This window comes from Protopterus annectens, chromosome 1.part1, assembly GCF_019279795.1.
Source record: "Protopterus annectens isolate FY-2018-M chromosome 1.part1, PAN1.0, whole genome shotgun sequence".
Lineage (NCBI taxonomy): Eukaryota > Metazoa > Chordata > Ceratodontiformes > Protopteridae > Protopterus > Protopterus annectens.
In genome coordinates this window covers 234,116,395-234,188,483 of record NC_056726.1, presented here as the reverse complement: position 1 = coordinate 234,188,483, position 72,089 = coordinate 234,116,395, and positions in this window count along the sequence as shown.

Sequence of the window (72,089 nt, the reverse complement as noted above, 5' to 3'; positions counted from 1 at the left end):
CCTGCATAAGTCACTAATAATATGGAGGACAATTCATTATAACCTATCTCACAACCTCCCAGACATGCATCGATTTACATTTATTAAATTCCTTCATCAATGGCAACATTCACAAGTGAGACTATACAACAAGAGTATGTCTATATTCAATTCTTGTTGGAATTGCAATGTTACAAATGCAGATTATTATAAAATTTGAACATGCCTATCAATTTCTTTAATGTGGAGGACAATAATTGAGGCCTTTGTCTGGGCTACAAGGTCCACCTTGCCTGTTCAATCCTCTCTCGATTTCTGGTTATTTGGAATTACCCCACAAGTAGTGTTGGTCCTGACCCTTAAATGGTTATGGATTAGAATAGTTTGTCAATCATTTATAGGTTTCTTAATCAAACACTGGAAAGCAGTTCTCTAGACTGGAAACCCTGCTTTATCAAATTTCTTTCAAGATTTATGTCCTGGTCTCCAACAAAGACTGATACAAATGACTGGTCAGAATGGTAGGGAACTTGGCTATATATGTTATCTGAAAATAGTAGACTGACAAGTTAAGAGGTCTGATTAATAGATATGCATATATGACATTCTTGAATGGATGGATAATCTAAGGTTAGAGATTAACAATTTTCATTTCCTAAGTTGTTACATGGCATTTCATTCTTGATTGATTTGAAATTTCCCCAAAGGTATTGTATAAGAAAACAGGGAATCACTTCTATGGGTTAGTTTATGTTCTCTACATAAAGTTTGATATTTGTAGATAGTAACTCCAATATTTTTTTTTATTTTCATATCTCATTTTAGAAAGGCAAGATTTTAATATGACAGAGGACATTTATTCATGTTTAATCATTTTGAAAGTAGTAATATATTGCAAAAAGTCAATGATGAATATAATAAAGTTGCTATGTTGTGTTAATTTTAAGCTTGCATAAAAAATTTCATTTTTTAAGAACTGGTTAAGTTATATTTGCTGTGGGAAATAAAACAACTAAAGAAAAACTGATGTAATGCTTCCTTATATTGGAATTGTTGTAATAAAGTCTTAAAGAACAATCAAACAAATGAAATGTATAAAAGTGAGAGCTTGTTTTTTTATTATGTCTTGTCTTTGCTTGGAAGAACTTGGTTACACAGCTATTATAAAGGTTTACTCTCAGTGTATATTTTTAAAATTTAACTCAGATTGGCCAAAGCCAATTGTTCTTAGTAAGAGATAACTAGGAAGTCTAGCTTATTTGTTGATCAGATTTTTCTATTCATATTCTGTCCAATGTAACTGAATGTTCTTCCATGTGCACATTCTCATTCATTTGCATATTTAACCTGTAATTGCACTGTTGCCTTATATTGGTCCCATCCAGAATATCGGCTTTCCATAATATCAGACTTCATATGGTCGAACCCATATGATCAATGTTATGGAAAGTCAAAAACTACTAAAACACAAAACTGTGATTTTGCAGGGGGGCAAGCCCCCTACACCCTTCCTACCCCCTTCTAATTATATATACCAACTCTAAGGTTGCATTACAGTGTGGAAAAGAGAAAATTCTCCTATCCTCTCTGTACTACAATCTCAGCACAAATGGTTCAACATTTCTGTGACGTCACTCGTAAAGGTTCAACCATATGAAGTTTGATTTTATGGAAAGTTGATATGCTAAATGGGGATCATTGTTATTTAGCATTTGAGAGGAGAATTATCATTTACTGCTGCTTAACAAGCAGGGATCCATATATTTACTTAAATAGATAATTTGGGTAAACTACCAGTGAAAATAGTAGTATGTATGATCTTCTGTTTGACTTAGTTAAGAGCAACAATTAACAGGAGGTCTCTGGCCTTTCCCAGAGTGGTGTTAGTAATACTGTGGTAGGAATAAAACTATGGTTATTGGAGAATTCTGTCATCCTTCCCTGGAAATTGTATATGTGGGCTATGTGTGAAAATATCTTGTGGGAAAGGTAGTTGCCAGGGCTAAGGGGCACTAGAAGACACTGGTTTCACAGAGAACGTGATGAGATAAGAGCCTAGGGTACTAGGTCAAAAACAGCTCTGAAGGTGACCAGTGTGGAGTCTAATCTGGGGTGGATGATGAAAGTTATTACCAAAGACAGCACTGCATATTTCTTTAATGTTCTCGAGTACCAGGTTACATTTTGTGACTCAGTTATGGAGTTAGACTTATGTACTTTAAGCTGCTTGATACCAGTAATACGATGTGGGAAACCATCCTTCTTTTGCCACCTAGAACTTTCTTCACATTTGGATGGTGGTGCATGCTACTGGTCATTACAAGGGGTACTTTGTACACTGCCATTAAGGATTGTGTGTATGTATATACATTTGAATGAATGCATCTATAAATATTTTGTTTTTGAACTGCATATTGGGAAACTGCTGTACAACAAAGGCATTTATTTGGGTTTCTAAATATTCTACCATTGACTGCAGCCATTCCTGAGAATGAGATACGGTACTCTGTCTTGACTGATTCATATGGTAATGGAAAGGATACTATACAGAAACAATGCACTTTTCAGTACAATTTCACTGCTGTTATTGTATTTCTATAAAGAAAATACATGTCTGATACACTCAGATACATTCCCAGTCAAGCCATAAAAAAACATGAATTTGCCTCTCTTTTCCTCTTTATAGTTTGTATTTTTCTTGCAGCAAGAAATATTATGGACTATAAGTTATAAAGGAGGAGGTGTGGTGGCAATCCTATATGACCAAAAATACTTGTGACAAAAGGTGTGGCTGGGTAAGGAAAGGAGTAGCTGCAGGTTAGAGTCAGGTAAATAGCAAGCAATTTCTCTAGGTGACATAAATGATCATTAGAAGTCTAGTAGGCAATTAAAGCAGAAGACTTGACAAGAAGGAAAAAGGATAAGAACAAAGAAAAAAGTAGCAGAGAACAAAAGCAATATCTAATGATGCTTTTGAGGACAACAGAAACAGGTAGTGCTATACAAACTGCAGAAGGACACAGTCTGGATACGTTGCTGGTACTGAGGAAAATGACTCTTGGCAGACATCAGCAGATACAGCAATACAAACTTCCTTACAATTAAATCTACCCTGACTCAGGAATGCAATTCAGTCTTTCCATGGCTTTAATAACAACCAACCAAACAAAAAGCTAAACATTTAGAGGAATTAAGCTGAGAGAAATCATTTAGTAAACAGCAGCTTCCGGCTGTAACAGTACTTTCACTCAGAAATACCCAAACTTTTTGGGCTAAATAATATGAGTGCTTGAGTTTATTATTATTGTTCAACAGAAGATTAAAGTCATGAGCAGTTATGATTTAAGGAGGTTGACAAGATTAATTACTTTGGTAATGAATCTGTAAAGTTCTGAGAAAACAGTTGTAATTTTAAAGGAAAATCTTAGCTCAGTAATTCCAACAAATGGTGTTTTTGTATTTCTTTTGAGAGTATGTAGTCTTTTTTTGTAAATCTTTTTATTCATTTCAAAAAATGAGAAAAAAATGTATACAGGTTATTTATGACAGTGAAGTATTTACAAATGATTTAAAAAAGGTTGGCTAAAACCTCTAAACAGATATCAAACAGTAAAACCAAAATAAAGTATTTACAAGGGTGTCTACTGCTGGCATATAGTCGACTTTCTATACAATTGTTTCCTGATTATAATTTTCAACAGTCATTACTCTCCAGTATTTCAGTTACTTTTTGCCATGCTATATATAATGATGCAGTTACATTGTTGCCATGCGCTATATATATCTATATATAAAATTATGTAGTTACATTGATGCCATGCTATATATAATGATGCAGTTACATTGTTGCCATGCGCTATATATATATATATATATATATATATATATATATATATAAAATGATGTAGTTACATTGATGCCATGCTATATATAATGATGTAGTTACATTGTTGCCATGCTATATATAATGATGTAGTTCTTTCAGTTCTTCCTTTAATAGTGTTCATTTCCAATTGCGATACTGCTGACACCCTATTCCTGTATTGCTTAAAAGTTGGAGAAGCTTTGGATTTCCAGTTTGATGTAATGTTCTTCCTTGCAATGGCTAGGAGAGTCTACAAGATTACATATTTTGTTCTTGGTACACAGTCAGGTACAGGTGCATTAAACAAAATAATAAATTTGGAAATCTGGAATTTGTCATTGAATACCATTTGCAGAAAATAATTTATTTTATCCTAAGAGAGTATGTAATCTTTTAACTGTATTTGTTATGCAGGTTCATACTTTCCAATGGGCATGGTTCATAGTGATGACTAGTTGTGGGACAGAGACTACAAAGAAGTGACTCTATTGTTTTGTTTGTATTAGTAGCTGTTCCTTTTTAATAACTGTCATGAAAAAATCTTTTCTATGTGCACACACGTACGTACACACACACACACACACACACACACACACACACACACACACACACACACACACACACACAAGTCATACTCCACATCTTATTACTGAAATGCCTGTAAGTTATTTTCATGCTGCAAAGCTACACAGTTAGAGGGGCTTGAAATAGTACAGACAAGCACTGTGCAGGCTGAGATGGTTAACAATGAAACTGCATAGTGCAGGTAGTGCTGCCACTAACACGTGTCTGTTACTTTAAACTCGATATAGGGTTAGCTGGTCAGTAGTGCTGTCACTAACACCTGTCTGTTACTTTACACTCAACATAGGGTTAAGCTGGTCAGGTAGTGCTGTCACTAACACCTGTCTGTTACTTTACACTCAACATAGGGTTAAGCTGGTCAGGTAGTGCTGTGACTAAGACCTGTCTGTTACTTTTCAGTCAATATAGGGTTAGCTGGTCAGGTACTGCTGTCATTAACACCTGTTACTTTTTAGTCGATATAGGGTTAGCTGGTCAGGTGCTGCTGTCACTAACACCTGTCTGTTACTTTAGACTCGATACTGGGTTAGCTGGTCAGGTAGCACTATCACTAACACTTGTCTGTTACTTTACACTCTATATAGGGTTAGCTAGTCAGGTAGTGCTGTCACTGACATGTCTGTTACTTTAGACTTGACATAGGGCTAGCTGGTCAGGTAGTACTGTGACTAACACTTGTCTGTTACTTTACACTCAATATAGGGTTAGCTGGTCAGGTCATGCTGTCACTAACACCCGTCTGTTACTTTAGACTTGACATAGGGTTAGCTGGTCAGGTAGTGCTGTCAGTAACATCTGTCTGCTACTTTAGACTTGGTATAGGGTTAATTTGTAAATGAGCAAAATACATTTGTGTCATTTTGGATGCTGGATATAAGGTGTAGAATTTTCCACTGATTCAGAAGTAGGCTTTGAAGAAGTTTTATACACATGGCCAACAAATGTGTCCCGATGATGTTTTTCTTTAAGTGACATATTTGTTTTAGTGTGACGTGTGTTATGTGGTAGTATTTCATGTAACTAGAGGGGTATCATAACACATCTTCTTGCAGGAATGATGGAGTCCGTATCAACTTCCATGTCGTGACTTCACACATCAGCCATGTATGGAAATGAGGCCCTTGATCTCCAGCACAAATCGTGAGAGTAACCGTGTGCGGCCCAGTACCAATCTCCACAGATATTATTGCTTACAGATAAGAAATTGCACAATGTTTCAGAAAAGTTAAATAACATGCTGCTTTTAGATATTGAAAAAGTGGAACAAATGTAAGTTTACTTTCTTCTTTTGCAGTACGGTAGCACTGCTTAGATTGCTGTTGTGACTCAATTTTCAAGTCCAAAAGGAATACAATGCATTCTCGTTAGCAGCTTTCTGACAACTTACATATCAAGAGATACAGTTTTCCTTTTGTCTCTTTTCTTTGCAGATGAATGACATGAAGTTATGCCAGTGCACTTTTACTTATTTATTTCGGATGTTATGTTATAATGCATTAGACTGCTCACATGTTCAATATATTGATCACTGCTGCAGTAGCCTCAACAATATGGGTATCTTGCCAAAGATATAACAGCTGACCAGCTTCCAAAACTTCAGGGCATCTTCCATGTGCCAAAACTGTCAGGCAGCTCGAGCTGAGCTGACTATAAGACAAGTTTGGGTGCCAACCCTTCAGAGATTTACTTCTTCCAAAGAATATGCTCCTCTCAGGCTTTTGAGGATCAATGGTTAGCTAGTGCTGTTCCTTTCATGGACAGATAAGTTCTCCTTGAAGAAAAAAACTTCCCTTTAATAATTTTGTTTATTATTGATACTTTCCGGTAGAGTTGTTGCCTCAGAGCAAGAGGTTCTCCCATTCGATTCTCGGCTGGAGTGCAGGGAGTGCCTTCTATGTGGAGTCTGTATGTCCTCCCTGCAGTTGTGTGGGCATTCGAAACACATGTGTAAATGGGTGTGCCTTCGTTGAAGGTTGAACATTGAGCTGGCACCTTGGCTTTCATGAAAATCTACTGCCAATCATTAGCGGACCGGAGTTCTGCTGTGGCGACCCCTAACTGGGAAAAGCCAAAAGACAACTACAATACTGATATTTTCCACTTCAGGAAAGTTATTTTAAAGCAAGGAGTTTGTATTTTACTTTTAAACAGGAATTTTCTTTTTTCCTGTCAGTTTAAAAGTTGTTAAAAGTAACTGAAAAAAAAAATCTGTGGAGAGATTGTGTTTATTTTACTTCATGGGACTTGCAATTTTTTTTAAAGTGCTTTTTACTGCATTACTCTTTGAAACAAGTGACTAAAAGCTTTTTGCTTTTACTGGCATTTTCTAATTGCTTTTCCTGGGAAAGAGGAACCTTTTTTGGCTTGACAATGGAGCAATCCATCAGTCCTTCTTCCAGCCACAAAAAGAAAAAGCAAACAGCCTTTGTCACCATAGCAGGCTACAATTTGCCCCAGACTTGCAATTTTCATTAACACTACTGTGACCATTAGTTGTATTTCACACCATTCGTGTTTTATCTCGGATCCCTCTGGTGTAGCACCTACAGCCACTAAAGTCCAAGGATTAGCCACCTCTTCTGTTGCTGTTGGGGTCCCCTCAGTATGCAAGGAAGAGGCACACCTATCAGTGTTGGGAGAGGGAACAGGGAAGGGTTCCTTGTTTTGTCAGAATGTTGTACCCACCTTTGGAGAAGCTTCTGCTGCCATTAATAACAGTGTTCATGCTATTTGTCCTATCAAAAAGAAACAGAAAACTCAACATATATCTACTCTTCCACAAAATTCCTTAGACAGGAGTAGTTTACTCTGCCTGGCTCAGCATTTAATTCAGACTATTGATCCTTCTTGTAAAGCAGTTTCTGGTAGAAGAAAGTATGGGATATCTCCTTTCCTGAAGAGATTCAAGATTCTGAATCTGAACAGGAGGATGAAGGGACAGATAGAGTTCTCTTTTAGATTTCTGATTTAGACACAGAGGAGAGCTCAGTGTATGACACTTCCTATGGGGAGGTTTCTATTTCTCTGCAAATATTTCCATAATGTCAGTATTTTCAGTGGGACAACACTGAAGTGTCACAGTCCCTAAGAAAGTACAGAAGAAATATCTTGAACCTGCACTTATCCCTCCAGTTCTGTCAAATTTGGAGGATGTATGTGTTACTTCCTTCAGTTTTCCTGTTAGTCAGCCAGCTGCCCCAAAAAGACAGATAGGATGTATAAAGTTCCTCAGTCTTTTACATTTTTATGCACTCTGCCCAAACCCGATTCAGCATCAATAGGTTAAGTTAATCCTTGTGCTGTTAAACACTGAATTCCAATTCTACTATTTCTGATAAAGGATGGGAAGATTATTGATAAATATAGGAATGAATTATATGCTTCTGAAACTTTGATTTTCAGAATTTTGAATTTTCATGCTCATATGTTAAGGTTTGACCTAATTGTGAAAGCATGAGGCATGTTTTGTCAGCAGTTTCTTCTTGTGACGAAAATCTGATTTAAATAATTTAATTTATTCTATTGCTCAAATTACTACTCATTGCACAGTGTGTGTGAATATCACTCTATTGATACTTCTTTAAGGCTTTATAGCTGCTGGTACTGTTTTGAGGAGGTTTGCATGGCTGCATTCTCAGAACCTCCTGTAATGATTTTAAAAATGAGATTTTTAATTCTTCTTCTTTCGATAGTGATTTAGGTTTTGACCCCTCTGCTATATAGGTGATCAAAAAGTTGGATGAAAGCAGTAAGCAGATAGATTCCAAAAGATTTTCAGCCCTCCTTTTCTAAATTTTCCAAGGGATTGTCTAATTTCTCATTCAGTTTTGGTAAAAAATAAATGGTCAAAAAAATTCAGGTGAGCAGATATTTAAGAAGAATTGGCAAGGGGTTTCAAGGAGAATTCTGGAAAATCCCAAAAGCAGCAGCAATTCAATAAGTCAAAATGATTATTTAAGAGACTTTGTACAACCCTTCTGCCATGGAAGCCCCCTTTTTATTACAGTAAGTCTGAATCTCCACTTTTCTCTTTAGAAATAGATAGTTTCAGACAAATGGATTCTAAAGATAATTCATCAAGGGTACAGATGGCAATAGGATGAATTCCTCCTTTGTGGGGGTAATTTTTTTGTCTTCCAGACCAGGGTCTTTTGTCTCTCATCACAAGCTTTCCCAGGGAGTGATAGAACTAGTTCCCCCTTCCCAGGTGAGAAAGGGGTTTTTATCCAAGGGTGTTTTTAGTGCCAAAGAAAGAAAATGCTTGGGCAAGTTCTTGAACTTTTTCCTAAACCCATTTGTGACAGTGCACAAATTCAAAATGATGTCACTTCTCAACCTGTTTCCATTTTTCCTCACTCAAGTTTCCTGGTAATCCTAGATTTAAGAGATTTTTATTGTCACTTTCCTATTCATCCAGACTTCAGGCATTTAAGGTTTTGTGGGTCTGGATCAGATGATCAATTCTCTGCCTTACCCTTTAGACTAGCTACTCATCGCAAAAAGTGGTTTCACACAGTTCCTACCTGCAGTTATAGCTCACTTTCAAGTGTCGGGAATCTCTCTATTGGGTGAGAGACTTCGTATACAAGCTGGGATTTTAAGAAAACATTCAAAAGTCTTTGACTCTTCACAGGATTGTTTTCCTATGATATTAACTAGACACCTCAATTCAAAGACCTTTGCTTCCGCAGGAAAAAAAAATAGATCTGTATCTATTTCTAGAGTTTTCTACTCAGACTTCAGTCACTGTGAGGGAATACCTCAGGATTATGGGTCTCATGGCTTTTAAAATTCACATGATACCCCTAGCCGGACTCCACATGAGAAAGATGCAGTGGTATCCAAAGTCTCTTTGGTCCAAGCACCGATACCCCTTCTCTTTTTAGATCCTAGTGCTGGGGTTTGTCAGAAAAGAAATCACTTCATAGAGACAAGAAATGTCCATAAATCCAGGTCTAACCTACTCCAAAGTAGACAGTCACTATAGCTGCCTTGGACTTTTGCTTGGGGAGCAGTTTCACAAGGGATAAAAGTGCAAGGTGTGTAGAACACCAAAGACAAATGCAGGCACATAAATATAAAATAAATGCTTGCCCCGATGAAAGCGCTTAACTCTATGAATCATTTTTGGTCCCCAGGACCTCTTCAAGTTGTTACAAACAATACCACAGTCATGTGGTACATCATTAAGCAAGAAGAAACCAGGTCAGACCCCCTCCGCAGATTAGCCATGTTAGCTTGAGATATAGTTTCACAGCACAGTCTCACTCTATAGGTATCCTACATTCTGCCAGACGAAAACTGTGTGCCAGACCAGTTCAGCAGGACAATGGCAGACCCTTTCAAATGGAAACTAGATCGGTGGTCTTCCAAGATTTTATTTGTGAGGAGTTCTTCAAATAGTCTTCTTTGCCTCCTCTTTCAACAATCAGCTGGCAAGGTTCTGATCCAGAACTCCAAACCAGAAGGTCTGAAAGACAGATATGTTTTCTTTTCCTTTGGCAGGAATGTTCCTATTTGCTTTTCCATCTTTTCCATTACTATCAAGGCTACTTCTGAAGATTCTGAAGGAGTCCCCCAAGATTATTGTGGTGATTCCCTTCTGGCCCAGGCAACCATGGTTCTTCCTTCTTTTGCAAATGGCTAATGGCAATTAACATAAGCTTCCTCATAGACTGGATCTACCTGCACAAGAACAGGGGGGTCTGATAAACCCCAACACCAATCAACTTCAATTGACTGCCTGGATGATACGGTCTTAATTCCTTTTAGGCACTTGTTTACTTTGGATGTGCAGCAGGTACTAATGGAGGCAAACAAGACTGCTGCTAGAACATCATGCACAATGCAAAATGTTTTCTAGTTGATGCCAACAGCATAACCCTCGCCCATTAAGGGCTAGTTGTTCTCAGATTTTATAATATTTCTGCAAATTGCTATCCTGTGGCCTTTCTTACTCCTCTGTCAAGTTCATTTATCAGCCATTTCAGCATGTCTGCCCTTGGACCTTCCTCTTTCAGTGTAGGATCATGTCAAAATATTTTTGAAAGGGGTTTTGGATAAGCGGCCCCCAAGAAAACTGGTGACTCCTGCTTGGGATCTTAATTCTGTGTTACAGAAGCTAGCACTTGCTCCATTTGAACCAGCTAACCTATCTGACTTGAGGTTTGTAACATGACAAACAATTGTATTGATTGGTCTGACCTTGGCAAGAAGGACCAGAGTGACAGGCTCTTACGGTGGGTGAACCCTACCTCATTTTCTACAAGGACAGGGTTTCTTTGAGAACTAATCCCTTTATGCCTAATGTGGTATCCAAGTTTATTTTAAGACAACTATCCACCTCCGTGTGTTTTTTTTTTCTTTGAACCCAAATATGAGGGAGAAAGGATACTCCATACTTTGGATGTCCATAGACAGCTCAGGTACTATTTTGATAGAACTAAATCTTTCAGATCTTTGGATCAATTGTTCATTTCTTGTGGAGCTAAAAAGAAGGGGCAACCTGTGTCAAAACAGACACTTAAAAGGTTGTCTAATTCTATTACCTTTTGTTATACTTACCACAACATACCTCTTCAGACAGGGTCAAGGGCACTCTGACAGGGCCATGGCTTTTTTGGAAAGGGTTATAGTCTAGAAGTATTCTAGAAGTTGTAACTTGGTCTGCTGTGCATACTTTTACAAACCACTATAAACTTGCTTCCTTCTCCAGATCTGGATCAGGCTTTGGAAGGACCATTCCCCAGGGGCTCCTGAACTCCTCCCAAATGTAGTAAGCTAGGGTATTTAGCTAAGGCTACTGCACCAGTGATTGATATAATGAACATAATGCAGTGTAAGTAAACTTACCATAACAGTAGACATTAAAATGATCACTGCTTCAATAGCCAGAGTGTGGTTATTTGTTTGTTATAACTAGCATTGTCATTTCAGGGCTCAGTCTCCCTCTCTCTGTTGGCACGAAACCAATGAAGGGCTTGCTGCCGAAACATGTCTTTTAGTCAGCACAGACTGAGCTACCTGACAGTTTGGGTGCATGGAAGGTGCCCTGAAGCTTTGGATGCAGGCCTACTGTTATATCCTTGGCAGGATATAACCCATATAGCTAAGGCTATCTAACAGTGATCATTTGAACATCTGCTGTTATGGTAAGTTTGCTTATACAACTGTACCTTCTGATGCCTTGTGATTCTGAAGTCATTTTCTGCTTCTTAGGTTTAATGGTACCTTACTTTTCAGTGGTCATGCTTAACCCTTCCATTATAATAGCTGTATTTATCTTTGTTCTCTCTTCATATTAAAAATGCACACATGGTCTGCTGTGTAAATACAGTATTTGCATAGAATAACCAAGAAAGTTTACGTATTGTTATTTTATCACTTAGGCATTAGCACTACTCATTTGGTAGTTACATTAATTAAATGGCCCAAGATGGCAAGCAGTGTGTATCTTTTAAATTCCAGAGCCTAACTGTTGCACTGTGAAAGTTGTGCCTAAAGGAAGTATTTTAGATCCTAGCATACCAGTAATGTAACTACTAAGAACAATTTCCTTTTATTTCAGACTTCATCTGATGAATTTAGTTTCATAAAAACAATCAGAACAAGCCAGAAGAGAATGCAGGTGCAGTGATTACTGTAATTACTAGCAATGCAACTGTTTGGAAACATTCAGAGGTATAGATAACTTTTCAATTTTATCCTGCCTTACTCCTTTGGCTTTCTGCCACACAAATATTCAAGGATAATTTTACATATGATGCAGGCTTTAAAGTAACACAGGTCTTAAGTAGTGTGCTAATTGTTTCTCACTTTTCAAAACCATCTGCAGGTCTTACAGAAATCTATACCACAAAGCAGGTTATGATACTAAAGCAAAGCTTATTATAATTTAGGTTTTTTTTGTATTATAGTTTTTACTTCCAACTGTAAGGTTACATTGAGAATGTTACCTACAGCGTGATATGCTTTGTAATCTAAGCCACACAGCGTCAGAAAAGATTTATCTTTATGACACACTTCACTTTGTCTTAATGTTTCTGTAAATAGATGAAACTGTGCATTACAGAAGTAAACACCTTATAACAGCTGCTGTAACACCTCATATATTTATACTTTTTATTTAAAAAAAGGTTAGCATGTTGATGGATGAGAGTACATTAGGATAACTGTGCATATAAATGCAAACATAGGATTGTGCAGAAGCTGATGAAAGGAAATAATTGTCTTGTTTCACCCACCTGGAATGCAAGTATATCCACATGTAGTAGTCTTTTGATTTACTAACAAAAAAAACAAATAAAAAAAACAGAGAAACTAGTAGTCTTAAAACTTTGTCGATGAGCTCAGTGACAATAATTTGCAAAAATCATGAAACCCAGGTAGTACTCCAAAGCAACAAGCCGTTATTCGTTACAGACAAGCAATCCTCAGTAATAAAAAATCAGAAATATTTTAACAATTTTAAACATATCAGCTTTTGTATACTTAAAAGTAGGTATGGAAAATATGCATATTTTTAATTTTAAACCATCCTATTCAAGGCAAACAATATAAACGGGGCTGTAAAAGTGCATTTTAGAACAAGTACCCACCCTCACACACACTACTACTGAGTAGATCAAACTAAATTCTAGTAAGGGAAAACACTACCTATCTATTTGCAACCCACATTCCAAAATCAGGTATTAAGAAAAGCATAACATACACAAAAAGACTTTTAACTAAATTCGCTCTCGGCTACCTAATGCAATAAAGCCTTCATCAGGTCTGTGACTAACTAAAATAAAAAAAAAAACAGCAATCTAAGCATAAACATAGTTTAACTAGAACACTATAAATATAAAAATACATCTGTCTAATAATATAGCAATAACCCATGCCCTCATGACCAAACCACACCAACTGTGGGTAAATCCAGCATTACCCACACCCAGAAGTGGGTTATTGCTATTATACAATGACATTATTTAAGAAAAAAATTACTTACTTTTCTTAAATAATGGCATTGTATAATGCCTCCTTGCTGCCCTTCCACAGCTGTCTGGTATTCTGTGGCAGTTCTGATGTACTGCGCATGCATATGCTTACACAGTACATCAGAGCTGTGTGTGGAAGCAACAGAGAAAGGAAGATCTCAGTTACTTTTTTAAAACTGTCTCGCTATGTTAAATTCCTTTAACATAGCAAGACAGTGTCTAAAAAGCAACGGAGATCTTGCGTTCTCCGTTGCTGTAAAAAAAGAAAAAGTCTGGGCGACTGGATCTTTTTCCATTAGTATAAGTCTGATTTACAATGTGCACGCTGACCAATCAGCGTGCACGTTTTGGAATATTAATGGGGGGCCGTTGTATAATATCTAGTAAACAGTGTGCATAAAAAAAACTAATTAACAGCTCAGAAAAAATGTCAGTGCTTTGCAAAAAAACTGCCATGGCAGTTTTCATGTTTACAGCCCCAAAATATGTTTACACAATAAAAACTAGTAGAAAAATGACAGTGGATGAAGTAAACTCACAATGTATAAAAGTATGCAGGTGTGTACATGAGTGTGTGAATATCCACCAGTATGGTAAATGGGGGAATTATACCAATACTAATGGTAATATTGGCATGAAAAAAAATGTGTGCTTTGAATTTACATATTAAAGCTCTAGTGTGATGCAGTAAATCTAACCAAAGCAGAATTGAAATTAAAGTAACTAAACCTATATACATTTAAGCACATTCTACACATCATTTTTATTATTTAGTATATTTTTAGTACATAAAAATATTTCCTCAAAAAATTCCCTAAAAACCTTCACAGATTATGTGGCAGCTTACTTAAATTCAATACACTCTTAATAAAGCAATAGTTGTTAAGTCCTAGTTTTTGAATGGATTTAATTTCAGCTGCCGACATAATTCTTTTCTCTCCAAAACACCACTGACGTCCCCTTCAAGCTCATCCATCTCCACACAGTCCAGAATGATAAAGTTAAAACCAGATTGTTTGGGGTGTTCGAATAAGTGTTTGGATAAGGTGTTCCTCTGGCATTTATGTCTGATGTCAGAAAGATGACCTGAAATCCTCCTTTTCAGTTTATTCAGGGTGGTCATTACACGTGTTGCTATATACAACTTTTTTAATTTTACAGTTACCACCTGCTGAAGATTTCATACGGCCACTCAGATGAGTTGCACTCCAAGTATTCACAGAAAGTGCAGTAAGGTGGCCCACAGATCAACACTCATGGCAGGGAGTGTGAAACTAGACAGATTTCTGTGCTTGTTCATTTTTTATATTCTTTCTATTTACTCTTACCTTGATTTCTTACTTTTCAGACTTGAATCAATATGGACTTGTCATTTCTTTTTCCCTTTAGCAGAATTATGTGATTAAAATGGCTGAATATGTCAGACTCTGAAATCCAAAAGCCAAAGCTAGTTTTGACAAGGAATCAGTGAAGGCTTGTCATGTGGGGGCTCTTTATGTCTAATGGATTTATCTTAGTTATAGGTAGAGTATGTCAATCGTCAGCACATCATCTACACTAAAACCTAGGTTGACTCTTTTCCATAACTTATTTAAATTGATTTTTTAATCTTCAACTTCATACATCTCAATTGTGCAGATTTTCACAGAATGTCCAGATTTTTGCCCCATATTTTCAATCTGTTCATCATCAAATGTGTTGTTTTCTGGCAAATCACGGAGGATTGAAGTCACTGAATAATGGCATACAGTTGAGTTTCAGACTTATATCCTTCAGAATATACATGCCAACACAAATACTGTTATTCTAGCAACTTTCTAAGTTTATAACAGCAGTATTTAAAATATATTCATATTTCTGGGCCTTTGCCCCCTCCACCCCACCCCACTGTTTTAGTCTTTGTCCAGATTTTTTGTGCAAAGAGTTGAGAGGTCTGTATTGTTTATATGTTTCAGATTCAGACATAAAATCAGAAAGTGCATTTGGTTTAGTGTTTTAAATTGAATCTGACTTGGCAGGTCAGTATTTTTCTAAAAGTCCAATTAGCTACTAAGCCTCCTCATTACAGTGTGCAGAGAGATGAGTCACCAGGAAGAGAGACGAGCTTTCTTTATTAAAATGAATGAGGCCTGTTTTTCACAGTGTACTTTAGTTAAAAGTGGCCATCCACAATAATAAAAACCTTCTATTACTTCATAAAGGACTGGTATTTTTGCTATAATGATCTGTTTTTCCTGTTATATGGCATCTATTATACCTTGACAAGCATTTGTGATGATAAACTCTTGTTTCTTTCCTGCCCTGGTCTTCGGTGCTCTGCTGACAATTAATAGTGATGTTATTTTCCTGACTGCTGCCAGGGAATATATGTAGTCATTCTATGTGTGCTGGGGGGGGGGGTATGGGGTTGGAAGGGAAAAGCAAAGGATAGTATAAGAGTGTAAATGCATCCCCAAAGATGAAGTATTATTCACTTTGTACAGTTGTTAGAATTCAACCTCCTTCCATGCATTATATCTTGTCACATACCTTGTAGTCTGTTTTCTTTACTTGCCAGTTTTATTGCTTTATCATTCTCTGTACATGTCTAGTTGGCCACGGTGGTGCAGTGGTTAGCATTGCCACCTCACAGCAAGAGGTTCTCCGGTTCAATTCTCCGCTGGGGTGCCTTCTGTGTGGAGTCTGCATGTCCTCCCTGTGGTCATGTGGGTTTTCTCCGGGTGCTCCTGTTTTCTTCCACATCCCAAAGACGTGCTGTAGGTGAACTGGACACTCTAAACTGGCCGTGTGTGTGCCTTCTGTGGAAGGTTGGGTGCTGGGCTGGTGACTTAACACTGTAAAACTCCACTGCCAATCATGAGCGGACAGGTGATCCGCTGTGGCGACCCCTAACCAGGAAAAAGCTGAAAGAAGAATTATCTATACATGTCTATTTCAACAAGCATCTCCTCTCAGCCTTAATGGAACATAATAGTATTTTATAAGTCAGGCAAACTTTTCTGAGATGTAATATAGGCCATTTGTGATAGTCCAGCATTCAGTAAAATTATAACAGCTAGTGACAAACAAATCTACTGCAGTAAACTGGTGAGTCAACTTTCCAAATATAGAAAGGAGGGAGGACAAGTACTAAAGAAAAATCGCACAATGAAAATAGCTGAAGAATAGATACAGTCCCAGAGTTTGGTGCTTATGGTGTCTAGAGCAAGATATCACATTTTGAAGAAATTAAAAACATAACTCTTATACCTGCATCACTGTATAATGCTCACAGTGATCAGCATAACAATGTGTATATTTAGAAAAATAGATTCTGGTACATATTTATATATACACAGGTATCTGCGGTGGTGGTGCTGCGGTAGCATTGCCGCCTCACAGTAAGACGCTGACCGGTTCGACTCTCAGCTAGAGCGTCTTCTGCGTGGAGACATGCATGAATGGGCGTACCTTTGTTGAAGGTTGTGCGTTAGGGCTGGCAACTCAGCACGTAAAAATCTACTGCCAATCATTAGCAGACCGGAGTTCTGCTGTGGCGACCCCTAACCGGGAAAAGCTGAAAGACACAAGAACAACAACATTTATATATACACAGGTGTACTCTTAATGAACAAAACACCCAAAGACTGACATTTACAAAGTCAGTACACTACTACTCATATACTGATCAACTATTGTGGCACATGTCTAGCCTGTAAAACCAAAAAATAGTTTAAAATAATATATTTGTAGGGAGACAAGTTCCCCCACTGCACCTCCCATGTGGGGGCTGTACTCCCACACCCCCTGCTGATTATATATACTAACTCTTGAGATCAGACAACCTTGAGATAGGACATATTTCCCTACCCTGAGAAATGTTTGCCCTCTCATACCTGTTGATCATCTGTTTAGTTGATACAAGTTTTGTGCATAAACAGATGTTGACCAAAGATAGTATCAATCAAATGGGGGGCACCCATATATATATATATATATATATATATATATATATATATATATATACATACATATGGGTCTCCTTCAGAAACCTGAATGCTCACTTATCTGACTTCTAAAATGCAGAGATGAAAAAGCTGACAACTGCACAACAATGACGTCCCAGAACACCAACGTTCCACTCCAGGAAAGTAACCACTTAGCCATCCTGTTGAGCTTTGCCCCTAACCCCCAAGGTAGTGTGATCTTGAAGTTGGTATATTTAGTTAGGGGGGGCGTGGGGGCAAAACCCTCTACATGAGTGAGTTTGCTTTCCTTCACTTTTACTTTTTTGTCAGGATGGCCAAGCAGTTACTTACGTGGAGTGGAAAGTCAGTGTTTCTGGACATTGGTGTTGTGCTGTCGGCCTTTTCATCTCGACATTTTGGAAGGTGGGTAAGTGAGCATTCGGGTTTCTGAAGTAGACCTATACATATATGGATCTGTTTCAGTAGATCGACTGTACAGATAACTAAAATTTACATTAACAAGATGAGAAGACCTCAAATTTCAAAAGAACAAATGTTTACCATTTTGAACCTGGCATTAAGAAAAAACCAAGTGCGCATGTCAGACACCAATAGGAGCTTGTGAATGGAGATTGCAGTGTACTGACAATAACAGCTGCTTCATTAAAACACTGGATTTAACATAAAAATGTACCTTTTTAAATGTTTTCAAATGCAGACTGCAATACACTGAGGATCAGTAAGTTTAGCTTTTTCTCCACTGTAATGCAATCTCGGAGTTTGTGTATATAATTTGCAGGGGGTTTGCCCTCCCCTGAAAAAATATTTAGAATGTTATATTTTTATGTTAAATACATTAAGGGCCAAATTCAGGAAGCCTCCGTGTAAGAGTTATAACTCTTACACGGAGGCTGCAGTGAAACTGTGTGATGTCAGCATGTCATGCATATGCATGAGGTGCATGAGGCATGCTGAATCACACTAGTAACTCTTACACGGTCCATGTAAGAGAGTAGGGGGCGTGTCTGTAGGCTAAGCCCTGCAAGCGGACACGCCCCCGGAAGACTAGAATGGCTGAAAGTAAACAGCCACGAGAGGCCATGGAAATGGGAATAAACACACTACACAACACATGCCCCGATAGACCATCACTGTATAAAGTGAAGAGATGTTATAAAATTAAATTAAAACCTTTTTTTTTTTTTAAACCCCGTAAATGTTTGCTATTGTGTGCTCCCGTGTGCGCGGGTGTGCTACTAGCGCAATCACAGTTAGCAGTCAGTAGAAAAGGATATAAGAACTAAATATGCAAAGTAAGCCAAGAAGTAATAGCTTAGCGGTAGAGTTGCCAGCCTAAGAGTAGGCAGGCGGGGTTCGAGCCCCCACAACAACCTTTTTTTTTTTTTTTGTAAATAAGCACGGAAAAGCCCCCTGACAGTATTGTACAAATGTAAATGTATTCCCTTTTGTAAAATGGAATGAAATGGAGCATATATTCCGATGTAACACAATAATAAAAATAGTCAGAAATGTACTGACAGCTAAGCTGCTGTGAGACGGAGTACCCGTAGATGAGTAGTGTTTAAAAAGCTGCAAACTGCATGCCCGTTGCTAAGCACCGGTTTAATAGGCTGAAACCATTTGCAACTAGCTGTGCTTAGCTGAACATGTGTGTCACTAGCCAATTAAGGTTTATCCCAGCGCACACCGTTTGCGCGCCGCTCCCACAAGCTAACTGCCAGTGCGCATGCGTTACCTCCGCGCAAATGAGCGCAGACCTGGTTTTAAGTGCTTAAAAGTGCTTTTGGCATGTTTGATTGACAGGTCCTCAACTCATATCTTTCAGGAAAATCAAAAATCAGTTGTCAGATTTTGAACCCAGGATACCATGCACTAGAGTCAAGGTACTAAACCACTAAGCCATGACAGCAATACCTAGAAAGGCAGAAATAGCATATATATGGGATAAAATCCAGAATGGAGCATGATAAAGCATTTTCAGTGAAGTAGATACAATTCCAAAATGGCCAATCAGAGAAATGTGCGGGAAAAGCGGCATATATAAGCCCCATAGGTAGGAATACACAGCAGAAACGATTGTAGAACAGACCTGCAGTTAGAATGAGTGGAGTAGGTGAGGGACGTTGCTTTCGAGCACAGCGTTGGGGCGTTGAGGAGTCCAGATACATGGTCTGGCTCCTTGTCCATCATCACGAGGCCCAACTCATGCAGGACCAGGTCTCATGGGGAGCGTATAGGGCAGAGGCATGGGACCAGTTGGCTCGTGATCTGACCAGTGCTACTGGCATTCCACGCACTGGTGAGCAGGTCCGTCACCACCATGCGGACCTGAAGCAATGCAAGGAAGACCAGTTGACCGAATGGATCCAGGAGGCCCGGGATATGCCCAACGCCCCACTACTGAGTAAGTTACATTTTGCTTATGTATGTAAGGATTTCAACTGGCCGATACCATGGAGATGTGTAGTCCAATATTACTTCTTCGTATTACAGCTGCAGGTGTCCGCTCTGAATCGCGAGATGTATGGTCAGAGGCTGGTGTGGCTGCACCACCATGCAGGTTAGTAACCCCACCCATTACTTGTAAATAAATATTGTACTGTAGCATGTAGCAGAACACTGCAGTGTATTGATTAAAAGTAATATAATGTGCAAGCAGGAATTGTAAGTCTGCAGGTATGGCTGCAACAAGTTCATCAGTATGCAAGTGTAACTGGAAATATAATTGATAGAATTAAACAGTGCTGTAATACAGATGTCCCACCATGAATTAAATATAGTGTAACCTGCAGTAGTCCCAAGAGTACAGCTTTAGAATCTGAGGTAGTCATATGTGAGATATATCCCCTGTTGAAATGCTGAATCATGACAGAAGTGAGGCTGTTGGAAAGTGTTTGAATCACCACCAGTCTAACATGTGAACAAAGCCTAGAAGTACCAACCTGAACTGTGAAGTTGCAGGATGTGTGAGAGTGACAGAAAGGGTCATGTATGAATAAATAAAGTAGTAATAACCCCTGAATATAGTAGCCCCAGTGTGTTTCTACAGAACTAAATGCATGTAGGAAGAACAACTTAATATCCCAAACTGATTTCAGTGTGTCAGAATCTGGAATGTCTAGGCCAAATGCTGTATATGGTGATCACAGTAAACAATTTGCAGATAGAATGAATGATTATCTGACAGACTAAACAGCCATAGTTGTCCCCTGTCCTGTCATCAAAGTGTAGCAGGATGATGTATCTGATCAAATTCAAAATAAGTAGGATAGTGATGTATTTGTAACAGGTGTGGCTTGACAGTCAAATAAAATTTATTTTGAAACATCAGCCTCAACTTAATTGTGTACCTTATACAAATGTAAATCAATGTGTAACATATGAATGTGTCATCACTTTCTATCTCCGCCCAACCCTATAATTCCATACAACAACACCCACTAAATAATGGTATGTGAACATTTCATTAATCATGGACATTTGTCCGTTTAAAAAATATATGCATGTCTGTTCGTGCATGTGCCCTGTTCATACCTGCAAATCTGATGGCCTGTTGCCATTAATCAACCCTGCATGTTGTTTGACTGTGTATTTCTGTTCAAATAATGCATGTGATATTGATATGCCCCTTGTTCAATGGTGTTAATATCTGGGTGTTTGTTTGATGGGAATACCAATGCATGCTGTTACAACTAATCTGAATGGAATAAAATGCCACTAACCCAAACTAACATAACAACTCACAAACCTAGAACGCTTGGGAAGGCGGGTCCCAGCGGACCCACCTCTCCCACCTCAGCTGGCGCCTGCACCTGGCACTAGTGCCCAGGCCGGACCCCCCTCCGGTGGCCCTGTGCCACCTTCGGGTGGAAGCGCTGCAGGGGATGGGGCTGGTCCCCCCTCTGCAAGTGTGGCCGGAGGGGTTCGTCCACTCACCCTCCGCGGTGTCCGGTCTGTGGTGCGAAGGGAGATCCAAGACACTGTACTTGGGCCCCTACGCCAGCCTGAAACCCGTAAATGTTTGCTACTGTGTGCTCCATTAATGCTGGTGTGCTACTAAGCGCAATCACAGTTAGCAGTCAGTGGAAAAGGATATAAGAACTAAATATGCAAAGTAAGCCACGAAGTAATAGCTTAGCGGTAGAGTTGCCAGCCTAAGAGTAGGCAGACGGGGTTCGAGCCCCCACAACAACCTTTTTTTTTTTTTGTAAATAAGCACGAAAAAGCCCCCTGACAGTATTGTACAAATGTAAATGTATTCCCTTTTGTAAAATGGAATGAAATGGAGCATATATTCAGTAACACAATACTAAAAATAGTCAGAAATGTACTGATAGCTAAGCTGCTGTGAGACGGAGTGCCCGTAGCTGCGTAGTGTTTAAAAAGCTGCAAACTGCATGCCCGTTGCTAAGCACCGGTTTAATAGGCTGAAACCGTTTGCAACTAGCTGTGCTTAGCTGAACATGTGTGTCACTAGCCAATTAAGGTTTATCCCAGCGCACACCGTTCTTGGCGCCCGCTCCCACAAGCTAACTGCCAGTGCGCATGCGTTACCTCAGCGCAAATGGCGCAGACCTGGTTTTAAGTGCTTAAAAGTGCTTTTGGCATGTTTGATTGACAGGTCCTCAACTCATATCTTTCAGGAAAATCAAAAATCAGTTGTCAGATTCGAACCCAGGATACCATGCACTAGAGTCAAGGTACTAAACCACTAAGCCATGACAGCAATACCTAGAAAGGCAGAAATAGCATATATATGGGATAAAATCCAGAATGGAGCATGATAAAGCATTTTCAGTGAAGTAGATACAATTCCAAAACGGCCAATCAGAGAAAAGCGGCATATATAAGCCCCATAGGCGGGAATACACAGCAGAAACGATTGTAGAACAGACCTGCAGTTAGAATGAGTGGAGTAGGTGAGGGGCGTTGCTTTCGAGCACAGCGTTGGGGCGTTGAGGAGTCCAGATACATGGTCTGGCTCCTTGTCCATCATCACGAGGCCCAACTCATGCAGGGCCAGGTCTCATGGGGAGCGTATAGGGCAGAGGCATGGGACCAGTTGGCTCGTGATCTGACCAGTGCTACTGGCATTCCACGCACTGGTGAGCAGGTCCGTCACCACCATGCGGACCTGAAGCGGCAAGGAAGACCAGTTGACGAATGGATCCAGGAGGCCGGGATATGCCCAACGCCCACTACTGAGTAAGTTACATTTTGCTTATGTATGTAAGGATTTCAACTGGCGATACCATGGAGATGTGTAGTCCAATATTACTTCTTCGTATTACAGCTGCAGGTGTCCGCTCTGTGAATCGCGAGATGTATGGCCGTAGGCTGGTGCGGCTTGCCACCATGCAGGTTAGTAACCCCACCCATTACTTGTAAATAAATATTGTACTGTAGCATGTAGCAGAACACTGCAGTGTATTGATTAAAAGTAATATAATGTGCAAGCAGGAATTGTAAGTCTGCAGGTATGGCTGCAACAAGTTCATCAGTATGCAAGTGTAACTGGAAATATAATTGATAGAATTAAACAGTGCTGTAATACAGATGTCCCACCATGAATTAAATATAGTGTAACCTGCAGTAGTCCCAAGAGTACAGCTTTAGAATCTGAGGTAGTCATATGTGAGATATATCCCTGTTGAAATGCTGAATCATGACAGAAGTGAGGCTGTTGGAAAGTGTTTGAATCACCACCAGTCTAACATGTGAACAAAGCCTAGAAGTACCAACCTGAACTGTGAAGTTGCAGGATGTGTGAGAGTGACAGAAAGGGTCATGTATGAATAAATAAAGTAGTAATAACCCCTGAATATAGTAGCCCCAGTGTGTTTCTACAGAACTAAATGCATGTGGGAAGTACAACTTAATATCCCAAACTGATTTCAGTGTGTCAGAATCTGGAATGTCTAGGCCAAATGCTGTATATGGTGATCACAGTAAACAATTTGCAGATAGAATGAATGATTATCTGACAGACTAAACAGCCATAGTTGTCCCCTGTCCTGTCATCAAAGTGTAGCAGGATGATGTATCTGATCAAATTCAAAATAAGTAGGATAGTGATGTATTTGTAACAGGTGTAGCTTGACAGTCAAATAAAATTTATTTTGAAACATCAGCCTCAACTTAATTGTGTACCTTATACAAATGTAAATCAATGTGTAACATATGAATGTGTCATCACTTTCTATCTCCGCCCAACCCTATAATTCCATATAACAACACCCACTAAATAATGGTATGTGAACATTTCATTAATCATGGACATTTGTCCGTTTAAAAATATATGCATGTCTGTTCGTGCATGTGCCCTGTTCATACCTGCAAATCTGATGGCCTGTTGCCATTAATCAACCCTGCATGTTGTTTGACTGTGTATTTCTGTTCAAATAATGCATGTGATATTGATATGCCCCTTGTTCAATGGTGTTAATATCTGGGTGTTTGTTTGATGGGAATACCAATGCATGCTGTTACAACTAATCTGAATGGAATAAAATGCCACTAACCCAAACTAACATAACAACTCACAAACCTAGAGCGCTTGGGAAGGCGGGTCCCAGCGGACCCACCTCTCCCACCTCAGCTGGCGCCTGCACCTGGCACTAGTGCCCAGGCGGACCCCCTCCGGTGGCCCTGTGCCACCTTGGTGGAAGCGCTGCAGGGGATGGGGCGGTCCCCCTCTGCAAGTGTGGCGGAGGGTTCGTCCACTCACCCTCCAGCGGTGTCCGGTCTGTGGTGCGAAGGGAGATCCAAGACACTGTTCTTGGGCCCCTCGCCAGCTTGAGGCTCGTGTGGCACAGCTAACGGCCCCGGCCGTTGCCCGCCTACACAGCCCCAGCACAGCCCGTCCTGGGCTGTGAAGGAACAGTGGCAACTGCCTATGGGTGGGGATATCAGTTCCACTGTTGCCATCTGTGGGCTCATGCATCTTGGAAATCCCAACCTCCGTCCCGTCAATTGTGTAACCCCCACGTGTGTCATACACCGCCCCTGTATCGTCTTGTCTGTCTTGTCTGTTAACCTACCCAACCTACCTCCCCAGCTATACCGACTTCCTTCACCTGACATACCACTCTCACCTGAAAAAAAAAAAAAGGGCACTCTGTACCCACAAAAAAAACGCCCCATACATAGCTGTCCATGTCGCACACATGTCTGCTTGACATTGAAACAGTTAATTACAATTGGCTCTACAACAAATATTAATGTTGTCCTGACACCTCTCTCAGGGGTGAAAGGTTTCCAATGTCTCACCAAAATACATGGAAATGCACAGCTGTTGCTGCCAAAGACATGGGCATCTATGGGCCTTACCTACATCCCTCCTGCAAATCACGCTTGTTTCCCTACTGTCTTACCCTCTTTGTGACCCCTTTTCACCACTTTCCTGTCACCCCTTTTCTTTTCTTTCAAAGAAATTAAGCGGGTGTCGCTTGTGTTAGCGGAGCTCACCGCCAGTCGCATCGTGAGCTCAGCATAAGCGCAGACCTGGTTTAAAGTGCTTAAAAGTGCCTTTATGGCACTTTGATTGACAGGTCCTGTACTCAGTTTGAAAGTTTGCTAAGAAAAATAAATTCCCACTGTCAGTCTCGAACCCAGGACCTTGGTAACATTAGTCTGTATGACCTACCACTAAGCCATGCCTGCTTTACAAGAACACAGTGCTAAAATAAATATAACATGTAATAGTAGGAATCAGTATAAAGGCAATATAGGAGATGTACTATCCAAAGCATGTCAGGTAGAGTTTTAATGGCCAAATTACTGGATTCCCATACTAGTTCAGTGTGAACAGAAACAGCCCTGCTACCTGTTAGCTTGTACATAATAACGTAAGGTAATGTACATATGTGAAGGTATGTATATCTACACATACATATATATAAATATATATTAATACATATGAAATATAGTCGTAGGTCTCAGTAGCCATACACACTCACTACAGGAAACAGTGAACATAATTGCAGCAACCTGAATCTGCAACACAGCCTGACCCCTGTGTGACCTACTTACCCTTCTAACTGCTTAAAGGTGGCCTCAGCACTTTGATTGACAGGTCCTGTACTCAGTTTGAAAGTTTGCAAAGTAAAAAAAATTCCCACTGTCAGTCTCGAACCCAGGACCTTGGTAACATTAGTCTGTATGACCTACCACTAAGCCATGCCTGCTTCACAAGAACACAGTGCTAAAATAAATATAACATGTAATAGTAGGAATCAGTATAAAGGCAATATAGGAGATGTACTATCCAAAGCATGTCAGGTAGAGTTTTAATGGCCAAATTACTGGATTCCCATACTAGTTCAGTGTGAACAGAAACAGCCCTGCTACCTGTTAGCTTGTACATAGTAACGTAAGGTAATGTACATATGTGAAGGTATGTATATCTACACATACATATATATAAATATATATTAATACATATGAAATATAGTTGTAGGTCTCAGTAGCCATACACACTCACTACAGGAAACAGTGAAGATATATGCAGCAACCAGAATCTGCAACACAGCCTGGCTCCTGTGAGACCTACTAAGCCCTTTAACTGCTTAAAGGTGCCTCCAGCACTTTGATTGATAGGCCCTATACTCAACTCAAAAGCAGAATATGAGCATACTAGTAGGCCCTACCACAAGACCATTGTAACACTAGTCTGTATGACCTACCACTAAGCCATGACTCTCATACAGGAATATAGTGCTAAATAAGTGGAACATGTAATAGTAGGAATGAAGATAAAGGCAATATAGTATGTCTACTACCCAAAGCATGTCATGCAGACTTTTATAGTCCCAATTACTGGATTCCCATACTAGTGTAGTGTTAACAGAAACAGCCCTGCTAATTGTTAGCTTGTACCCAATAATGTCAGCTAATGTACATATATGAAAGTATGTATATGTACACAGATATATATATATTTATATAGCAATACATATGACATATAGTTGTAGGTGTCAGTATGCATACACACTCACTACAGGGAACAGGCAAGATAAATGCAGCAACCTGAATCTACAACACAGCATGAAGCATGGGAGATGTACTAACCTTCACACTCACAAAACACTGTCAACAGCATACCAGCATGGTCCACGCCCTACAATCTGAAAGGGCAACGCCTATCTCACATACCCTTTTATAGCAGTGTCCTGAAATCACAGTGAGACATGCAATCAGTACACACCCAGCTGCATGCAATTAGCAAATGCTGCCTTACAATTGGTGCAGAGGCCATCACATGGACCTATGCAGATACCTACAAAAGCATTGAGTACCCACACTACACTCACGCAATACATTCATTGCACAAACACTACGGATAAAGAGAGAGAGAGAGACAGAAAACAACCAAACAACCAAACAACCAAACAAATATTAGGACTGCCAGCAGCAAAAGCAGCAGCAAGCAGCAAGGAGCAAGCAGCAAGCAGCACCACTGGCACAGCAACAGCTGCCACAAACACAGGTAATGCAAAGTAGCAGGTTAATCCTGTGTATACTGTGACACCTCAAATGTATCATAGTTCACTATCTATAGGTATGTCCATGAGATAGGTTGTGTGTACATAGTCATGAAATATAAACATATGTAATATTGTTGTACATGTGGGCCATAACTAACACTTCCATAGCTTAGAACACAAGGCCAGTTGTGCATATGATGCAGTAGTTCCCAGGGTCAGTAGAGGTTCCTCCTCATTGGTGTGGGACCACTGTGTATGTATGGCACTGTTCAGGTACATATCCTGTAGTATGGCCAGGGATTAATATCAGTCTGTCATGTGGTGCTATGTCCTCCAGGGGTGAATGTAGCACACATCCAGGGATACCATTTCGTAACAGTGATGATATGTGTTCTGCAATGATGAGGGTGGCTCTCACCTGGACATGTGAGAGGATAGGGAGGTTACAGTCATCTGGGATAACTAATAACACGTGTGTAGGACAATGGGGGTACCTGCACCTAAACTGTCTGCATCAATGTCTTCAATATCTGTGCAATTGGTGAATGTGAAGCATCTTAACACTGCAGACAACAGATGGCTTGCCGTCATGTGAATCTGCCCTGTGCTGCAGTAGCCTCCTACTATTGTTATACAATATGCCTGTATCTGTAGTCCACTGGACAGGATTAATAAGTGGTGTGCAGTTGTTCTGGGTTAGATAACTGTGTGCACAGTACATGCAGTATGTGGGATGTCTGTGGTAAGCATATGCAAAGGTGCTGGCGGTGTGTGTTGTGGCTTCCACTGGCCCAGTGGGCTGCATGGATAGCATCACTGTCATAACTACTGAATAACTGTGTAATAACATGCATACATAGCAAGGTAGTGTACTGTGCTTGTGGTGTTGTTCGGATATGTATATCCAGGCTGAGTAATGTGTGTCCACATCACAGGGTTGGATGGCAGCACACATCCAGTATGTATGGATGAACACCCAGAATGTGTCAGGCGTGTCACCTGTGCAGAAGTATCTGGCCATTACCTGTGCATCCCCCACAACACACACACATGCAACATATGGCAGAAGTACTATAGCAGTACACACATGTTCATAGGTTCATACTAGGCTATCTGCCCGAGGGCATTTACAAGCCTAGCCCATCGTTTTGTGGCCCACCCCTTTAGTATGGGGAACTATACCCATTATTTTGCTGTGCCTCTGTCGAGCAGTGACACTGAGGTAATCCCTGGGGTATATCTGCGATCTCCCATCCATTGGTCAAGATTTCTCTTGAACAAGGCCAGCGAGTAGCTCTGCCTCACATATACCATGATTTTGTTCCACAGCATAGGAAGTCTTTGGGTGATGAATCTATCCCTCCAGCACGTCCTATTAATAGCCGTGTCGAGGTTTAAGTCTCCTGCCCTTGTGGCTCTGATGGATCTAGATTTTTTGAGGTGAAGCATATTCATCAAATCTGGGTTTGACATGGCCTTGTATGTTAGGCAAAGGTCACCTCTGAGCAAGCGGTGGCGACTGAATAGAACATACATGGACATGCTGGAGGAGCATATTCCTAACCGAGAGGCTCCCTTCACTCTGTAATGAGCTCGAACAGTTGAGAATGAACAGTTCATAGGTTCATACTAGGCTATTTGCCCTAGGGCATTGGTAAGCCTAGTAGAATGTGTTTGTCTTTGCCACCCAATCACAAGTTATGCTGCTATGCCCTTGTCCGACTTTAGTATACTGTGCCTCTGTCTAACAGTGACATAGAAGTGATACCTGGGGTACAACTATGATCTCCATCCACTCATCCAGATTCCTATGGAAGAGAGTCAATGAGGGACTCTGCCTAACCAGTAGTGTGAGCTCATTACAGAGTGAAGGGAGCCTCTCGGTTAGGAATATGCCCCTCCAGCATGTCCATGTATGTCAGTGCTGAGGTCCAGCTCTCCTGAGCATGTGGCTGTATGGGACTCTGATTGCCTGAGGTGCATCACGTTCATTACTGCTAGGTAGGACATGGCTGTATATGGCATGCACAGATTGCCTCTGAACAGGCAGTATGCCACTGAGTCCAGCTGGATTCACTTTACCTGGGCAGCATATGACATCTGTGTGAGCCATTGCATCCCCTTGATGATGTACTGTTGTCCTGTACCAGTTGCTGTAGGTGTCTGGTTAGGTACATCCCAAAAGGTGCATTATGCGCAATTATAGGCCTGATGATGGATGAGTAAAGAGGCACAATGACCTCCCCTGCCATACATGTGAATCAGTCATGATTAGCTGGGCTATATAACATGTCTGTCAATCCACGTTGGCCATGTGGTAGACAAATGACAGACCGCTACCATGTTTCTTCCCAGGTCCCCAACTACGTCTTCTGTACTCAATGGCCTAACACCTATGTTGTACTGTGCCACCAATGTGGAGGCGTGGGAATCTGCATTGAATACTGATACTCCCCTCCCTTGTTCAAGTGTTGGGGCCGACAAGAATGGTAACAGCTATAACGTGGTAGTACTGGTGTGCTCCTGTGAAACCTGAAACAGGTTCATGTTACTGCACAGATATCGATGTCCAGAATGCTAGGTAGGGTTTTGAGTGCGTGCATCCTTGGGTCTAGGCGTCCAGTGTTGAGTAGCATCACTCTTACTTCCTCATCCTTTGTGATACAAATGGATGTGGGTTTGCCTTATGAGCCTTGCCTAATACAGGCACTATGGGTGTAGCAGGAGGCTCCGCCAAATGTCAATAGGACTGTGGTGACAGGTGCAAGCTGTCCCTAGCAAAACATACCACCCCAAGATGGCAGGCATTGGCACACCTGTGAATGACACCAGTATGTCAGTCAATTGTTGGAAGGGATCATCGTGCCTTGATATTGTGGCATCGTTCTAGGTGAGGGTAGGATGCTACTCAAGGTCAGGGTCAAACTGTCTCGGGCTACGTGCTCAGAGAGCTCTGTAATGTCTCATGTCATGTAGTCCAGGGAGGAATGTGTCAGGCCATTCACAGCAGCATGGACATTGACTGAGTCATACCTGTACCTGCCTTGGGGTTACCTGAGTGTTTGTGTTATGTGGCAGGTCATAGTGCCTGACAGGCTGCACACCGTGACCCTCACCTCGTTAAGCCTGGTGAGCGTGATGTGAGTGTGCCTGATGATAGAGGCACCTAGTACAGGTGTATGAGGTGTGTTGTTAACTGTTAATGGCTGTGAGTGTTCAGCACATTGGCTTTGTGTGATATGTGTTGCACATGTTCGTTTATGTGGTAGTGGTTGCCTGGATGTCTGCTTAGGAGGTCTCTGCTGCATAGGCAGAGCTGTGGTCTGAGCCTACAAGTATGATCATGTGTGATCATGTGTTAGGTCCGCTGTTGTGGTAGGTCTCGTGAGACTGGAAGTGTAGTGAGTGATCCCCTTTGCCACCTGACTGGTTATGGCGGTATTGAGTAGACAGAGCCTAGCCTCCAGTCTGGTATATGGTTGCATCACTCACATGAGTTTGAATTTGTTGTTAGGAGGAGGGCGTTGTCTGTGTACATGCATCTGTTCTAACATTGTCTCTGGAGTACCACACTCACCAGCTGGACTGGGGAGGGAACTGACAACTGACCTCTGGACATGCTAGAATACTATTGTGAACTCTGTAATCACTAATGATTGAAAACAAGGTCCAGTGGGGAGTGAGGGTGTACTGACATTACCTACAACTGCTGACTGATATAAAAGTGTCAGTGAGCAAATGCCAGGTAACCTAAGTGCAATGTGTCACAATTAAGTAAATGCAACAATGACAAGCAGTCACTTGCTGTCATGTGTAACATGGAACTACGTACAGTAAGCAATGCAGATAACAGTAGTGAGTCACAGATGTGTTGAGAAGATGTGTACTATGTGGAAGTAGCATACCAGTGAAATAACAAGCTAACAGATAACAAGCATATAAACAAAGGTAGATCCAGGAGGCCTGGATGTAGTGTTTGCTACAACAAACAAGGTGTAGCAATGTCAGTAAGATACAGCTCAGATATGCAGGCACTATAAACCTGAAACCAGATGTCCCCAGCTATGAATGGCAGAGTACAGCCTATTGTCACACATGAGTGCAGACCACAAACCTCGTTAATGTTAAATAACTGGCCTGAAGGCCAACTGCCCATACCAGAAGTAATACACTTGTACACTGGGCCCACAATCAGCAGTTCCCAACTTCAATGGATGAAAGATATGTGTCCTGCCACCACAGTGCTTGCCACCAACCTCCCTAATGTAAAACAACTGGTCTGAAGGCCAAGTACTTAGTACAAATGACATAGAATGATAGCTACACTGTAATCAGGTTTTAACCAATCAGTAATAAGTAGAAGTTAACACTCCCTGTATAGAATGTGTACCATGTATTGTTGAGATACTATGCTGATAACCTGTTTGTGTACCTTTCCAGATAGACATGGCACCAAAAGGAATCCTGCCTACTCTGCTGCAGAGGATGGCGTGATCCACCAGAGCCTGGTGCGTGACTATGCCATCCTGTTCTCACGCACCACCCAGAATCAGCAGGAGAGGTCTGCACTGTGGCAAAACCTCGTTAGCAGGATAAATGATGTTGGCATGCATGATAGGACATATGAGCAGGTGAGACATCACTGCAGTGATTTGATAAGAAATGTCCGCCAGCGTGCTGCAGATATCCGCAGGCAACAGGTTGCCACAGGTGGGGGGTGGCCACACATCGGCCCCTCACCAGACAGGAGGGGCTACTGCTAAGTGTTGTGGATCCAGCCCCAGAACAACAGCAACAATCATGCATCCTGATGGAGGTTGGATCCACACAGCAGCAAGACAGCGGCGTGCAGGTAAGATGCCATATTCATTTATTGTTATTACTTTTACATTTGTTGACCCAGATAGTCTAGCTGGATATAAGTTCATTTTCAGTAGAGGCCTGTGGAGAAAAGCTCCACACATAGCGTAATAAAGGCAGACAGACAAGTTGTCAATACAGACAGCCAACATAATAGAATTGTACACCAGCCTGTTAATTAAATCAACATACATGTAAGGAAGTCAAACAGTTTAGAGTCATACACAATGTACCGTTGGTTTCAAAGCAATCCTACCTAAAGCATAATGGTTATGCAATAAGGCAAAAGCCATATACATAATAGTTAGGGCTCAGAAGGGTAGAGAAGTAGAAGGAGTATGACAGATACAATGATATGGAAGAGGCAGGAGTCAAGAAGGGAAGTGAGGAAAAGAAGGAAGACAGTCAAGAGGAGGTGGGAGGGATGGGAGAAGTAGGTCAGAGCATAGAAGGACATCAAGGTGAAAGAAACAGGGTAGAAGCTAGTTTCTATGCACAATGAGGGGTTAAAGGTGAAGAGAGGGTAGGGAGAGGGACGTTAGCCTGGACTCCAAGAAGAACAAAGCCAGTGGTTTTGGAAGTACAGTTTGAGTTGACGTTTGAAGAGAGGTAAGGGTGAGATTAGAGTTAACTCCTGGTATGTACATATGACTGTTCTGTGCGCTGTTACTTCATGCACGCATAAGGTGTGCATGTGGTATGTATCTGTCATCATGATATATATACAGACATGATGTGCAGCTGATGTGTATAAGGGAACTAGTGTACTACTGTACTGTATCATGTGCAAAACGAATGGCACACATGTGCCCACTGACATTACTCTCTTCACACTTCCAGGTCCCTCCCATCTAGCAATGAGGCAGGCCATACATGCTGGTGAGTCTTTTTAACATTATCTGTAAAACAATTTATAAAACTAGGAAGAGTAGTGTAACTCTGTAGTAGACATGCTGGTGACTGTGTTCACAATAACTGTAATTGACAGGTAGTAAATTGAGTAGTGTAACACGGTACTGATGTGTGTGTTTACTGTGGGGTGTGCATGTGTGCAAGTGTGCCTGTGCCCAAGTGTGCATGTGTGTTAGTGTCCATGAGTGCATGTGTCCATTTCTGAATGTGTGCATTAGTATTGAAGTGCATCTCTTTCAAATATGTATTGAGACTGTAATCTGTGTTCCATGTTTTCCTCCCGTAGGTTCTGGTGCTGCTCTGGTGACCTGCAGCAGGGAACCTGAATCTTGTGCCCCAGGTACTGATGATGATGAAATGTCTGTAATGGTGCAGGAAGGTGTGTCTGGGTCCGCCATTGGTCAGCCAATTGACAGTACACAGCTTTCAACCCGTCAATGCGCACAGTCATCCTGCCGTTACATCCTTTGTCACCATTGTCCCTAGGTGATGGACAGTCAGCAGTGGGCATAGATCAGGGTAATGTGGTACCTGTGGTACATGCATCCCCACAAGGCAGCCATGAGCAGAGGCCTCCAATGGTACCACGCAGACAGTCGCCCATGGGTTCTCGTGGGGGCATCCGTGGCCGTACTGCCTCTGGCCGACGTGCCCAAGGAGGTATGTCAACCTCCACTATGTTTAGAACTGTCATGCAGGCACAGGCACGTATGGAAAGGTACACCAGACAGGGTCTGAGGGAGCTGAGAGCATGTCGCATAGCCATGACAGACGGCATGCGTGATGTTGCGAATGCTATCCGTAACTTCACGGATGTCGTTGACAGGCGTTGTGGGGGCATAGAAGAGCTGCTCCACAACCAGATGGCCTTGGGCCAGGTCGATGGTGTGCGTTTGCGACGTTGTCGTGGCCGTATGCCAGCAAGAGCACCAGCTGGCAGTGGCCGCGGGCGACAACAGGCCCACTCGCGCGCCTCAAGTGCCAGCACCAGCCCCAGCAATGCTGGGTCTGTGCTGTCATCCAGACGCCCCAGGAGACCACGTGCACGTGGCTCTGGACAGTCCCAACAGGGAACTGTGTCCAGTCAACACACCCCTGCTTCCGATGACAGTACCCAGTCTGGGTTAGTACGGATACGGCCCGTAGCACCCTGCCAGGCACAGGTACCGTGTCCGTGCCCACAGACACTGATCTGGATGACCTGACAGGTGCAGTCTGTGGCTGTCCACAAAACCCTGTACATGGCAGCCATTATGTGGGACTGTGTGCGTGCTTACACACATGCAGAAACCTAACACCTAGGGCAAACACATACACACACACACTGCACCAACAACGGTCCACCCTGTACTGCTGCCCCTCACAAACACACATACACACACATGTCAATTGGTGTTACCAGTGGCGGCTTGGGCATACCTAACCCACACCCTGTGCATATGATGACACTGTGCCACCTCCTGCATACTACAACATCGGTGCAGGTAAAGGTAAACACGTTGCTGATGCACAGGGTGACTACATAGATGTGTATAAGTAGTAACATGTTGGTAACTGTTGACTGTTGCAGTATAAATGTGTGTATATCCCAGCAGTCCTGCTGCAGTAACTGTATGAATGTCCTCAATTGTTATCTGCACCCATACTACTTAACAAAGTGTACCAGCTGCACACCATCACATGCTAACATTGACTATGGCAATGCGCATCTTGTGCTGTTATGTAGATTCAGCTACATGTATCTGTTCTGTCACACATGCATTTATACACACCCTGCTACCCACACACATGCACACGCTCACCTGCCATTCCCATTATTTATCACCCTACATGAGTAGCTGTTGATACATGACAGGTACACATTTCAGAAGTGCACTATGTTGTTTACTACTGGCATCCCTTCTCTACCTGTACTCACAGGGTGCAGGCAACCTCATCAGTTGGAAGATGTAATGTGCATCAGGTACTGTAGTACCCTGATTGCCACATCAAACATGTTTCCCATACGGAAATGCACACACAGACACATCCCACATCCACACACTTGCCACATTCAGGCTTCAGAACACTATCTAGGTATATTCCGGTACATGTGCGTGTTACAGTAGCATGTAACACTATACTGAGTACTGGCAGTTAGTTGTCTGTTGTCATGTTGTCTGTATAGAATAAAAGAATTGTTTGATTATCCTACTCCGTTTTGTGGACATTACTTGAAGAAGTGTTACCTTACATGTGTTATCAGTACCACCACCTTCTGTTTTGTAGTTTTGTTTGTATAGGGTGCTATCAACATCACTGCTTGTTAAGGGTAATGACCACCCTGCAGTGCATAGCCCCATGTGGCAAAAGCCACATCCCACCCCATCATTGTGCACACACACTAACCCCACCAACAGTAAAACACATACTTTCCATTTGCAAGATTCAAACCCATACCTAACTGTGCAATGACAGTAGAAACAGACACATTAGCAGAGTGTGCTATTTGCAGTAGTTGGAGAAATCTTTACTAATGCTGTACTTAGAGGGTGCTGACATCATCTGTGTGTAGGAGGAGGGATGTGCACCCTGTAGTGTGTTCTCCCAGTTGGCAAAGGCAGTTAACCCTCCCAGCATAGTGCACACACATAAACCACACTCATACTAACACACATACATTCCCTTTGCAGGATTCAAACCCCTACCTAACTACGTTATGACACTGAAGCAAGTCGCATTAGCAGGGCGCGCTATGCAAATTACTGCAGGACTTTACTACAGGTGATATAGTTATACAGTCCTGACATCATCAGTGTTTCAAAATGGGGATCTGCATCCTGTGCGATACTGTCACGGTTGCTAATAGGGACATTTCCCACACACACATCGATGTGTTGGAGGTTTGCATATGTGGGGGATCCAGAACTCCAGTGTGATTAGTATATGGTTTGATTGCAACAATGAGGGATATACTCCCAGTGGTGAGCAGTTTGTACTCATGTTTGTAAAGATCAGCTCTAGTATATCTGCCCCTCTTGTGGGAAGGTTGGTTACCTGTTCCATAGCCAAAGAATGTCTGATCAATGGGAACCTTAGAGCTTGGGTATTGTGGCTTGTGTAATGTTCACAGTCTATGTTTGGGTAGCTGGCATCACCCAGTATGATGGTGTTTGCAGAGTAATCTAAACTCTCCTGTGTCAGCATGAAGGCTGTGTGGGAGTCCTGAGTTTGAGAGGGTGCTGTAAGAGCTCCTCTGTGTCTCTTTCCATGTGGTCCAGGGAGGTTCGTCTCAGGTTGTTTGCACCAGCATGGACAATGTCTGCCTCATAGCTGTACTTGCTGTGGAGTGACCTGTGTGCCTGTGTTATGTGGCACATTCTATCACCCAACAGGTAGCTGACTGTGACCCTCACCTTGCTCTGTCTGGAGGCGGCACGTCTGTCAACAGCTCATGTCAAGCAAGTGCACACCCCTCATAAATGATGTGGAAACCTTCAAAGGCCCAAGGCCTGTTGAAAATATGGACCAGACTGCAGATACCTGTATAGAGGCATTCTGTGGACACATTCAGGAATGCATGGATCATGAAGCCACATATGAAAGCATGACCCAATTCTCCAAAGGCAGATGTCCTGGGCGCGGACACCAGCCATAAACACACTATACAATAGAAGGATGACGCCACTACATGATACAACAACCTCCCAAAATGTGAAGGCACCACTGATGAGTATTGGAAGACAACTACAGGCACCCATATGATTGTCTAAGGCCATCTTTGAGAGAGGATTCCACAAGCCACTGAGGATAATCACAAGGCTGCCTGTAGTTATGTTAGTAACCTGGGTGGTACTACCCAGATATGCTCAGAGGTAATCAATATGTCACACAAAATATAAAACACACAGACATTGCCATCATCCTAGTGGACAGGTTCAATGCTGCCTTCTCTCCCCACCACACCAAAAGGGAAAATATGTCTCGCAGCACAGTGCTTCCCCCCCTGACATCACAGATGCTCAGGTAAGAGATGCCCTTCCCAAAGCAATAAACACTGCATCAATGGGACCAGACAGTGTCCCAGGCTGTGTCCTACATGAACCACAAGAAGAGCTACACCCAGACATAACACCACTGTTCAATCCCAGCCTTAATACACGATATGTGGCCAGAGAGTGGCATACAGCAACAGTGGTCCCTCAACATGCAGGTGGTGCCGTCACGGATCCTGGACACTACTGCCCCATATGTCTGACTAGCTTTGTCTGCAAAGCTATGGCAAGGATCATCATGAACCTCACATATCTAGATATTGTGGACCTACAGACATGTCACCATACACAGTTTGGCTTTGTCAATGGCAAATCCTGCCTATCAAACCTGTTTGATTTCTTTGAAACAGTCACCAAGGCCACTGTCAAGGGGTAGGAGGTCCACACAGCCTACCTGGACCTTGCATAAGCCTTGGATACAATACCCCACTTGTGCATTCTAGGGAAGCTCACCAGTGTACATATTAACCCCTATGTCACTATGGGTATTGCACAGTGGCTCAAGGGCAGAACACACATGGTAGAATTGCTGGAGCCATGTCAGCCTCCAACCTGGTACAAGTGGTGTCCCACAAGGCACAGCCCTAGGAGCTGTCATGTTCATTATATATTTGTCATAGGTACAGGCCAACATGGAAGTACTGTGGCTCAGCAAGTCGCAGGTGACTGCAGACCGAACACCATAATCAACTCACCAGCTAACACACGCATCCTCCAAAGGGACTCTTGCAAACACACGACTTGTGCCACAGCCATGGCCTCAACGTGAATGACAGAAAGAGTATAGTCATCCCCTTTGTCAAACACTAAGTGACCACAACGTACCACATATGTGTTAATCCAGTAAGTGCAGACCAAGGAATTATGGACCTTGGGGTACGCAGGTTGATAGCATTCTACCATTTGACAACAACATGGACAAAGTGGTTAGGTAAGCATGTTATATGGGCCACATCATCATGGGATCCACATGTAGGCCAGGGGAGGACATTGTGCCCCTTTACTCATCCCTCATCATGCCCATAATTGACTATGATGAACCTGTCGGCATGCACCTTACCAGACACCTGCAGCAACTGGAGCTACCACATATGTACCTCGACAAGGGGATCAAAGTGCTCAAACAGATGCCACATACTGACTGGTTAAAGTAGCAGCAGCTCTACTCAGTGACATACTGCCTCTTCATAGGCAATCTGTGCCTGACATAGAAGGCCAGGTCATACCCTCACGTAATGGCCATGCTGCATCTCAGAATATCCAGATCCCACCAGGATACACGCTGGAAATACTTGAACCTCAGGAGTGATATACATAGGACATGGTGGAGGGGCACATTCACAACTCAGAGGCTCCCTTCATTCCTGATTATTATCCCAATAGAGGTTAGGCAGACTGACTCAGTGACTATCTTCAAGAGCGATATTAATGACTGGATGTGACATTGTAGGGTTACCCTGGGTATCACTTATGTGTCACTGTGAGAAAGAGGCACAGTATACTAACCTTGGAAAAGGGCATAGCAAGACAGATTCACAATGCATGTTGAAAGGCACACACATTCTGGCTAGGTGGATACATGCCCTGGGCAGATATCCCTGTACGAACCTATGGACCTATGTCTCTTTTTCACCATTGGCCCTATGTGCTGTCAATCACCAATGTAATCTCAATACTCGGTAGCATGTGCAAAGGTCAGTTGTCAGTCACCTCTATGGTACAGTTGTGGAATATGTGTGTCATGTAGTAATGTCACAGCTGCCACATGTACACAGTCAACCCTATCCCTACCCATTGATGTACATCACATGTATGAGATGGAAACACATGGCCAAACTGTAACAACAACATACAAGTCAGTCAGATGCATGGACACATATGACTCAGTCATTGTCCATGCCACCACAGCTGATGTGGGATGTCGCTCACTGGGATACATGATAGGGAACATGGAAGGGATCACTGAGCAAGTGACACAGGCTGGTAGACCCCTGACCTTGGTTGGCATCAGACCCTCACCAGGGATTCCGACAAATTACTGAATGCTAATGAATAAGTGTAGCTACAACACCCTAGCTGAATGGTTCTTAGCATGCAGTCACTGCATTGCTATGGAATACTGTCTTACCACTCCCACAACAGGTGAGAACATGCAGCTCCTGTACATCAACAACATGTAGACTTTATGCCCCAGACCAGGTGTGCATCCCTCACTACTAGGCTGATAGCATCTACATCTCACACTGTATATACACATCCCACATGCAGCATCTGCACAGAAGACCACGGTCATAATGTTACCCTGTGCAAATACCATGTATTCACATGTGGCAGGCATCACACATGGTAACTATTGAAAGTCACAGGTACATATGTGTATTTGGCACACACATACATCATGTGTTCATTGCCATAACCGGTGTAATCAATGTCATGCATTATTGTGAGGGACAACCCACACACATGGGCATTCTGTGTGTGCACAACACACATGGCATGTCTGTAATCAAAAGCCATACATAATTGTGATATCGTTTAGAAAGGGGTATGTGCATCCTGTAGTGTGTTTTCCCAGTTGCCAAAGGGATATATCAATCATACACACTTACCCCCCTTCACACACACTTGCCACCTGCTGGATTCAAACCCCTACCTAACTATGTTAAGACGCTAGAGACGGACACATTAGCACAGCGCTATTCGCATTACTGGGGGATTTCCTTTCCCCTGATATACTTATAGGGTGCTGACATCATCAGAGTTTAGAAAGTGGAATGATCATCCTGTGGTGTGTTTTCCCAGTTGCCAAAAGGGATGTTTCTTTCATACACACTTACCCCCCTTTCACACACACTTGCCACCTGCTGGATTCAAACCCCTACCTAACTATGTTAAGACACTAGAGACGGACGCATTAGCACAGTGCGCTATTCGCATTACTGGGGATTTCCTTTCCCTGATATACTTATAGGGTGCTGACATCATCAGAGTTTAGAAAGTGGAATGATCATCCTGTGGTGTGTTTTCCCAGTTGCCAAAAGGGATGTTTCTTTCATACACACTTACCCCTTCACACACACTTGCCACCTGCTGGATTCAAACCCCTACCTAACTATGTTAAGACAGTAGAGGCGGACGCATTAGCACAGCGCTATTCGCATTACTGGGGATTTCCTTTCCCTGATATACTTATAGGGTGCTGACATCATCAGAGTTTAGAAAGTGGAATGATCATCCTGTGGTGTGTTTTCCCAGTTGCCAAAAGGGATGTTTCTTTCATACACACTTACACACACACTTGCCACCTGCTGGATTCAAACCCCTACCTAACTATGTTATGACACTAGAGACGGACGCATTAGCACAGCGCTATTCGCATTACTGGGGGATTTCCTTTCCCCTGATATACTTATAGGGTGCTGACATCATCAGAGTTTAGAAAGTGGAATGATCATCCTGTGGTGTGTTTTCCCAGTTGCCAAAAGGGATGTTTCTTTCATACACACACTTACCCCCTTCACACACACTTGCCACCTGCTGGATTCAAACCCCTACCTAACTATGTTATGACACTACAGACGGACGCATTAGCACGGCGCGCTATTCAGATTACTGAGAGAATCCTTTTCTCCAATATACTTATAGGGTGCTGACATCATCAGAGTCTAGAAAGTGGAATGATCATCCTGTGGTGTGTTTTCCCAGTTGCCAAAAGGGATGTTTCTTTCATACACACACACACTTACCCCCTTCACACACACTTGCCACCTGCTGGATTCAAACCCCTACCTAACTATGTTATGACACTACAGACGGACGCATTAGCACGGCGCTATTCGGATTACTGAGAGAATCCTTTTCTCCAATATACTTATAGGGTGCTGACATCATCAGAGTCTAGAAAGTGGAATGATCATCCTCTGGTGTGTTTTCCCAGTTGCCAAAAGGGATGTTTCTTTCATACACACTTACTTACCCCCCTTCACACACACTTGCCACCTGCTGGATTCAAACCCCTACCTAACTATGTTATGACACTACAGACGGACGCATTAGCATGTGCTATTCGGATTACTGAGAGAATCCTTTTCTCCAATATACTTATAGGGTGCTTACATGATCAGTGTCTAGAAAGGGGGATGAGCATCCTCTGGTGTGTTTTCACATTTGCTAGGGGTAACATTTGGACCAAGTGTGTGAGCATGCCCAGTTCAGCCTTCCCATGGCATGTTGTGTGAAAGATGTCTCATTTATCTAAGTGTGTGAGCATGCCCAGTGTGGGCTTTACATATGTTGAACTCTGCAGCCCATCACATTTGTGGATGAGTGTGACCTTCAACAAATACCTCCAGTTTATGGTTGTGTGTTCTGTGCCATGTTGTGTAGTTACTGTCGGAATGCTTTTTGTGTGAACAAAACAGGGAGTATACTGTGCCTGCAGGTTTTGCATGGGATACTTTGCACACAATTGTCAACATCCGTTCATACTGACCTAACACTGTAGCACTGTCTAGTGTAGTGTTTCAGTACTTTCACTGTGGTGGTCAGTATCCTGGGCTTTAGTCCTATCACTGCTTTACATTTCCATAGTGTGCACAACAGCCTGGTTAGGGTCCAGTTGTGCACATCTGCACAAAGGCAGTGCCTCTACAGACCCTGTTAATTGCTGCCCCATAAGCTTAACAAGTGTAGTCTGCAAATCTATGGAGAGGATCATAATTGAGCTCATAAACAAAGATATAGGGGACATGCAGACATTGTACCCATCCCATTTTGGCTTGGTCAGGGGCAGATCATGCCTTTTGTACTGGGTTGACATCTTCAAATTGGTCACTTAGGCCATTGTTGGGGAAAGGCAGTCCATACAGCCTACCTTGGCCTTGCAAACACTTTCAACACAATACCCCACTCAGGTATTGTGGAAAACCCTAACAACTGAAATGTAAACCCATATGTCACAAGATGGGTTGCAAACTGGCTTAAGGACGGGACCCACAGGGTTAGAGTTGCTGGCACTATGTTAGACTCCAGGCTGGTCACAGGTGGTGTCACACAGGGCTCAGTCCTTGGCCCCATTGTTTGTCATGTACTTCCCAGAAGTACAGGCCAACATGGGAGGACTTTGGATGACAATGTTAGCAGATGACTGCACACTGGGCACCATAGTGGACAGTGCATCACACACAGATATCCTTCAGAAGGGACTCACAGTAACTGATAGCTGGTGCCAGGGCCATGGCCTGAAGTCAAAGTGCACAACATGTGTAGACATACCCTTCAGGAAAAGCAAGGTGACCCCAAGCTACCATATAGGTGGCAATCCTCTAAGCACAGAGGAGGTTATCATGGACCTGGGGACCCAGGTTGACAGTCGCCATTCTTCTGAGACTCACATTGCTAAAGTGGCTAGGAAGACCTTCTACATTGCCCACCTGATCAGGATGGGATTCACATCCAGATCTAGTGGGTCATTGTTCCCCTGTACTCTTCACTTATCAGACCGGTGATCGAGTCGAATGCCCTATTCTGGCTGTATCTCACCCAACATCTGCAGCAATTGGAGACACCCTGACTGTCCCCCACCTAAAGGATCAAGGAACCCCAACAGCTGTCATATGCTGCCAGATTGAAGACACTCACACTCTATTCACTCACATACCGTCTGCTTAGAGGTGACATGTGCCTGACATGCGAGGCCATGTCCAAACAGAGATTAATGGACATGCTCCACCTCAGACTCAGAAGATCCACCTGAACCACTAGTGCAGGTGACTTACACCTTAGCAGGGATGTATGTTGGACATGTTGGAGGGATGGAGTTATCACTCGGAGACTCCCTATGCTGTGGAATACAATCCTGGTCCATTTGAGGCAGAGCACCTTGCTGGCTGTGTTCAAGAGGTATCTTGACCTAATGCTAGTCGGAGAATGTGTTTGTCCATCAACACATTGTAAGCGTGGTTTGCCATGTCATATGTCTTGTTTAGTATACTGTGCCTCTGTCTACCTGTGACATAACATTGATACCCAGGGTAAACCTCCCATCTCCCATCCACTCATTAGGATTCCTGTTGAGGGACTCAACCAGTGTCTCTATGGACAACCTGTACTGGTAGTTTACTCATGTGTGGGGTGGCTTCTGTGTTTTGGATAATGCAGTACAGCCTGTCCTATATATGTCAGTGCTGGGGTTCAGGTCCCTCATGTGCATAGCTCCCTGCCATTCAGATTGTACAAGGTGCAGCATGTGCATTGATTCCAGCTTGGACATGGCTTTCTACATCAGGCACAGCTTGCATCTGGGTGGACAGCATGGCAGTGTGTGGAGCTGCACTCTGTTTAATCAGACTACACATTACATGTGTTCCAGCTCTGTCATACTCCTGGTGAGGTACTGTTGTGGACTTTACAGGTGCTGGATGTGTGTGCATGAGGTACACCCACAGGGGCTGTTGTGGTCATTTCTAATGCTGATGAAAGATAACTGCAGAACCAGAATGACCTCCCTTAGCTAGATGTCAGACAGCATGGACCATACAATCACAACTGAAAACAGGACCCTCTCCACAAAGGGAAAGTGTCCTGTCTGGTGGACCCCAGCCATAAACAAACTGTATGACAGATGAGGGTTACTAATGCAAGACAGAGCTACATCTCCAAAAGGGAAGACAGCTGTGATCAGCACTAGTAGAAAGCTACATTATCTCATAAAGACATGCAAGGTCAACTTGGGGACATAAATCACCAAAGACAATGAAGGTAACCACACTGCTTTCTTCAGTTATGTCAGACACCTGGTTGTGAACCCTCGGATATGCTCAGAGTTGGTACACAACAACATATATTCCAGTGACCTGACAGATATTGGCAACATTCCGGACAGCTTCAGTGCGATTTACCCCCTCCCTCACCCCCAAAACAAGATAGTTATCACTGCTGTATGTAACCTCACTGTCATCTTGGATGTCCATGTGAGAGCCACACTCAGCAAAGACAAGTACACAGCATCCATGGGACCTGCTGGTATCTCCAGTTGCATGCTATGTGAACTCCAGAAGGGGCTGGACCCATATATACAACTGCTATTTAACCTTAGTCTTGCTACAGGATATGTACCTGAACACTGGCATACGGCAACAGTGGTCCCACTCCACAAAGGAGATGCCTCCACAGACCATGGCAACTACCACCACACAGGCTTAACCAGCCTTGTCTGCAAAGATATGGGAGGAGTCATGGAGCTCTTACACAGACACATTACTGACCTACGGACCCTTGTTCCCACCTAGTTCAGCTTTGTACAGGGCAGATCCTGCCTTTTGCACCTTTGCACCCGAAAAGTACCTACCATGAAGATCAGGGTTCTTCAACACATGTCATATGCTTCCAGAATAGAGGAAGTCCAGCTTTGTTCAGTGTCATACCGCATACTTACAGGTGACCTATGCCTGACATACAAGACCATGTCCAATCAGGATTTGGTGGACATGCTCCACTGCAAGCAATCCAAATCCACCAGAGCCATGAGAGCTGAGTATTTGAACCTCAGCACATACATGTATAGGACATGCTGGAGGGACAGAGTCATAACTCAGAGGCATCTCACACTCTAGCAGAGTATCCCAGTTCATGTTTGACAGAGTCCCTCACTGACTCTCTTCAGGAGACATCTGGACAACTGCATATGAGACGGAGGCACAGACTAGACAGAGACACAGTCATGTTATTCAATTACGTAAGGGGGTCATAATGTGTCACTACTAAGTCAGAGGCACAATATTCAGAATCTATTCTGTACACTTATTACCACTATAAGGGGTGGCAATAGCCACATCACTATGGCTAGGCTTATACATGCACTAGGGCAGATAGCCTAGTAGTACACTATGACACTATGAAACACCGGTGTATGTGTAGCTATTGTCAATCAAACAGTATGATGTGGCTTGGGGGCTTGATATCTCCCTGTATTCCAACATTGTTTTGTCTATTCCTTCTAGCATGTCTAGGGATCAGTTGCTAGTGTCCTCTCCTGCTCAGCTGGTGAACCTGGGAATATTGAGGCACTGTTACAGTTGCCTCATGTACACTGACAACCCTCTCCTTCTGCCATAAAACACACATACATGTGAGAGATGCAACTATATAGCCAAAGTGGAGGCTGAGCTCTCTCAACATAGGACTAGCAAGACCAGAGAGAGGGTGAAGGTAACCACACACACATCTTTAATCCAGTCTCACATGGCACTGTCACAACTTAAGATCATACACATAGACACACAGAGACACTCTCGGAGGCTCTGATCAGAAGTCTACCAGAATGGCAGTGGCCACCACAGCAGACACTCACACAACTGCCTCCACAGGGCACAGCACATGCAACACATTGACCACAGAGTCGGTGTGCCAAACAGTCACAGCCCTTAAGGCCAAACACAATGCCAGACACACTTGTCATAGGTGACTCCATAGTCAGACACACTGATGTCCCACTCACCAGATCAGGTACAGAGGAGGTCACAGTAAGCTGCCTATCGGGCACTGGAATCCACCACATAATGCAAGCACTCAGGTCACTAAACTGCAAGTACAGGTCTGACCCAGTCATAATCCATGCTGGTGTGAACGACCTGAGATGTACCTCCCTGGACTACATGGAAAGAGACATAGAGGATCCCTCTGATTATGTAGGCCAGGCAGGTATGACCCTGACCTTCGGCAGTATCCTACCTTCACCAAGTATGATGCCACATAAACAGAGACAAGATGATCAGCTGTAGTATTTTGCTTAGACTATGGTGTCATTCTAAGGGGTCCAATGTCTGTCTGCCTGGGATGACATGCTGGACAGGCCACGGTGATTTGCAAGGGACGGCTTGCACCTGTCACCCTGGGCTTCGGATTTCAGATGATGCTCTTGCCACCCCCATTGTGCCTTTTTATGCAAGATTCAGATTCTACACCTACCACCCTAGAACACAGTAAAGGAAAGACACTAAGGCTAATGCTGCTCAATGCCCAAGGTCTCAACCTCAAGCTGCACACACTCTATGCCCTTCTCAGTATGTAGCACATTGATGTCTGTGCTGTGCCTGAAACCTGGTTCACAGCTTCTGACAGCACCCGGCACTATCGGGTGTTACCTCATATCATGCATTCCGGCACCAGCATCCCGACAACACCAAGAAGGATGGTGGGTGTCCATATTCATCAAGGACACCCTCACCTCATGGTTGGTGGCAACACACGATGCATCGGAGACCATCCAGGTGCCAGTGACCGTAGGCAAGACTGCTCTGCAGTTTGTAGCATGTTACATGCCACCCGCTCAAACTCAGGTACCTCACACAGCTATCCTGCAAACACTGAAGGGGATAAATGTATCTCCAAACACCATCCTACTGGGTGATTCCAACTATCCACATATAGACTGGGATCACTAATCATGCCACAACACTCTAACACAAAGGTTCCAAGAGTTCATACACTGAAATGCCATGGAACAACTGGTCCCAATCCCCTCAAGTGGAGGCAACATACTAGAACACATCATCACGAACATGGGGTCACACTGTTCAACACCAGACGTATACCCATCATTGGTGAGATCAGATCATGGACTACTCTCAGTGGGAGTCCACATCCCACCCACACCCCAGATGGGAAAAGAAACGGTGAAGACCTTCTCAAATGCCGACTTCACATTTCTGAGGACTGGTGTGGTCTCTTTCAAGGCCCCCAGGCCAGCGGACACCATTACCCAAGCCACTGTATCACTTAGAAATGCCTTCTACCAGCACCTCCAGGACTGCATGGTTCAGGCAATCCCAAAAATAATGACTCTTTGTACCACAGGCAAGCATCCAGTCTGGTGGACCCTAGCCATAAACAAGCTGTACAACACAAGGAAGGAGCTACTACGAGATAGAGCGTAATCCGTAGGGGGGAAGACACCCCTGCTCATTGTGAGTAAAACACTGGGTTCCCCATACAATCATCCGAGGCATGTTTTGAGAGTAAACCCACTCAGGACTCCAGGGACAATCATGAGGCCTTTTTTACCTATGTTTGAAACCTGGGAGGAAACTCCCAGATATGCTCAGACTTAGTTCAGAATGATGTTGATATCACTGCACCTACAGACATTGGCAACATACTGGCTGACAGGTTCAGTGCAGATTTCTCCCCTCCCCAACTGGGGGTATGTACATCAGAGGATTGTAGCCCCCAAACATCTCCACTGCTGGGGTGGGAACTGCTCAATCCAAGGCAGAAAACACTTTATCCATGGGACCAGATGGTGTCCCCAGTTGTGTGCTCCATGAACTCAATGAGTAATTACACCCGCAGTTAGGGCAGCTGTTTAATCTTAGCCTCATCTCAGGATATGTTCCCAAGGAGTGGCATACAGCAATGGTGGACCCACTTCACAAAGGAGGTGCCTCCACCAACCCCAGAAACTACCATCCCATCAGCTTGACAAGCCTGTTCTGCTAAGCTATGGAGAGGATCATAATGGGAATTCTAAATGAAGACATAGGGGACTTGCAGACATTGGATCCAATCCAGTTTGGCTTTGTCAAGGGCAGATCATGCCTTTTAAACTTGGTTGACTTTTTCAAAACACTCACCCAGGCCATTGACGTGGCCAAGGCAGTCCACACAGCCTACCTTGACCTGGCAAAGGCTTTCGACACAATACCCCACTCAGGTATCATTGAAAACATCACCAGCTTAATTGTGAACCCATACATCACAGCATGGGTTGCAAACTGCCTAAGTGACGGAACACACAGGGTCAAAGTTGCTGGTGCCAGTTCACACTCCAGAGCTGTCACAAGTGGTGTCCCACAGGGCTCAGTCCTGGGCCCACATTTGTTCAGTATCTACTTTTCAGAAGTACGAGCAAACACAGGAGGATTATGGCTGACAAAGTTTGAAGATGACTGCAAACTGGGAAGCATAGTTGGAAACCCATCTGACACAGACATCCTTCAGAAGGGTCTCATAGACACAGATAACTGGTGCCACAGCCATGGCCTTACATTAAACACTAAACAATGCATAGCCATACCCTTCAGGAAGAACAAGGTTACCACTACTTCCCATCTAGGTGGCAATCCTCTAAGCACAACGTAGGTTATCAGGGACCTGGGCACCCAGGTTGACAGTGACCTTTGTTTGACACTCACATTGCCAGGGTAGTTTGGAAGGCCTTCTACATTGGCCACCTCATCATGCAGTGATTCACATCTAGATCAAGGGAGGTCATTGTTCCCTGTACTCATCACTCATCAGACCAATGATTGCATACAATGCCCCATTCAGATTGGATGGGCCCACAAATTCCTCGACAGGAGGTGAAAGGGTCTCAAACATATTTCTTATGCTGCCCGACTGAAGGAATTCCAGCTGTATTCAGTCGCTTACTGTCTGCTCAGAGGTGACCTGTGCCTGACATACAAGGCTATGTCCAACCCAGAATTAATGAACATGCTTCACCTCAAGACCTCTACATCCATCAGAACTACAAGGGCAGGAGACCTAAACCTCAACACAGATATTAATAGGATGTGCTGGAGGGACAGATTCATCACCCAGAGAGTCCATATGCTGTGGAACAACATCCTGGTACATGTGAGGCTGAGCACCTCACTGGCTTTGTTCAAGTGAGATCTTGACCAATGGATGGGAGATTGCAGGTATACCCCAGGGATAACCTCAGTATCACTGCTTGACAGAGGCACAGCAAAATAATGGGCATATTATCCATCAACTTGCAGGGGTGGCAGAAGCCACAAAACTCTGGGCTAGGCTTATTAATGCCCTAGGGCAGATAGCCTAGTATGAACCTATGAACCTATGGACATAGGCCTGGGGCAGTTCCTGCTATTAGGACAGTGGTCTGCAGCAGGCTATATAGTAGTAGTCGGTTTTAGCCATTGGTGACCATGGCTATTCCATGTTGCTTCTTGTTGTGGTACAAACATGGGTGTGTGGTTATCCATGCTATTTATTGCTAGTCACCCTCATTTTGTATCTTGTTCCATGTTTTTGCACATGTACATCACTGTATGACGTGCAGCTGTTTCCGCAGGGTCATATGCGTGGATATGGATGTTAGTTGGGGTCCTCAGGTGTGCATATTGTACATGATATTACATTACTTAACACATGGCATTCATGCCTCAGGTGGTGCTGCAGGGCCACCTCTGTCGGATACACATACTACACTCCTGTACGTTTGGAAGCAGGTTGTGTCATGTTAGGCATCCCTGTTACTGTATGAGTGAGTCAGAGCGGGTATCAGTCCCAGTGTTCCTACTGACCAAGCGTATGTGCTATCGTTGCCTCTTTGCCAAGGCCAGGGCATACTGGGCACGCCTCCTTCTGCCTACTGGGACAAGGTCAGGTTGTTCCTCCTCCGAGTCACCCCTGCCTGTGGTGGCCTTGGCAATGCCGGGCCGATGTTTGCCCCAGCCCTGTGCTGGTCCTGCTGCAGCTGTTTCCGCAGGATCATATTATGTAGCATAGCACATATCATGATCATTTGGGTACATGTAGTTGGTGTGTACTGCAAAGCTCCACCAGATGTGTCCAGACACCGGAACCGTGACTTGAGCAGCCCAAACACACGCTCTATGATATTACGTGTTTGTGCGTGTGCCTCATTATGGCGTTCCTGTTCAGGTGTGTGTGCATTTCTGATGGGTGTCATCAGCCATGGCTCAAGTGCATAACCTGCATCCCCACTAGGTGTCCGTGTGGGAAGTCCCCATTGGCAAATGATTGGTACAGCTGCGTCAGATGCCAGATGTGGGAATCGTGGTAGCTCCCAGGGCAGCCAGCACACACATTCATTATTATGCCCTGGGCATCACACACGACCTGGCAGTTGATGGAGGGGTATCCCTTGCGGTTAATGTAGGCTCTATCCCGCTCACCGGCTGGTGCTTTGATGCATATGCGTGCAGTCTATTGCACCCAGCACCTCAGGGTATCCCGCTATTTGCTGGAAGAGACGCATATTGCTGGCCACAACCTCATGGTCATTAGGGACATATATATGATCACTGACATGTGGTGACATGGCATCCAGGAACTGGTGCAGTACCCTGGAGGCTGATGCCTGTGATATCCCCATCATATCGCCAGTTGGTCTCTGGAAGGTACCTGTTGCTAGTATTCTTAGGCCAACACATACCTTGGTTTCCACTGGGATGGGTTCCCCTCTGTTGGTTCTGTGTGTGAGGCGTGGCCTGCACAGCTCAACAATCTGCTGCAGGAGCTCTCTGTCCACTCTATAGCGCTCTACTATCTCCAGCTCATGTAACCCATGGTAGGTGACCCTGGGCCTGTATACTCTTCTCCTTCTCCTCACTCTGGGTTGTCTGTCAGCATCTGCATTGTCACCACTAGGGTTACCACCTGTCCCACTTTGTGAGGGACAGTCCCTCTTTGGGCAGTTGTGTCCTGCAAACATTGTGAAAAAATGGCAAATGTCCTGAGATTTTAGGACAAAATTATTTTCTATATTTTATGTCATAGTTGCATAAAACAGTTATTCTGTATCTGAAACACATAAATGTTATAAGAAACAGAATAAGGAACTAAAATGCTACAAGAATAGACTTTTATTCAGGCAAAAAACTGAAGTTCTGTCCTTTGTACTGGCCGTGGGTATGTTTTGCCCTGCAAAATCTGATGTTTGTGGCACAAATGTCCCACTTTGGGCATTTGGAAAGGTGGCAACCCTAGTCACCACCCTCAGCAATTCACCTATGCCTGACTATAATAGCTATGGCAGCCCCTAGCATTTCTGCTCTGAGTTCAGCTTTTTTCAGTTTTCAATTCTGATAGCTTAGTTTCTGGCAGTATCTGTTGTGAGAAACAGCCTGCACTGCTCCTTGCAGTGTTTTAAGTGCTGGGTTGGGCTTCTAGTCTGCCTGTGTAATTGCCTGCTTCTAATTGTTTCCACCAATTAACTCCAGTAGTATCCTCTGGCAGTTTACCTGGATTTTAGTTGTTTCCTGTTTCCTCTCTGTTTCCTGAGGGGGAGCACTGTGCACACCAGCTTAAACACGCTCACAGTCACTTAAACGCGCGCACACATCCTTACACGGTGTTACACGCGCACACATCGTTACACGGTGTTAGCTAGGCTGATTCATGCTAAAACGCACAAGCACACTGCCTTACACACGCACGCCCGCAAACCGTTGTAAACAGTTTGCAACACGCCCCACATGTTGAACCTGCCTTACACGCCAAGATGCACGTATATCAAGAAACTTTGAGTGTAGGAATAGCGTACACCCTCAATTTCTTGACTTTCCTAGTGTTCTGTTGGGACACACCTCCCTCCCTGATGTCTGTCTGTCATCTGTTACCTTACATTGCCCTCCAATCTGGTACATTTATTACTATCCTTCCCCCCCGTGATGTCACCTACCTCTTACTCTGTTCCTCCCCCTTCTCTATCTCTTACACTACTCAGAAAGTGCTCATTACCTATGTGGCAGTGTGATTCAGTATTGTAACCCTCATTTACATAGGATTGCCTAGTAATGCTTAGTTACATGTCTTACACGGAGCTTCCCCCCCTTGACAACCACTAAACGGAGGCCATATTGTTTTTGGTCTGCAAGTCCCTCCATTGACATTCAATGTAATACATAAATCCCACAATTGTGGGCTTATAAGCTTCGGTTTTCAGTTTTAGGTAGCGCACCCCGTTTGCGCGGGTGTGCGCTGCAGTTAAACACAAAAATCCCGTGGAAAAAAAAAAAGTTATATAACTTATTTTTGCAACACTTTTTCATGCCAATGGCCACATATTTGGCCATTGGCATGCTTAATGAAACATATGCACCCTTTATTTGGAGCTGACATAGCTCCGTTTTTAATTTTGCAGAAATGTACTCAGTTGTCAGCTGAGTACATTTCTGCAGCTAACACGTCCATTACACGGACTGGTTTTGGCTTCGTGGATCGCTCAAATACCTCATTTGCATATCTTGGAGCTGCAAATGAGGTATTGAGCATTTCCACGCCCAGTCCGTGTAAGAGACGTGTTAGCTGTCTCTTACACAGAGATTTGGGCTGTTCCTGAATCAGGAGGCTTACACGGAGGCTTACACTACTCTTGAACTCCGTGTAAGCCTTCCTGAATCTGGCCCTAAGTGTAGCAGCTGTTTCTGTCAGTACACCATGAGCTCCATTCACATGTACCAATTGGTATCTGATATGCCCAGTTGGTTTTTCATTTTTATCAGTTTAGAAATGGTAAAATTTCATTCATTTGAAACTGATTTTGTCTCTTTAATGTAAATTTCGACTGTCTGTACATTTCGATCTACTGAAGTAGATCCATACACATGCAAACACACGTGCGCACATATATACATGTGCTTGTCTGTAATAAATACATAGGGATTGGGGTGTAATAAACGATTTTTGGAATGGCTTTCATGGAGAGTGGTCTAGCCACAATGCATCCCTGTACCAGATTACTCCAAAGGCCACTTATATTCAATTCATTCTATTATTTGTTTATCATTACTTACATTCATTTCACTGGGTGTGAATTTGGACTTATTTTTGTGTAGGTGTACAGATGTAGTGGTGTTCTTTGGATTTCTAAATGAAAGATAAGTAGTGATGCCATTACATATCTCTCAACTGTACAGATTTTCCCAGCATGTCCAGCTTTTTGCCTTGTATTTTTGGTCTGTTTTTCACAAAATTGTGGTTTTCTTGCAAATTTATAGCAAATCATTAAAGACTGATGTTACAAAATAACGAGTTTCAGACTTCATACCCTTTGGAAAATTCATGCTAATGCAAAACCTGTTATTCTATCAACTTTCTAAGTTTGTAAGAGCAGTATTTAAGAAAATATCCCTATTTTGGGCTTTGTCCCACTTTTATTTATGGCTTTGTCCAAATTTCTTACCCTAAGAGGTTGAGAGGTATGAATTGTCATGTTACCTTTTGTCAAATCTGTCAAGTGTAGTTACATAGGGCAGTGTTTTTATGAGGTATGTTTTCCGAACATTAGGCGTTATATTTGTTGGTATTTTGTTATTGTAGTACTGTGTGTTGTCTGCATTTTCTAACAGTGTAATTAATTGGCGTCATTGCTAAAAGAGGTATAATGGCCTGACTTTCACTCCAGATGCTTCAGACAACCTGTGTGCATTCAGGTCTACCATGCAGGACCAGCTGGTTTGCCCACTTTAGGGAGGAGGGCCCACAATCACTCTACAAAAAAACCCCCCAAAATTCAGGGTTTGCCATATACATATATGTATATTTTTAATATAATTACTTTGTAATACATGTGTTTTATTCCACCCCTTACTACAGACCCAGGGTAAAAATACACACACACACACAAACATATACACAACAATGTTTATGTAGATATCTGTATACGAGTGTGCTGTTGAGAGAAGTACACCTATAAAGTAAAAAGTTTGGGCAGGTCTAATAAGTACAGACAGAAATACTGGGTATTTTGTTATTGCAAGTATCGACTGGTAAGGAACAGCTTAAATAAAAAAGCCTCTTCGATTAAAAATAAAAGTGAGCACAAGTAATGCCTGGAGAGGTAAATGTAAGTTGCTGACAAAGTGGAAAGTCTGTTGTGGGTTAATAGTAGGGCCAAGAGAAAAGAAGTTAAAGATAACAGTGAAACGTGAAATCAGAATTGTGGAATTAAGAGGCTGAAGTTCCAAGAAATAGAACAGATGGGAGAAGGAAGAACTAAGGGAGAAGGACAAATACATAATGAATAATAGGTAGCCACAGACCGGTGCAGGACTAAACCAATTGTAAACAAAAAGAAGGTGAAGAATGAGTGTAAGAAAGAGGTGGAGAGGGTTTCACAAAGAAATGCACAAGACAAAATAATGCAATAAGCAAAACATACAGAAACCAGTCAAAAAACATGCAAACAAAATAAAAAAGATGGAAAAGCAATGATGTCTAATACAGAAAGAAGTAAGACAGACAATGAAAAATAGAGAGAGGACATTTGAGAAAAGGTATGGAGCAAAATATAGGAAATGGAAAAGTGTGTCAAATAAGAGATTTAAAAAAAGTATATATGAAGAGCAGGGTAACCGCGGTGGTGGTGCTGCGATAGAGTTGTCGCCTCACAGTAAGACGCTGTCCGGTTCGATTCTCAGCTAGAGCGTCTTCTGCATGGAGACATGTGTGAATGGGTGTACCTTTGTTGAAGGCTGTACGTCAGGCCTGGCAAGCCCAAGCCGGTACGTAAAAATCAACTGCCAATCATTAGCAGACTGGAGTTCTGCTGTGGCGACCCCTAACCGGGAAAAGCCGAAAGACACAAACATATATGAAGAGCAGGATGGAATGGAGTAAACCGCTGGCAGGAGAAAAGATGGTATGATGTGGAGTGTGGAAACAGTATGAAAGTAGGAGATTAAGAAAAGGATGGACTACCTGGAAAGAAAGGAAAAAGGAGGATTGAGTAGAAAGTAAAGTGGATGGGTAGAGAAAACAAAGACATTAAGAAAAAGAAAATAAGTGAGGAAAGTAAAATAGATAATCAAGTACTGGACAAGCTGAGTATAATACTAGAAATGAGAGAGGAATGTAGTAGTAGTGCCAGCTGCCAGAGGTGCAATGGTTCTGGAAAAATAACCCAGGCATTATAGTCACACCGTGTGTATGGTTAATGGGAGTACTGGAAGGTTGAAGGGAATGGCTCAGTTAGAAAATGCAGTGGAAAGAAGGAACAGTAAAGAGAGGCAGGCACGAATTTGAATGGAATCTGGGAAACACTGAATAAGGGAATAATATGGAGGAAGTAGACAAGCAAAAGCTGTAAATAAAGGATTAAATATACCACTCAGAACAATGACTTTAAATGTGATTTCACGGTGTGTGAATGGGTTAGTAGATAAAAAAGAAACTAGTTACGGTCTATATAGTTAAAAGTGAAGTACGAATAGCTTTGCTGCTGGAGTTGGATTTAAATGAAAAAGAACTAGAAAGTTTCATTAAACTCAATAGTTTTAAACAACTGCTTAAACATCTTAACTAATCCGGGTCCTGCACATGCTCATCACAAGGTTAAGACTGTTCACCGTATGATACTCTACAGATACTCTCCTTAAACAGACTACTTTCAGCCTCTCACTGAAATGACACACAATTTTTATACATGACTGCTGCCTGTACAATCTACTGAGTTGCAAGTGGGCTTTCTCTTTAATAATTTCTACCTCTGTAAAACTTAGAATGTATAAATGTAACCACTGTATGTGCATGAATCTTAATAGAAATGTAACTACTCTGGGTTTAACTGGAAATTAGTATCATGCAATGTAAGCAAATGGAGCTTTTCTTCCTGTGCCTCTGCTGAAAATGGGTATTACCCAGTCGGACTTTCCTGGTAAACAACAAATAAGTAAAGAAAGCACAGGGGAAAGTTATTATGCCGAGATGAGAAACAAAAGAGAGAAGTAATTATCTTAAGAAAGGGGGACAGTTGCAGACTAATGACTATTAAGAGATATAAATGGGAGATATGTTGACATCAAGGGGTACTGGAAGGGTATAATGGTATAGTCTCTGTATATTTTCCACCTAAATGACCTAAACAGGATATAAAGAGATCTTCACATATCTACAAGAAATGTGGCAATAACAGGGAGATGGAACATGGCAACCAGTACATCGTCAGGGGGTCAAGACAATGGAGGTAGAGGAGAGAAGAGAGGTTTTTTTTACAGAAATACTTGCAGATATTTGGATTATTAGAGCTAACACAGATTTGTGAGATAAGGTCATTATTTAGGTAGATACGACATGTGGGCAAGGCTAGACAGGTGTTACATTACAGAAGAGTACCAGGAAATGGTAAATGCCTTTATTACCCATCCAATAATTATCTCAGGCTATGCACTAGTATAACCTAGCCTGGGATTTCAGCCCACTGTATATAGGAAATAACAATGGCACTTCCCTACATCTTTCTGTAAAAGCAAAAAAAAAAAATGTACTGTCAAAGTTCTGGAAGAGAATTTAAACAACTTTCACACTGCAGTGGGGAAAGTATACAAAAGATGGTATAGATGGAAGGGGAGAATAAAAATACAGGCAAAGATGAAGGTGTTGGATATTTGAAGGGTATTGAAGAACAGACAACTGCAAATGAAGACATTAAGATGTGACAGTAAAGTTACAAGCACAAATACAATTGGCTAAATTGCAAAGTATCTAGTTGTGTAAAGAAAAGGTGAGTAGTAGCTCTGAGAATAAAATATTTTGAAAATAACTCAAAAAAGGCACCTAGACTTATGGATCAAAAGGTCAGTGAGCCAGTTTGCTATCCAATGAATTACACAGGAGTTAACATTTAGTTGGGAGAGTTTATACATGATGTCTGAAGGTGGAATGGAGTTGAATGCCTTTATGAGGTCCAGATATGCAGCATGCACTGATCTACCCTCATTCATTGCCTCAGTGACTGTTTCAAAGAAATTGACCAGGTTACATAGGCAGGACCTGGCCTTGACAAATCCAAATTGGGTTTGGTTGAGAGACAGTAGGTTACCTTTATACGTATTTATTAACTACTCCATAATGATCCTTTACACAGCCATACAGATGAGACCGGTCAGGCTTATGGGTCTATAATTGCCTGGGTTTGCTGAAGCCAATCTTTATGCAAGGGAATGACTATTGCCATCCTACATTCACATGCCACAAAGCTTGTTTCGAGGCTAATATTGTATAGCCACTGTAGGGGGTCTACACCCCCACATCCTTTTCCTGCTTTGTTACTATAAGAGTTCCCCTTCACCCAGCTGTTGCTTTATATAACGGTGGCTGTAGCCCAGGTGCAGTACTTTGCATTTGACCACACTCATCTTTAACTGCCCCATTTGACTTAGCTGGCCAGCCTTGCCAAATCATTCCATATTATTCTCCCTTTACTCTAGTGCTACTTTTAACTTTATGTTATAAGTGAAGATGTTGGTTCTGTTCTGTTTGCTCATAGATCTCTGAAATAAACAGACTGAAGAGTACTGGGAGAACACCACCTCTTGCAGTACTCTAGTGGTCCATTTCCTTATTTCTGACATTATTCTTACACCATAATACTCCATATTGTACCTTTTAACCATGCAACAATTAAATTCCTTAGTTTTTGTCCTTCATTAGTACTTCCAGGTTTCCTAGCAGCCTGCTGTGCAAGACAAAGATTATAGTGAAGCTGAGATAGGCAATGTACACTGGTAATTCCATTTCCCAGTCAGTTCTGTTTTTGTGTTCTTACACTACACACATACAAACACACACAAGCACACACGCACACACACACACACACACACACACACACACACACACACACACACACACACACACACACACACACACACACACACACACACGCACACACACACACGCACACACACACACACACACACACACACACACACTGTAATCCTTACAATGGCACAATCTCCTGTTGGTTAATGCCACCTTCATCTGGACATTCCTGTCCTCCTCCACCTTGGTTAAGACCACATCAACAATTCTTTCATTTCTAGTACAGTCTCATAACTTATTTTTACTGCCAGTCTATCTCTAACTTGGAGATCAGCCTCTGCTGCTGGATGATTCACATCTTCTGTGAATATAATCTTCCCCCTCTTACTCCACTATTTTTCTGTTCTCCCGGTTCTCCTTCCCCTCTATGGATTTTCTGGAGATGGTACTATGTTTTAAATACCCATCCTTAGTTGCTAACATTGTTAAGGTATTTAATGTAGGTTTTGAACTTGCCTACTCCCTTGTCCCTTTCATGGGTTTTATATTCTTTCGCCTTCCAGAAGGTAAGTTTAATGTCTTCCTTTATGCAGATCACTACTACACTGCCATCTCTCCTTCCCTCCATCCATTTAGTGTTATTCCTGAACAGTCTATTACCAGAAACTTCTATCTGTACCTGTTTTTGTTGCTTACTTATATTTGTCTGATAGAAGGGCACTTCCTCCCTTCTTATATCACTTTCTGTAACTTCCCATTGTCTTACTCAGATGCATTGCATTATAATATTACTTAGCTGAGCTCTGAATTACATTTTTTATCTTACTATGTTCTGTAAACCTTTTCTTGATCTTTCTGTTGTCTGACTACATACCCACTCTTATTCGTTTGTGACATGTCCACCCCATTCCTGTTTAAACATACAATTGTTGAAATGTTTTTTTCAAGCCCAGCTCTTATCACCAGTTCTTGCCTATGATGGAATCTCTCTGACATGGTGCTTATCTCTCTGCTGGATTTCCTCCCCACCTTCCTGCCAGTCCCAAGCCATTTTCCCTGGTTGACTTCTGCCCTTGTTACTTTATAACGCTCTCCTTCAGTATGCTGGCTGCTGGTGCAGTTTTGAATGTCACTGCCTATCTTGGCAACTTTCTGCCACCTCCCTGGCTCAGTTTGCCACCAGCTCAACTCACTCCTCTTAAGGCAATAGTACCTACATTCATCACATTGTGCTTTCACTACTCCCTGTTTGAGACCACCTTTGGTACTTCCTCCTTTTCCAGTGTTATGTTAGGTCTGAAGTTTGAGACCACCTTTGGTACTTCCTCCTTTTCCAGTGTTATGTTAGGTCTGAAGTTTGAGACCACCTTTGGTACTTCCTCCTTTTCCAATGTTATGTTAGGTCTGAAGTTTGAGACCACCTTTGGTACTTCCTCCTTTTCCAGTGTTATGTTAGGTCTGAATTTTGAGACCACCTTTGGTACTTCCTCCTTTTCCAGTGTTATGTTAGGTCTGAAGTTTGAGACCACCTTTGGTACTTCCTCCTTTTCCAGTGTTATGTTAGGTCTGAAGTTTGAGACCACCTTTGGTACTTCCTCCTTTTCCAGTGTTATGTTAGGTCTGAAGTTTGAGACCACCTTTGGTACTTCCTCCTTTTCCAGTGTTATGTTAGGTCTGAAGTTTGAGACCACCTTTGGTACTTCCTCCTTTTCCAGTGTTATGTTAGGTCTGAAGTTTGAGACCACCTTTGGTACTTCCTCCTTTTCCAGTGTTATGTTAGGTCTGAAGTTTGAGACCACCTTTGGTACTTCCTCCTTTTCCAGTGTTATGTTAGGTCTGAAGTTTGAGACCACCTTTGGTACTTCCTCCTTTTCCAGTGTTATGTTAGGTCTGAAGTTTGAGACCACCTTTGGTACTTCCTCCTTTTCCAGTGTTATGTTAGGTCTGAAGTTTGAGACCACCTTTGGTACTTCCTCCTTTTCCAGTGTTATGTTAGGTCTGAATTTTGAGACCACATTTGCTTATGCTGGTCTCTGCTGACTTCCTTGTCAGGGCTCTTAACTTAGTCATTACATTTCCAGTTATCAAAATTCCCTTGTCTCCCACACTAGCTGTATCCTCCTTCACATCCTGTCTTTTGTTCCATGCATTTCTTTAACATTCCTGAATCACATTTAAATGGATGATATTTAACATTTTCATACACCAGAGTTACTATTAATCTCATGTAGATGAGTTAAACTCCTGTCTTGCGTGGTAAGCATTACTGAGTCACATGATTTCTGTATTGCACAGCCGGCCCAAACTTGCCCTCCCTGTTTGCTGTCACAAGTATGGTTGCACTCACTTGTCCACACCCACTCCCATTTCCTCATGCTGACTTGACTACCTGCAGCCTGTGGGTGGAGTGAAATAGGGAGTTTAAGGTTCATCTTAGTTCACGCACTGTTATGACAAAAAAATCAAAACTGTATTTCGGCAGATTCAGTCACTTGATCACCCCTCAAGGGACTGATGCCATACAGATGGGTGAAAGTGTTCAACTGTGTGATTTTTTTGAAAATAAGGATTTGTTACACAAAGCCTTACCATTTCATGATAGATGCATCTCAGAGTTTATTTATCTCTCTGAATTATTGCATTCTAGTTGTGGATTATTTAAGTTAGTGGGGTGTGCAGAGGGTACATCTCCCCCATATGTGTAGTCAGGGGCAAATTCCTTGAATCGAAGATGTGTGCAGGTATAACTAATCATGTGTGATAAGCCTCCTATAAGGAAAGAAACAAACAATGCAATTTTCTTTGTGTTTTTAGTAACTTGAACTGCTTTTGCATGTCCAGTTTATCAGAGTTTTGGTCATGAGCATTCAAAAATTAAAGCTGGACATTATCTTATTCTGAAAACATGCATATACATATAAGGGACATATAGGAAACAAGTAATGATAATTCCAGTTCTGCCCTTTTCTGGGGCACATAAATACAGCTTTAAATCGGTCTTATATGTGGTATTATTCCCCAGATATAATACTGGCATTTCTGTCATGACACTGCCCCCCCTTTGCTTTCATATTAATTACTACAATGGTCACTTTTTGCTTATTTTTACTCCATATTTCAACAGTTCATCACAACAAACATCCAGCTCTTATCATCAAGTACAGCCACATTCAGATCTCTCTTCTAAATACTGACCGACTATTAACCAGTGCTCGACCTAAACCATTGATCAACCACTATGGAAAAAGGGTATAACTAAAAAAAAGATCACAAAATCTTCCCTCTGAGGAACATGGACAAAAAGAAAGCAAATCAAACCAATATAAAATATTTACTTTTGGTCTCTGACAGGTGGGATTTCCGTCCATTTTGAACTGCTGCTTGCGTTCCCTGTCCCATAGACAGCACTGATCAGTTTACTGCACCTTCTGAGTTCTTGTTATCCTCGGGCATCAGAGCAGTTACAAACAGCTTAGTTCAAATCCTTGTTTTCATTTTTAGATCCTTTTTACAGAACTTACTTTCTCTGTTGTCAGCTCGCCTTGTCTACCCTTATCACCTAAAACATGGTGACCTCACTGTCTGAAGTTCTTCTCTCTCTAGCAAACTAGGCTCATGCTGCGCTCCACCTAGTTGTTACTATCTTCACTGAAGAACTTTCAGTTCTTCCCTCAGTGCACTGTCTCATTGGATCATTCCCCTGCTTACTTTAGGGCATCTTTTCTTTTTTCCCCTTAGGAGGCTCTACAGTTAGAAGCACTTGAGCTCAAACCTCATGCTCCTACCATATTGCTCAATGTTCTTTCAGTATGTTTTCTTAGCACTCATTTACCCTGGCCTGGTGCATCCCAGCAGCCCCCCTTCATATTCATGCCAGACAACCAGTGGCACCTTATTCTGAAATTTGAAGACCCAGCTTTTCCACTGTTCAAATTTCCTGAACTAACCAAGATTCTTAGATCCTTTATCTCTTATTTCCATCAGAAATCACTATCTTTTTTGCTATAGATGTAAGTACTGAAAATAATCCTCAACCACTCTTAAAGATTTTGTATAGCAGGGTCCATTTCTTTCTTGGCTCATACCAAGTTGAATGTTTTAGCTTTAAATGACAAGTATCTATGATGTCTGAATCCTGGATCAACCTTCGCATGATTCTCTTGATTTTTTTCAAAAGGTCCACTCCAATAGTTATCAAAACATTTGGCAGGACCCCACAGAGGCAAAGAGACTTATTTTTTCAACTTGTTCTTTAAATATCTTTCCACAACCCATCCCCCTTTAATCCATCCAGCATTTCTATTGACACGGAAGTTTTTTTTGCCCTCTGGTTTCTGTATCATACAGCTATGACCACAGTCCCCTTCTTTCTGTGTGCTTGCAATAATGCTCCAAGCTGCACTCTCATAATCACCACAACATTTTCTTATGTTCCTCTTGCAAGTTCTTGATTTTTATCCAGGTCTAATTTCACCTCCAGACTACTGTTAACCTTCAAATTTTGTGATGTTAAATGAGAACATTCAATGATTTTCTGGGTCTAATGACTGCATAATGCTGTTAGGAAGTACATTCATTTAAAGTCATCAAACATCCACTGCAATAAATGCTTCTGGATTGAAGCATGAAACAGACCATCCAGTCAAAACAAATTGTTATTTGGGAACAGCATAGTACACATTGCTGCTTTCTTTCCATGTGGCTATGTGACCATGCAGCCATGCAGTTGGGAAAATTTGGGGGATGAAGATGGCATTGCCTGCAAGCAAAAAAAAAAAGCTTGTAGTGTTTCCTTCAATTGGTTTTTAAAATGGGGTTGTGCAGTAGTTGCAATAGTTCATTCCATCATTTTATCAAGGTTTGTAGGTTTGCTTCAAGCATAGTATATGGATGAAATGCTGGATATTCATTTGTGAGGTTTTTCACTGGAATATCTGTCATTCCCTGGATATGGATGTTGTAGCATTTAAATATATGTTTTGATCATATTTCTCTCAAACCGAGGTGATGTCCAACTCTCTCAATCAAATTTCAGTTGCACGCAAAAACTAAATTTCAGTAGCTTTGTAAATATCTCCAAACTTTTCTAAATAGATTGTGACTGTCACATTTGTAAACCAAATGCATTAACTTTGGTGTTAAGTAGAGAGTCTACTAGTAAAACCAAAGAACTGAAGTGGTGTGTGGTTAAAAACAAAATCTGCAGAAAGTTCTGACACTACTAGAATCTGGTAAAGTAATCCATGGAGCTCATTTCTTCAGATAAATGTTTCTGTTTTATTGAAAGTAGTATTAACTTCACATAGCTAGTGCAATATGTAAACAATTTATAGTAAAAACACTAAACATAAATTATGAAGAATAAAACAGACAGATAAATACTTTTACCTTGTGACTTAAGGTTTCTTAAGTATCTGCAATGCTCTGAATTACTTGTTTTGTTTACTCATAGTACTATTTTAAAAAACATATTAATTGCCCAACATTTTCTCCTAATCTGAGCCTCAAATTATTAGTCCACCTGGATCAGTCCTTTACCTTCATAATCAAAGATAAATATATTTCAAATCACTTACTAGGATTTTAAGTCAAATGAGCAGCTTGCTAGTTTTTCCATTTGTAACTGGCCATACTCTGTACTGGCAGTTCAAGCAATATTAGACATATACTTGCATTAACCTGTATTCTGCTAAATAATCATGTACATTTTAATGCAGGTTCGCCAGCCGAATTTGACGTTCATTCCTATATTCATACAAAGACAGACTGCATATGTGGTATTACTCATTAGAGTGATGTATATTGCCAGTGTATACTGCACTTTTGCATATAGCAGTAATGAAACAATTGGCTGTAAAAGTTGACTATCCTGTCCTGATATGGTTACATGGCAACACATTAATGACAACATTGACTGTACATCCTTCCCCTGTTTCTATAACAATCAAGCATTTCAACTGGAATGTCATAGGTGTAGCATACATTCATTGGACCGGTTACAATAACAGAGACTACTTCTGAGACAGTTTACCTGCAGTATGGAAAAACAGCTATATCAGTAACACCACATTTTGTACAGTTGTTAAAGAACAAGCTAGAAAAAGCATTGTTTACAGATGGTTGTACAAAAATTTGAATTCTTGGTAGAACATGGACTGTATTTGCAATTTGCCTTAAAATGAAACCATCCTGAACTCTCAAGGATCAAACTAGCTCTAGTTATAAGCAGAACTCCGATCTGTTGTGTTGCAATTAATCAACTTACACCCAGTGAAGAAAATATTCATCTATACTTACAGTTGGGCAGTATACAAGTGTTTAACATCATGGTTATTGTGAAATAAATTGAATATGGAAGATTCTTGTGGGGAGGATCTGAAGATTGGAAACAGATCTGTGACACAGTGGAGAAATGTATCATTGCTGTCTGACATGGATACACCTGTCTTCCCTACCACTATGGAAAAAGGGTATAACTAAAAAAAAGATCACAATTTAGTACAGCAAATTACTTAAGAGTATGGATACAATAATGAAACATTTTATATAGATACTGGCACATAAACAATGGGGTATCTTTGATGAGAAGCCACAATGAAGTGAACAGGAGAGACAAGAATGATATTACAAAGTGATATAATAATGGGTATCATCAGACAGCGTCAGATATATCAGGAAGTTAAACAATGGCTGCTACAGCCTAGATCATATGGAAAAGTGTGTCAGTGATGTAAACAGGACCAGTCTGGCAAGGTAGTGTCATCAGTCGATTACCACTGGAACACAATCAACAATATTGCTTGACTATTGCGAACAGGTACTTAGGCTTATTACACAGTGAAAAGTAAAACAGCAAGCTGCACAGAAAGAACTGGAGAAGTTATGCTCTATGAATGGTATTTTTAGTGAAAGATAAAGTAGTCAGGGATATAATTTCACTGGCTTAGAAACGTAAGAGTACTGTTGGAGCTCTTCATGGATGATCAAAAGTGATAACATACAGATCAAGCCATCACTAAATAACAGAACATGAAAGGCACAGGGATCACAGCTGTAGTTGTATATGAAGTATACACCAAGTAATAACTGCATTATACAGCTAGAGAGACTGCATGCAGCCACCATTCATTCAGTGCAGGTGGACGGTGATATGTATAGGTTATGGCTTTATGCAAAGACAGCCTCAAAGTTCAAGGCCTGCTATGGTGAATGTTTGCAATGTCACCCTCCTGGCACTGAGCAAACCAATTTGTTAGACTCAAACTAATTTGTTGGACTCAGAATGAGCTAGTAAAATGTGATAGACTGAGATAAAAAGTGAGAATAAACCTTACTGTGTCGAGTATGCGAGCACAAAGTATTGAAAGAGAGCAGCCATTAGCTGGACATAGCAACAGTAGGCACAAATATTGCTGCAAAAAACTCTTTTGATGTTAGATGGTTGGGAGCTAAAGTCTAGATTAAAACTCCTATGCATGATAGCCTCAAGGATGTAACTATTTTTGTAAGACCTGGTGATGCAATTCATATACAGCAATAAACAACCTATTTATTATTTTCTCCACAGATTGTCTATATGAACATTGAGTTGATAGCAGCTGTTTGTGGGCTGAGACTGAAAATGGTCTACTGGGATCAGCACACCTTCAAACAAATTCAATAAATAAATAAAACTACCAAGCCATAATAATGTTAAGGCTAGCAATGGACAGCAAAGAAATGGTATGATAAAAATAAAACAGCTGCATAAATGACTCATGAGTTTAACTTCTTAAATTCTGCCATCTTTTGGGCCTGTGCAAAGGGTTTCTAGCTTGCCTACACTCCCTTGCTTACTTCCCAAGTCTCAGGCACAGCAGTGACAGTCAAACTCTTCATCTAGACTATCATCTCACAGTTAACACATACCTTTTAGGTGGTTTTTTTTTGGTCATTTACGGCAGGTAGTTGATCGCACTGAAATTAAAAGAAAGAATATTCAGCTATATTCTTTCAGCTGATTATGTGCATTTTGAAATATTTTTTGTGTTGGCTGTATTCAATGACTTCATGTTTCAATTGGAGTGGGGATACAAGTTATAATGGAAATCAAAAATGGTGGTGAATTTTAATATTGTTCCTTTGACTTACTTTGTGATGTATTTTCTTATTTCTGGTTCAAAGTGCTTGTGAAGTAAATTATTTCTCTAATTTTATTGGTTGAGGTCTCTGTCAAACACTCTGACATTATTACACTCCCATTTTATACCCTGTGGGATATTAGGCTAGTCTTCATTAAATGTACTAATATGCTATACTTTGTCAATGACATTTTCACGCTTACTTTTTCAGGAGACTTGTATTCCTAGGGTCAAGACATTCACACATTTACTCATCATCCGCTGGGGGAATCTAGTGACTGTTGTACAAAGTGATAGCTCAGGATTTTACCACACACACACACACACACACACACACACACACACACACACACACACACACACATACCCCAGTCTCTGAATCTGATGTAAGATTAATTAATCTTCTGGTGTGCAGTACTTGTAATAATATTGTGCAATTTAGCATTACTTGTTTAAGTCTGGACTGTTTGCTTCTATTCCTAAAATGTTGATTCACTAGCAGGTTTAAATTAAGCATTCTAGTTGGGTCTCATGGATTAGATTCTGAAAGTTTAATGACTGAAAAATCTTTATAAAGCTACTCAAAGCTACTCGAGTGCTGACCTTTAGCATCATAATAAAATACAGGGGGGGCACTATTTTCATTTAGGTTCAGTAGCCCAGGTTTTATAAGTATAGGAAAAACTGCAGCATAACCTCCAATGGTAGCACCCTGTCAGCAGCGTCTAAACCCAAGGAATAGTGTGAATTGCATGTCCCATGCCTTGCACCCAGATTCACTGGATCTTTCAGTTAAATTTATGTTACCTGCACATCTGAACCAGTTTTCTTTCTTTTTCACTTTATAACTGAAAAAAAACATTTAACAAATCTTTCAGATAATGTTCATAACTAGCAGTTGTATGCAACAGTTATTAATTGGAAATGCAAAATAACAGGCCTTATTAACTGTCTTGCAAAATGTTATAGGTAAAACTCTCACCTACAGCACATGAAATGATAGCTTTTGAAACAGTTTTAGATTTTTGCATATGCCATATATCTAGTAAGAATAATATATTCACATTGGTGCTGGCATCTCCTATTTCTGAACTGCTGTTTATAATGATGGTGATGTACAAATACAGTTTACACTATCATTTGTTTAACTGTCTACTCTCTGAAAACAGAATATCATTAACACTGTCAGTTATAATTGTATGTATGGTTTAAATACAGGTCATTTATTCCGAATGTATCTAAGCCTTCTGCCTCAAGCCTAATAGGCAATCTAACCAGCAGTATGCTTATGTCAAAGGCAACGATCTTACAACACTAAACAATTAGCCTAAATCCGAAGTCAAGAAACCTTGGGTATAAGTTTTATGGATCCCATTCAGAAACTCAACTTTTCAAAAAGTCGAATTTCATATTTCAAGACCATATGATCAACTTTTCAGAAAGTCAAACTTCAGAAAACAAAAATCTATGTTTTTGCAGGGGTAAGCCCCCCTTGCACCCCCCACACCCTCTGTATAGCATATTATATATATATATATATATATATATATATATACATACATATTTATATACATATATATATATATATATATATATATACATACATATATTTATATATATATATATATATATATATATATATATACATATATATATATATATATATATACATATATATATATATATATATATATATATATATATATATATATATATACATATATATATATATAGCGGCACTTGGCGACAGTCGGATAGTCGAGCGTATAAGGTCATAAACAAGGATGTCGAAGACAAAATAATCAATCTAGGAGCGGTTTTAACATGGGTGAGGTAGGTGTTCAGTATTATTCCCTACTACAAACATCTTCCCTACCTCACCCATGTTAAAACCGCTCCTAGATTGATTATTATGTCTACGACATCCGTGTTTGACCTTATACGCTCAACTATCCGACTGTCGCCCAAGTGCCATTCATTTTCAATAGTAAACCTATATATATATATATATATATATATATATATATATATATATATATATATATATATATATATATATATATATATATATATATATATATATATATATATATATATCAACTCCAAGATTGCACTACAGTGGGGAAAAGGGTAAATTTACCAATCTCCACTGTACCATAATCTATCAAAAGCTTTGACTTTGTGAAAAGTTGCTCATATGGTCGCGACTATATGAGGTTCCTCTTTCTGAGGGGTCAAGCTTTTGAATGGGACATATATATATATATATATATATATATATATATATATATATATATATATATGTGTGTGTGTGTGTGTGTGTGTTTCTGGTTGTCACATCAAGCATTTAGGCTATATGAAATGGGCTTTAAAGTATCAGGATTTAACTCAATGACTACCAATCATTACTTGGATTAGTGATTCATGGTACACTGGACTTGCTGTTAGGCTTATGTCAGACATGGAGTTCTCTGCAACCCTGTTGTGCTGTAGAAAATGTTGTTCATATTATTTCTATACACTGTACTACATTGGCATCAGTAATTGACATAGGTCTCTGCATGAAGCTGGTGATAGCTAGAATGCAAACACTTAAACATAGGCTATTTGCAGATTATGCCTTAGTGCGCTTATGAACATTAATTAAAGTAGAAGTTGTACAGCTACAATTCAGAAACGAATACAAAGCTGTTTCAAACCTCTGCAAAATTAAACAAGGGTCAGTCTGCCTCCTTATACCACAACTGCAATATTTGTAGTCTTACAGATGAAACCATGGAACATTTCATATCCTTAGGAAGTTGATTAGACTAATCCGACTTTTGTTCTTACTGTCTATGCATCCTGTATATTTAACAAATAGGTTTGGCTCATTCCAATTCTCGCACATTCAGTTGTGCGGTTATATATGTCCTGACTATATAGTCATTCCTTACAATGAGTATGGACTTCCTTTAAATGTTTCAGATTGAAATGCAGACGTGCAAAAATATGGATGGCTAAATTATCCTGATATATTCCTCTACACATCAGTATGATCACCGCTTTATTACCAGCAGCAGAACGGAGACTCTTCACATACAACTTAGATGTATCTACCTATAGAGCTTTTTATTTAAGTAGAGGTTTTAATAAGATATGTGTAAGAGAACTATTACTGTGTATAGAAAATAGCTTGCTGGATGTTGTATTTAGCAGTTCTGACAGCATAATAGTACAGAAAATCATTTACTGGACAATGTATTTTGCAGTTTTGCCATTTTAATACTAAACACAGCACCTGATTTTAGTTATATGCATCAGAATCTACCTGTTTACTATTTGGATACATTTACTTGCCTGATCATCAAAAAACAAAAACTTCTTTTCACATGCTGTTTCTCTCTCCATCCCCATGTGTTAATCTTTCACTGCTTATATCATTTCAGAATAAAGCATTACATGTCCCCAGAAAATGAAAATTCAGTTACAGAAGGTTTGATAAGAATGACATGCCATACCCAGCAATTTATATTTAAACAGATTTAAAAGTACGTGTTGTCCATAAACTAGGATATTTTCTCAAAGCCAGACAAATATCACTTTCAACTGCTAAGCCTTTTGTGATATGCAACTTCATTTTCTGTATTTGTGATTTCTGGGAGTTGATCCTACTGCTTTCAGTATTTGCTGAAATCCTTTGCTTGTATGTTACTTAAAGGAAACAGAGTTATCAGTCTAGAAGTCTGATCTGCTGGCACTCATCAGATATGAGCAACTGAGACATGGTTTATAGACATTCAGCAAACATTTGTAACTGGCACAGCCAAGTTCCAGCTTGCTAATTAGAAAAATTACCCATCAGAAAACTTTGCAAATTATTAGAGAATCATGCTTTAGCACTCATGTTAAATAACCATGCCCGAGCATGAATGTGATATACTAAGGAATTTCCATGCAAAAGTCCATCAGCTGAAGCTAAAACTTTCTGAAAAGCATCTGGATGACAGAATGCATAAATTGTATCAAGAACTGAGAAGATTCATAGTGGTTATTAGAACTGTTTTTTTTCCTTTTTATTTTTTTTTTATGGAAGCCTGCTGTGGCCTGCCAGATAAATCCTAACACTGCTGAATTGTGCTGTGCATTTGGGGCAGAATAGGTCTGAAGACAACAAGATCAAGGGGTACTAATGAGGACTGAAGTTTCTCTCGTAGGATAAATACAGAATCATCTGCAAACCTTGTTCCTACTTAAACTCATTTAATTCAACAAGTAACATGTTAATACAGATTGCATTAATACCAATAACGTGTTGCATTATAGTAAATTGTTGCATATGATTACATGAAAACAGTATCTATTTCTTGAACAGTGAATTAATGGGTTTTATTGTCAGTATGGGCTTTTTTCTATCCTGATGAAATTTAATGACTCGATAATTATTAACCGTATTGTAATTTCTCTTCCACTGAAGATTATTCTTCATGCTGCAGTTTGTATTCACATTCAAATAACTTTATAAAATAAGCAGCACAGGTGCTGTTAAAGCATAAATGTATCCTGGAACAGATGGACAGATTTCAATTGCAGGGTGGGACAAATTAGATCTTAAAAAAATCTAAACTATCTGGCTGTTGAGTTAAAATTCAGTTAACTATATACTTTAGAGAGGCATTAATACTTGGCAATAGAGTGGCAAGCATTTCTCTTTTTTCTGATAGTTGTTTTAATGATTGTCCTGTGTTTAAGCAGAAGAGGCATTCATTCATTTGCAGATCACCTACTTAATCCAAAATGGGGTTGTGGGGGACTTGGAGCATGTTCTGTCAGACACATTAGGTACAAGGCATATGAATTTACCAAGAATGAAGTACTGACACACTGAAGAATGGTCACACATGATCCACCTACACACCTACTGTCATTTTGAGACACATCACATCTTTAGGATCTAGTAAAAAATGTGAACACCCACTGAAAACCCATCCATATATGTAGATGAGTGCATTCACCCTCAACTGGGCTTCATCAGATCTGATGAAGTCCAATTTTGGACAAAAGTGCTCCTCTATGCAATATATTTTATTTTTAATAAAGTAGTATCAATTTCTAATCAAGTTATATGTGCTTAATTACTCTGATGTCTCAGCTGAGCTTGTTTACATTTTGTGGATTTTTTTTCTTGATTTCAAGGAGTCTCTTTGCTCACAAAGTACCCAGTTTTCCTTATACTGTATATATCTATTTATATAAAATTTATTTATGTATTTATATAAAAGTCTTATTTACTTGTTTAAGCTGAGGGGGTGTTTCCAGTTTAGGGCTTGCTCCCTCTTACTCAGACACCAATTTCTTATTATTGTAAAGCCTGCTAATGGCAGTTGTCCACCAGGCAGGTTTGCTCTTCTTTGAGGAGCTTGCTTTGGTCTTATTGGGTACAGCTGAGTCAATGCAGTTATTCAGGTGTTTATATAAAACATTGGTGTAGAACTCAGCATAGTTGCCAGTTCCATCTGATGGGGGAGCTGCAGTAAAGCTATTTATAACATCCCGTAAGAGGTTATCTGCTTTGGAGAAATAACTAGCTTAAACAATAAAGATAAGAAACCTCTAAAACCAATGGAAGGGTTCAAAAAAAAAAAACTACAGGAAAAAATGCCTGCACACCAGAAACAGACACTAACGACCAAAATGAAATGTTCCTTTTAATTCAAGAACTTTATCAGAACAAATGACAACCCAAAGTATATTTTTTTATATATAATTACTTCAATTGTCCAATAAAATTGTTCAAGATTAATTAATAAAACTCCTGGTTGTTTAAAGGGGCAATCCACAATCATTTATTTTATAATAAACATTTGATGTTAATGACATTGGTCAAACCTGGCAACTTATCAGTTTTTAATGTGATTTGCCACTTTACCTCTTTAATTTCTAACACATTGTTAAAACTAGCAGTAAAAAAACTTTGAACACTAATATGAAAAAAATAAAATTCTTAAAATAACTACATTCAGATGCATGCTTAGCTAATGTATTCATAAAATCATTTCCCCAATTAACAGCACAATGTTAATAAATCCTTTGAGAAAGAGTTCTAACCATTTTTTCCACCACAGAAACTTTCATGCCTGTAACAGGACCAGTTATAATTACTGTTCTGCAATAACCCATTAATATTTGAAACTTTTTTGTTAATGAACTGTGCAGTTACCAACAATTCTAACTAAATCACCATTGCCCAAAATAATTTTCTAATTTTTATGCACCCCTTTCTGTATTTCTTTGGAGTCAGCACTAATAGGAACTAGAAAATGAGATGCTTGTCAAAACTACTAGAACAAGTAGCATCCCCCTTAGTAATAAACACACTGGTTAAAATGGGTGGATACTTACTTTGCCATGAACTAATAATAACATCCTTAATCTTTTCCAACTTAAATTAGGATACTCTGTCCAGGAACATTTGTATTAAACAGTCCACTTCATTAAAAAAAATGGACAACTTGGCTAATTATCCTGATTAGGGGAATAATCTGCCCTCTTGCAATCCTCCATTTCATAAACTCTTGAGTGTTGAGTCTTAAATTGTAAGTAATTGTTAAAGTTTTTTTTTCCAGTTCCTATTAGTGTTGATTCCAAAGAAATACAGAAAGTGGTCCATGAAAATTGGAAAATTATTTTGGTCAGCAATGATTTAGTTAGAATTGTTGGTTCATGCATAAGACAAGTTTCCAATATTAAGGGGTTATTGGAGAATAGCAATTATAATTGGTTCTCAGTTGGTATTGGCCATGTTGGGACCTACCTGTGCTTAAATTGTAAACACTGTAGATATATTAATTCCATGCACAGTGTCACTTTTCAGCATGTAAATAAGAATATTATGGCTAAACAAAGATACAACTGCAAGAGCATTGGATTAGTTTATTCAGCCAGCTGTTACAATTGTGAAAGTTTTTAAGGTAACAAATGGTTGGAACTTTTACTCAAAGACTTTATGAA